This window comes from Bos grunniens, chromosome 12 (genome assembly GCF_055505025.1).
Source record: "Bos grunniens cultivar Pamir isolate PY7600 chromosome 12, Bosgru_T2T1.0, whole genome shotgun sequence".
Classification (NCBI taxonomy): Eukaryota; Metazoa; Chordata; class Mammalia; order Artiodactyla; family Bovidae; genus Bos; species Bos grunniens.
In genome coordinates, this window is record NC_141176.1 from 65964502 (window position 1) to 66033397 (window position 68896).

At 40.0% G+C, this 68896-nt stretch overlaps 1 protein-coding gene across 1 annotated transcript; it reads left to right on the top strand.

Moving 5' to 3' along the window:
- Positions 1-3924: 3924 nt before the first annotated feature.
- Positions 3925-44644, top strand: LOC147361836 (uncharacterized). The gene is made up of 4 exons (XM_086330175.1): positions 3925-4270; positions 6031-6103; positions 38001-38070; positions 44259-44644. The coding sequence occupies exons 1-4, from the start codon at positions 3934-3936 to the stop codon at positions 44289-44291; spliced, it is 513 nt and encodes a 170-aa protein (XP_086186301.1). The 5' UTR covers positions 3925-3933; the 3' UTR covers positions 44292-44644.
- Positions 44645-68896: the final 24252 nt, after the last annotated feature.

Below are 68896 nucleotides of genomic sequence, written 5' to 3' on the forward strand. Positions count from 1 at the left end.
ATAATACACATATGCGGTGCCAAAGGATACTGGCAAAGCACCAATCGAGATTAAGCAGCTAAAGTCAGTGTCCTACCAAGTACTTTATGCAAAAATTAAGTACCTGAGCTGGTCGATATGGACTTAACATAAGCTAAGGTTTTTTTAAAAACGAGATACAGGTTCCTCTTCTAAATAACTAAATAAGAATATCTGCAAAATAAGGACCAGACATTTGCATGTTTTAAAGGCTCCTTGGGTGATTATAAAGTACAGCCAAATTGAGAACCTGGCTTAAGTTAAGAACAAGAAATTTAAAATAAGCTCCTTCTAACTTTGATGTTACACTCTTCCGGTAAAATCAAATGAAACACTTCACTGTCATGTACTATTGTGATACACGCCCTTAAATGTTTAATTAAAAATGTACTAAATTTGTTTTCTAAAAGCTGTACAATTTCACATACATTGATAAACATCAATGTATACTGAATTTCTTCGAGGATGGAGATTATCTCATTATTGTGACAAACAGTACCTAATACGTCTAACTTTCTTAATTAAATTATTGTCAGTGACCCTCATCTGGTTCTACAGAGTACCACAGGGACAATTTCAAAGATAGAAAAAAAAGAATGGAAAGAACTTTCTTTAAATTGCTTCTTTATTCAAAACCACAGACACATATCCCTTTATAATTTATATTTTCTTAATCTCAAAACCACAGATGGGATTATTAGGTTAAATGAGCATGGCATTTGTGTTCCCTATAAATTTATTGTCATTAATAGCACCTCGGAATGCATTTGTAGCAAATAATCCATACATTCATGTTATGCATGATTATCAAATAACACATATGAAATTTAACTGTTCAAAATTCTTAACCAAGAAAATAAAATAATTTGACCTTGGGGGATTATTTTGTTAGACATTAGAAGGAATAAATAAAATAAAAACTTGAGGAAGGACCTGAAGTGTTTGATTTATTCATGAAACATTCACAATAATCCATAATGTTCTGTAACTCTTAAACTTTTCAAAAGCACAGGCTCTGTTCTATTTTTGTTTTCGCTTCCACCAGTGCCAGAAGAGTAGCAGGCGCTGATTGTTAATTTGATTGAAAGCACAAATCATATGGTAAGACTAGGTTATGTATTTTCAGACATTTACAAATATATTTTATAAAAAATTCAAAATATCATCATTGAATATGTCTCATTGATCCCTGTTTGCTACATTACAAAAAAGAGTTCAAAATGTTCTGGATTTATAACCAGTTAGCTTTCCAAAGTCAAAGTGGTGTTTAAATTTATTTTTCTTTCCCATAAAATTCAAATAAGTGTGAGAAAATGATAAATTACTATAGAAATCCATGTTTACAATGCCAAATTGTCAAAATATGAAATATACTTAATACCAACAGCCAACTTGTAGGTTATCTCCAAGTTAGTATTCAAATTATACATAGATACAGTTTTAAAATTACACTGATGGTTGTATTCTCTTGTATTCTTTCACTGTGCTTAAGCTTTCCAATCTACAATGTGGACATGATTATTGCTTCACTAGCTTGTTAAAATCTATAACGATACTACAAAACAAGAATACTTTAAGCGAATATCTTTCAAAATTTCAATACAATTCAGTCAATGGATATTGACATATCAATTAAGTCAATTGATACAGTCAAACAGCACAATCTAGGGAATAAAATTCTAAATTTTATTAATAAGGGCAGAAATTTTTACACTCTCAATTCATAACATCTATTAGACTGAAACATTTGGGTGAAAAGTGAAAAATACAGAGAGTTCTCTAGTACTTGTTATATATAATGTAAACAGTCAGTTATATGCAACTGTTCTGATATTGAACTGAGCTTTTATCTGAAATGTTCTGGATTGTGTAAAACAGTACCGTGTGTTTTAGCTAACTTGAGGAGGCTGTGTGTCTACTTTGGCATTTCAGATAGCTTTTACATTCCTTGGTTGCAGAAAGCATTTGTTAGCAGTTTAAATTTTCCTGATCTTCCAAATCATAACCACAAAATCTTTACTTTACTTTTAAAGTATACCTAGCTGTGACCCTGAGGTTGAGGAGATGAGTTTCTAGTTAGTTAGTAGTGACTTCAAAAAATATATAAGTTGGCTAATCTTTAAACTCATTGGGATGGGAAAGTTTTCAATTATTCTAATTTTACTTACAACAATTTGTTTATTAATTCTGAAAGGAAGTGTAAGTGAACCCTTAAAAATAAAATGTAATCTACTAATTATGAAACTTTCTGGGATTTCCAAGTAAGTAGGTTTAAGTGAATTTACATATTCCAAAATCTTGATTACGGTAAAAAAAAAAATGTATACATTAACAATTACATCTCAAACTGTAGTCATAGAAAACAGTTGATTACATGTTAGGTTTCTGCAGAAATACTGCTAGGTGTCAAAAAACACCTTTTCCAAACCAGGAGTACCGCAGTGTTGACTTTCACTGGAAATAAGCTATAAGATAAATAACTCTCTTGCTAAGAAACCTGTATATAGGTGGGATTTCCCATGATTCAGAGTGTGTGATGAACACTTACTCATTGCACCCCTCCTCCTAGCCTTTCCACTTTACAGCAGAAGATAAAGTTTTAATGAAAGGAATTTGACCTATCAATACTGGCCAAAGTAATGTAAACTAGACTTTTAATAAAATTAGGAGTTTTCCCCTTTGAAAAGACTCATAAATGACCGTTTTAATAAGATTAAGTATAGTAAAATTTCAGATTTGGCCATCTATTTTGATTTGTAAAGCAGAAATATCTAGAAAATAGATCCTTGATATAAAAGTAGCAAAAACAACTTTTTATTTCATCACTAATTTGGCAATTGAACTTAACCAAAGCATGATAAAAAGGAGTCAAAAAGATAGTAAATAGCAGTATCATCAAGATGTGAAGGTCGAAAATTTTCACATTTGGACATTATAGGCGTCTTCTGGTAATATAAGATTTTTTTTTTTCCCTGTTGTGTTGACTTGTAAAATTACGAACTAGTGGCATGTGCTTTCCAATAAATACTTACCGTATTATTTAAAACCAATTTAAAATTACTGTACTTGTAGTCAGTGCTATGAATCCTCACTTCTTTTAACAATTATGTTTCTGAGAATTCTGGAATTTCCTAAACCACAGCATGTAGAAGGAGGTGCACTCCTGAGTGGGCTCTTTTTCTCAGCTTTGCTTTGTGGTTGTTTATGAGGTTCTTTCCGAGACCTACTGTTTCTACAGGAGAGCTAAGTGTTCTTACTAAATGCAGCGGGTTATGGGAGAAAGACCAGGTACTGCAGCTGTGAAACCTCTGCTCAGGCATGCGTTTTGGTTTACACACGGCCGGGTTAAGGAAACACATTGCAGCAATCTGTGCATTCACAAGTCTCGGGTGTTAGGCATTTACCTCTGTGTCTAAAACGATCTTTGCACTGAGGAAGCCCGTTTCGACGTGAGTGTGTAAGTCACTGGCTTTTACTTATCTTTGGTTCACGGTATTATGAAGCAGGCCCCTAATTACCACCAAGACCTGACTCGGGCAGGAAAAGTAAGAAACAGTAACCACATCGCGTATACGTCGAACGCCCGCGGGAGCAGAGCCCCCAGGAAGCCGAGCCCCCAGGAAGCCGCAGGAAGCGTGCGCTTCCAGGAGGGTGTGCGCCGCGCGGGGGTCTGCACGCGCGCGGAGCTAGTTAACGGAGGGCGTGCCGGAGGCGTGGCGCGAGGTGTCCGGGCGAGGCGCTCGGCAAGGCGGGCGGCAGTGGGCGGGCGGCGGGGGAGCGCGGCCGGGGAAAAGCAGCGCGGCGCCGCGAGCGGCTCTCGGCTCCCGCTTTCCCGGCCGCCGAGCCCGAGCCGCCGTGGGCGGGGCCTGCGGTGATTGGCGGGCGGGCGGGGAGGTCGGAAGTACTTTGTTTTTTATGCTAATGAGGGAGTGGGGCTTGTCCGTATTTACGTTGAGGCGGGAGCCGCCGCCCTTCATTCACCCACATGGTCCTTCGAGGTGCTGCCGCCGCTGCCCGACCTGCGCCTTCGCGCCACTTCGCGCCCTCGGGCGAGGCCGAGGGGGTGGGGACGACCCCCGCCGCGCCGCCGCGGCTCGCGCCCCCTCGCGAAGCCCCCTCCGCGGGGCGGGCCGGCCGGCTGGCCGCACCCCCGGCCTGGGGCCTCCGGTCGTAGTAAAGCGGAGGCGGGTGGGGAGGCGGGAGCGAGAGCCCGCGGCGGGCGAGGCGAAGATGGTGGCGGCTACTCCTCCTGGTGAGTCTGCCCGCCCCTCCGCCGAGTGAGTGAAACCTGTTGTGTGCGGCCCGGGTCCGGAGGGCGGCGGGCGGGCGGGTGGGGCGGGATGGCCCGGGGGCAGCGTGGCGGCCGCGGCGTGGCCGGGGACCGGGGCGGGTCTCGGGCCGTTGGCCGCCCCGGCGTGTGGCAGCGGCCACTCGCTGCTGCCTCGCTCGCACGCGGGCTGGCGGAGGGGCAGGGCCTGGCCGCGGACGGGAGGGCGGGAGGGGGCGGCGTGAGTGCGGCGGCCGCGCCCGGGACCCGCGCGGACCCTGCCTGGCCCGGCCGACGGGGCAGGCGGACGGGCGCGCGGTGCACACAATGGCCCCTCGGGGAAGGGACGCGCGAGGCCTGCACCCCCCGCTTCCAGGGCTCTGGGCGCACGCGGGCCGCGGGGTCCCCGGGCAAGGAAAGTTTCTCTCGGGGGCGAGAGTTAAAGCGCCGCCAGAACAAAGCGGCGGCGGCAGCGGCACATGGGGCAGGCCGCGGACCGGGAGGGGGCGCGCCCACGAGGTACCTGCGCGCCGGCGGGCGGCGTGGCCCGGCCCGGAGCCCGCGGGCCCCCAAACTTTGTGCGCGCGAGGGTGGGCGGAGGGCGCGGGTGCTCGGGGCGGCGCGGCCTGGACGCCACCCCCACTCCGTGTGGGCTTTGTTAACCCGCGTGGGCAGCCCCCGGGCGGGGCTCTCAACTTCCCGGGTCGTGGCCAGCGGAGCAGGCCCGGGCCGGCCTTGGTGGCGGCGTGGAACCCTCTTCGGCCGCCCACTGGCGGGGTAACGCGGCGCGGGAGGCCAGCCCGGCTCGGCGGGAGCGGCGGCCGCGCCGCCATGTTCCTGCGGGGCGGGCTGCGCGGGGGTGAGGGCGGGGGACATGGCGGCGACTGCGCGCCGCCGCCGATTGTTCCTGGCTTAGGCCTCGGGCCGCGTGCGACGGGCACCGCAGTCGCGGAGCCCCCGCCCCTCTGGGCCGGGCTCGGGGGGGGAGGGCTGGGGGACACAAAGGAGGGGCGGCGCGCCCGCGTCCCCGCTGCGCTCGGGCCTCGGCGCCGCCGGTCGCCGCGCGGCTGCCGCCGGGAAACGGGTGGGGGGGTTGCCGTGTCCGGCAGGCCCCGACTCTGACCCGCCGCCCCCTGGCGGCCGCGCGGGGAATCGCAAGGCCGCGCGCCCCCTTGTGCGACATGTGCTGCCGGCCCGGGCTCCATGAGCGTGGCGGGCAGTTTGCAGTCCCGGGTGTTCCTGCCTCTTTTTTTATACCTAAGCTGGACTAAAGGGGACGGGAACTGGAGTAAAGCAGGCTTATTTTTGCAATATCACCGAGAGGAAAAATTAGTATAGTGCTATCTACACCACATCAGTTGGGGAAACAACTCTTTATCCCGGCTTGCAGCCACGAGGTCTTGATTGGGGGAGGGGTGGTGAAGAATAGTCTCTTTACTGCCTTTCCCTCTCACTGGAGCCGTGCAGTAGTTAACGATTGCTGTTGATCATCCTCGGGTATTTCGATAAAACATGAATCTAACGTATGTGAGTTTTCAACTTTTACACCTTTTCACCCATATATCGTTGGTGTTTTAAACCCTGGCAGTATTGCCTGGCTACCCTGTCCTTAGTTTTACAAATGGATGTGGTTGATAAAAGGGGGAGTGGGAAAGAACAAATTTAAAATATGGATTTGGAGGGTGGTAGTAATTTTGAGCAAATATTTGTCTTTTTTCCCCCATCCCCCCACCCACCCTTTCCAGTCATACACGTGGACCTAACTGCACCAAAAGCTTTTCTAAGGATATTTGCTGAGAAGGAAGTTTTCCCGAGTGGGTAAGTGTATATTTGAATTTTACTTGTTAACTTTTTAAAAACCAATATCTCTTGACTTTACTCTTTCATTTAAAGAAATAATATGGGATTGGGTTTTCAAATAGTGAAGTAGGTATTTTGTTCTCTGTTCTTTTTTTTGTTTGTTTTTCGAAAACTTAGTTTGGGTTATAGCTAATGTGTAAGTAAAAATATAACGCAAATACCATTGTAAATCTTTGCAAACTGATAACAGAAAATTTAGAACTGCTTTAAATTGAATGACAAAATAGATGTACACTGGAGTAAGTTTTCAAGCTTAAAAAAAGTTATGAGAGATTTAACTTCTAAAACTAGCTGATATACTTGAAATGTAGTCTGAACGGTAATTTTATTAATCAGTTTACCAAATAATTGCTAATTGGAAGCCAGAAGAAAAGAAAAATGTTTTGCCACGTGGATGTGAAGATTTCCTCTGAAAGGTATATGACTCAAATTACCCTGGTGATACGCAGTATGACTTTGGTTTTTCTTTTTAAGTATGCCTTTGGGAATGGCAAAGGAAAAGAAGAGGTACCATGTTTTTATAAAAATGGTGATTAATTATAAGTGTCTTATTAAACCTTTTCTAGTTTTGAGGTCTAAATTTGCTTTTAAATGCAACTGGAAGGTTTGAGATGATTTAACTCATTTTCTCCTCCCTATTAGGGTTTGTGCTCAATGTTTTGTGTTTGATATAAATGTTAGAGTTTGAGGTGTTATTTCATCTATTTATTTATTTCAAATTTAGCAGGAATAAAGAGAACATCATCTTGTAAAACAGAAGATTGTGACGAGTCAGAATAATGTCAAAGTGCTTACAGTGCAGGTAGTGATATGTGCATCTACTGCAGTGAAGGCACTTGTAGCATTATGGTGACAGCTGCCTCGGGGCCAAGGTGGGCTGGGAGCGCAGGGCCTGCTGGTGTTGAGCGCTTTTTGTTCTAAGGTGCATCTAGTGCAGATAGTGAAGTAGATTAGCATCTACTGCCCTAAGTGCTCCTTCTGGCATAAGAAGTTATGCTTCCATCCAGTGAGCCAGCCAAGCAAGCATAGAGGTGTGCTAATACTGTGTGTGTGCAGTCCTCTGTTAGTTTTGCATAGTTGCACTACAAGAAGAATGTAGTTGTGCAAATCTATGCAAAACTGATGGTGGCCTGCTATTTCCTTCAAGTGATCCTTAACTAATTTTGTGTACTTTTATTGTGTCGATGTAGAATCTGCCTGGTGTGTGACGTGACAGCTTCTGTAGCACTAAAGTGCTTATAGTGCAGGTAGTGTTTAGTTATCTACTGCATTATGAGCACTTAAAGTACTGCTAGCTGTAGAACTCCAGCTTCGGCCTGTCGCCCAGTCAAACTGTCCAGTTTACTGAACACTGTTCTATGGTTAGTTTTGCAGGTTTGCATCCAGCTGTGTGATATTCTGCTGTGCAAATCCATGCAAAACTGACTGTGGTAGTGAAAAGTCTGTAGAAAAGTAAGGGAAAATCAAACCCCTTTCTACACAGGTTGGGATCGGTTGCAATGCTGTGTTTCTGTATGGTATTGCACTTGTCCCGGCCTGTTGAGTTTGGTGGGGATTGTGACCAGAAGATTTTGAAAATTAAATATTGCTGAAGATTCAACTTCCACTTTTAACCGTTCCAGAAATAGAGAAAGTATCAAAAAAGAAGATGTGTAATCATGCTGTGTAAAAGTTCACATACATATCTGTGTATTCCTTGAAGTCGTTTTGTCATATTTTTGTACTAAAACATTCTTCTAAGATTGCTTGTTGTATGTGGTATTTTTTGGTCAGATTTGATTTACCTAGTTAACAAATGAACGATTTGTAAGGGAAATTTATTTTGATAAACTGTAAAGTGAGGATATATGCCTTTTGCTTACTTTGGACCTGGAATTCAGTACATTTTACTTAACCTCTAAAAGGCAATAATTTTTCTTGCTTAACGTTCAAATATTTAAATTTGGTGAAAATGCCATTCTGTAAAGAACGTTCTGTTGTTTTTTAAGCTTGAAATTTAAATTTGGGAGGGGTGGGTTGTCTTTTGTTGCTAGTAAACAAATACTATTTTATCAGTACTGGTGTTCTTCATGTGTAACTGTTAACTGGTTATTTGCAAGTTTTTTAGTAATTGTTAATGATGTATATAAACTGTCAGTGATCCTTAGATTGTTCTTCGTTTTCTGGAACTTAAAACAGTAGTTGAAAAGAAAGCAAGATGTGCTGATGCTGAATGGAGTTGACAAGTATGTGTGTCTGTAGGTCTTAATGCCAAGAGTGTGAGTGGGAATCTGAAATTAGTTTTTGTTTAAAGTCTGTAATTAACCTTTCTGTTCCCTACTACCTTCATAAAGCAGACTTTGGCAACAGTGACAGTTGCCAAGTGGAACCTAAGTAGAGGCAGGCAGAGCAACATCTCTGCCTCTTTTCCTGTGTGTTTTGTCTCTAGCCTGGGTTTCATATGTGGTAGAAAAATGTGGGTTAACTTAAGAATGATTGTATTTTAAATGATCAGTTGTTGAAATTGGACCCAAGTTAAATTTTGTAAGAAGGATGCTATCTTAGTAATATGGAATAAATTAGCATGTAACCTCAGTGTGCCACCCAATACATTTTTGAGGACATCCTTTTAAAATGCATTGTGTGAAGTTGAACAAAAGTTTTAAGTCCTTGCATGTCCCTTTAAGAAATATAAAGAGCTTAATTAAGGATCCCTGAATAGAAAAGGTAAGAATTTCACAGTTCTGGAGTTCATTAACAGGTAAATAATTTCCAGAATGAGAGAGTACTACTAAGAATGATGTAGTGCTTACAAAATGGAAATCTAACTGTCCATTAGTTTGAGTTCTTAAACCTTTTGAATTGGAAGGAAACCTAAAAATTGTTTTCATATTTAATGACAAACACTGCTTTAAACTGTGCTTTAAAAGTCCCATAATGTTAGCATGGCTTACAGTACTCTACAAAATGGTGTGCTATAGGTTAAAGGGGGGAAAGGGATGTTTACATGTACCAGATCATATAATTTTATCTTTAAAGCTTTCGGGAAAATTCTCTAGGGTTATTGTTCAAAGTGAAACAATGATAAGCCTGTCAGATGGTTCTTAAATGTGCTAAACCATAAGTCAAGTAACTAAATAAAAGAATTGTTAGGTTAAAAGATTAGTCTTCCTAGATGCTGAATTTGTGTAGTACTTTATGTTCCGAACTTAGTTGAACTGTTAATCAGTGAGAACGTTTTATGTGGGCATTGGCAGTGGGGCTGTGGTTGTTTAGGGTTTAGTAAGACTTAGTAGGAATTGCATCTGATTCTGGGTGAAATGTGTGGCAAATTTTGTATGCTTGTGTCTAAAGATTTCTTAGGCATGGACAACATACTCTTCAAATAACACTAAAGAAAAGACATGCAAATAACAAAGGTTAACATTCAGCCATTTTGAGATATCAGTAAGGGAACAAGTTGATTATAGCTAATGATTGCTTCATGTATAATTGACCTGGGGAAAACCGCTCTGGCCATCTTTTCTCAGTGTTTTAACCTTGAAATTCCTTAAAGTTTCAAATTTGATAGCCTTAAGACTATTTTCAGAAAAAATAAATCTAATAATATTCTTTTGCATGTTATTCATATCTAATGCTCCAGTTTGTCTGTTTAAAAAGGAAAGTACTTACAGTTTTACAAGTTATTCTTTGTCAAAGCTGCTTGCAAAGTAGTGGTAATTTTACTAAAAACTTCTGAGATCTTCATTTTACAGGCAAACCTATCTAAGCAGAGCAAACCAGACTTGAGGGTTTTCCCTGTATTTTGAAGAGCCCTACAAATGATTGAGCCCTACAGAATGATTCGTGATAAAAAGCAACCTACAACTGCCTGGAGAAAAATTTGGTGTCACATTAAAGTTTGCTGTGTGTTTAATGAAGTATTGTTCTGAATTGATAACCTTGGGGTAGTTTGTCTTGGATCAGAATTAGGAGCCTCTGAGCTGAGCAGTAAAGGTAAGGAGGGCTCAGTGTACAGTTTTTGTTGTCCAACTGAAAATCCTACCATGCCTACTTGAAGACAGCACAGTCCTCTTTGCCTTGGAGGTTGTTGAGCTTTCATTGTGCTTAAAGACTGAATACAGTTTTCTGTTTTGTTAAGGTAAACTCAGGATGTAATAGTCTACTGAGTTTTAAAGGGTAATGAAGTTGGGCATATCCTGTAAATTTTAAGGCCACAGAAAAATCAGTGAAGGCTTAGTTTTCTAATTTAGCGTATATAACATTCAGAGATGATTATGTATTTGCAACTAAGTCATGCCATTGGAATTGTTTTGGTGCTTTCAATGTAAATAAGTTTATGCATTTTAAAACTACTTGTTAAATTGCCCAGAATGAGAATTATGAAATAAAAATTTTAAGGTTATGCTTGGTTGTAATTTTTCTGGCGTTTTTTGTTATTATAAAACATCCAAACACCTTTCCTTATTAATTGAGGTAACTGGGGGAGTGGGAACAGGTGTACCTTAACTTTGGTATCAGTGGCATGTGTGTGCGTATCCTGATTTTACAGATAATGTGATGAGCAAAGTTTATTTGCAAGGATATGAAGCTGGTAAATAGGCTCTGAATTTAAACCCATGTTGATAAACTATGAAAAAGTAAAGTAACAGTAAAGTTACAATTCCAGTCACATGTGGTTTTGAATACTTAACTAAAAAATATGTAATTGCCAGCAGATTTCCTCCTTAACAAGGTTAAGTAATATGGTATCGAGGTAAAGAACAAAAACCCAAAGTTGGCAGCCAAATGACATCAAATTACACGGTCAGTGTAGTATCCCCGTTCTTAATAACTGTGTGATTAACATACACTCATTTTACGTTTGCTTGTAAGAAGTGTGTGTACTATGAGGATTGTTAAAAATATTGCTGACTTTAACTTACGTAGACTAAGACACTGAAAGCTTGTCTGAAATTTCATCGGTTAAACTTAAAAGGAATCGTTCTCTCTACCTAATTCAGATGTAAGTAGTTGTATAGGATTACTACTGTTCAGGAGATTTGGGGGAGCTGGGACTTCAGAACCTTGCGAGGGTAGATGAAAATGATCTGCTGGTTCAAGTATGTGAAGCCCTTAAGCCACTAGGTAGCCCTAGGCTAAGCTGAGGCCACCTCAAGATCACTGCTGGAATTACAGTCCAGATGCATCAGAATCTGGGGGGACTTAAGTAAGGTTGGTTGCTAGGAGGACAAACGAGAAATCTGTTGATCTATGTCTAAGAATTAACCATTTCCTTGAATTGTCTGAAGTGATGAGCCAGAGGAATGCAGAACATCAAAGCAGCACCTCTGCATGAAGGTAAGGGACTACTTTTAAGACTAGGAGATCACCATTTTCTGTTTTGTGTACTTAGTTTTATAGCTGACTGCTTGGCATGATGCCTTTCAGCTACAGCTAGCACCAGCCTTAAATCTGCTTCTGAATCCACAAGCTTTTCGTCTCCCAACTTGAAGTAATAGTGTCTCTTCTCCAGTGATAACTTGTTTTTTGGTTACAGCATGCACCACGTGTATAATAGCAGCTTTTGTGCTGGACTGGATTTCCTTGAGGTTTGACCCTTCACCCTGTTCTGCAGGGTCATTGTAAAGGCAAGTGATTTTCTAGCCCTCTTCCTCAAGAAAGTTGTCAGACTTGTACCTTCTCACACTTTTGATTTCTAAAATTCTAGTTTCTGCTATGTTCTGAGCATTTCTGATACCTGATTCTGCTCTTCACTGTGTACTGTTGGTCATAATGTTGCTTGAGCCTCCAGCTCACCCACTGTCTTTATACACTGACCTTTTATTCTGCATCTCCTCATCACCACCATTTACTCTGCAGGCTTTTTCTCCACAGACTTTGCACTTGGTTTTCCCTGAAATTGGAAAAAATTTTTCTCCGTTAACTGATTTAATCCTCTTTGCTTCTAGTCTTTGCACAAATGTCAAACATTCTCTCCTATTTGTACCCTCTCCCTGGGTTGTTTTTCTTACTAGACTACTAATGATGTCATTAGGGAGCTTGTTAGAAATTCAGGATCTGAGGCCTTTTCCCAGACCAGAATTGGGGTCTTCATGTAAAACACCCTTCACTCCCTTCTCAGATTCTCCATGAGGTCAGGGGTTTGAAGATGTTCACTGATGCATGTTCAACAAGTAAAATGGTACCCAACATGTAGAAGGTACCTGGTAGTTTGTGCATAAGTGAGTGCAAGTTCTCAGGGGTGAATGTGGCTGTCAGACTCCATGGAAGTTCATGGCAAGCATGAAAATACCAGTCTACTAATGCATTTGGAACTTGGAAAGGTTTAATTGTAAAATGTGTTACTGGTCTTAGCAGGTGACTGGTAGATTAGAGTTGTGTTGGGACAATTGGTGAGTGAAGATTTATGGTACCTAGTAATCCCTTGGGGAAAAAATGAAAACCTAAGCAAAGGGTAAAGCAAGGAAAAACCTTGCCTTCTGTGTTCCCATTGTGTGGCCCTGTGATGGAGAATGTAGATGTTGAGCTTCATTCTTGAATCACAAAAACAAGTAGCTGATCTTTAGACATCCAGGTTGAAGGACAGCCCTTGCCAAACCACTGAGGAAGAGGAGGGGTCAGTGTGCGGGTTGTGGCCATTGCTGCCTGGATGAAGCTGGCCTAATCACAGTTGTGGCTTGTCCTCTAGAGCCTTAACTGTGTTTTGCTTATGAAACCACTTGGCGTCTTAGAACAGTGTTGGCATACTATATGGTCCTCTCACTTTCGACTTTACTCCTAGCAGGTTTCAGGGATAATCCTACTTCAGTGTGGGGTCGGTCAGTTCAGTTGCTCAGTCGTGTCCAACTCTTTGCGACCCCATGGACGGCAGCATGCCAGGCTCCCCTGTCCTTCACCAACTCCTAGAGCTTGCTTAGACTCATGTTGATCGAGTCACTGATGTCATCCAACCATCTCATCCTCTGTCATTCCCTTCTCTTCCTGCCTTCAATCTTTCCCAGCATCAGGGTCATTTCTGAGGAGTTAGTTCTTCGCATCAGGTGGCCAAATTATTGGACTTTCAGCATCAGCCCTTCCAATGAATATTCAGAACTGATTTCCTTTAGGATGGACTGGTTGGATCTTAGTCTTCTCCAACACCACGCAGTTCAAAAGCATCAATTCTTCCATGCTCAGCTTTCTTTATAGTCCAACTCTCACATCTATATATGACTACTGGTAAAACCATAGCCGTGACTAGATGGACCTCTGTTGGCAAAGTAATGTCTCACTTTTTAATATGCTATCTAGGTTGGTCATAACTTTTCTTCCAAGGAGCAAGCGTCTTTTAATGTTTGGGGTGCCTTGATTAAATTTTGAGTAGTCTCCAGCACCTTGAGACAAAGCAGTATGTTTGAATATGATATAAGGAAGGGAAATTGAAAACTAGGTATCAGATTAATTTGGGGAAACAACATACAGAAATTTGTATGGCAATTTATTTCCTCAAAACTACACATGCCTTCATGTCAGTTCATCTCAATGTGTAAGCTCCAGTTGGAAGACTGCTGTTTTAAGTCACCATGTGATACTTGGCTACTTGGTTGAGAAGTTTAAAGAACTACTTAAGGAGTTTTCTTGTGTGATGTTTTAAGAGGGAAACTTTGGTGATTGAAGTACCAACTTTTCCCCCATTAGCCTAGGCAAGTTCCTGTCTCTTGCTCAGCGCTTTAGCTATGCTGGTTCTCTTCTAGCCAAAAACAAGCCTCCATGCACCGTGCCCTCAAAATAAGGAGTTTCAGCTTCACTCAGGTTGGGCACATGTTAAGTCTCAACCCAGCTGAACTAACCTGAGGACTCAGAGTCTGTTCAGGCTTGAGTCTATACACAATCTCTTGCCAGTGGCTGAGTAGGCTACCCTTTGCAGAAGCACTGAATGCTTGCACAGGGTAAAGGGTTGGGAGATACATCTTGGCTGGCACCAAACAATTTGATTTCAGTAAGGAGAGGGGTGGGCAGATGGAATGCAGGATTTTCAGGTACAACTACTCAACTCAGGTCTTCATCTTTGCCATTCGTATCATGCACAGGACAGATGTGTTATGTTGCTGTTCTGTAGGTCAGGAGTCTTGACAGATCTCACGGGTTGGGGTTCAAGTGTTGCAAAGCAGTGTTTCTGGAGGCTTTAAGGGGCACTCTGCGTCCTCTGCTTCTGGAGACTTCAGCATTCCCCAGCTCATTACCTCTTTCTCCATCTATGGATCCAAGGATAGTGAGTGGAGTCTGCACATGTCATCACTCTGACTTCCTGTCTCCCTTTTCCACTTTTAAGGGTCCTTGTGATGATGACACAGCTCACCTAGATACTTCTAAATAATCTTACTTAAGGTCAGTTTGATTCCCTCTGCCATCTAACTCCCCTTTACTGTGTAAACTGTTGGGGGTTCCAGGGATTAGGATGCAGATACTCTGGAGATGGGGAGCATTATTCTGTCTCCCCTCTTCTCACAGAACTGTGTCAGGCTCAGACATTGTGAGAGGCCCAGGGATGCTTTCATAAACTTAAAACTTTTTCAGAAAATAATTACAGGAAATAATTTTTTATAAACATTTAGTTAGAAAAAAATGAACTCAAGACTATCTTAAAGATTCTTCTCTGCACTATTTAGATGCCAGCTTACAGAGGTTGAAAAAGAAAATGGTTACTCACTGATTGAGTAAGGACCCACTTGTCATTCTTGGCTGAGTAAGACAGCAAGGGCTGGTAGTACACTTTAACTCATTTTAGAAAAAGTACAGAACCACATCAGTCAGTCAGTCAAGTTAAAGACCTCCAGAACGGGGAAGCCATTGAATAAATATTTGCCATGTTAGCTAATAAAATGTGAACAATAAGGAACTGCATTAAGAAGTGAAGATAGAGACTGAGCGTCTAAAACCTCATAAACTGGGAAGTTAGCCTTTGGTGATGCATAGAAAATAAATGGGGCTTCCTAGGTGGTGCTCTTGATAACCCACTTGACAATGCAGAAAACTTGAGATTTGGGTTTGATTCCTGGGTCAGGAGATTCCCCTGGAGGAGAGCATGGAAACGTACACCAATATTTTTACCTGGAGGATCCCATGGACTGTGGAGCCTGACAGGCTGTGGTCCATAGGGGTGCAAAGAGTCAGACACGGCTGAAGTGACTTAGCATGCAACAACCAGAAAGCAACAACCAGTCTGACTTGCTTTGTTACTTAGGATACAGCGATGGTTTAAATGTTATTTTTAATTTCAAAGCAACCACTAGCAGAATAAAACATTACCTGGTGGTTCAGACGGTAAAGCGGCTGCCTGCAGTGCAGGAGACCCGGGTTCAGTCCCTAGGTTGGGAAGATCTCCTGGAGAAGGAAATGGCAACCCACTCTAGTCCTCTTTCCTAGAAAATTCCATGGATGGAGGAGCGTGGTGGGCTACAGCCATGGGGTTGCAAAGAGTTGGACACGATTGATCGACTTCACTTTCACTTTACTAGAAAGAGCTGAGAAAACACAAAGCAAAAGACAAAAGTAAGAATTATGGAAGTTTAACACAAAATAATTTTAAGTATTATGTGTTTTAATTCTTAGACAGTTTTATAATCGGCAAGCATTGGTTATTTTTTGTAGCCATGGTCAATACAGGCCAGTGATAGTTTGGCCAGACTTTAGTCCTAGTGCCTATCTTGGTGCTGTCGGCCCAGCAGTGAAACACATGATTGCCCCAGGTCCTTGAAAACAACAAACAGGTCTTGGTTTACTGTATTCCTTCAAATGACTGCAAAATAAGCATTCAATAAATACCTGGTGAGTGAGTTGGAGATCACTCACATCCCAAATACAATTTTACAATTAGTGTATTCTCTGGTGCACTGCAGCATATTTCCACACCGTTCTTAAAGTTTCATATCTGATGCCAAATTTTGTCCAGAGATCAAGGCTGAAGGTTATGCTTTCTCTGATGGAGAGGATAGAAAAGGATCCTGAATGGTAGGGGGTTGAGGGCACAGGATATAAACTTCATCTGCGCACATCTGTTTGTGATTTGCAGAGATGACAGCGTTGACTGGATGGTGTGGATTACTGATCCTGGTGGATTCTGGTAGCATTATTAGTTTGTCAGTGTGATAGAAAGGATTCAGAACAGATCTTGCGGAAGTAACAACCAGTTTTCCTTTAGTGTAATAGGAAATGGGAACCGAGTGGATGACCTCAGGACCACTGTTACTTTGTTGTTTACTTCTTGGCCATTGCTCTTCTCTGATTTTGCAATGAAATCATTATTGTAGTGGGATGTAAGCTGCTTAATAAACTGGCAAATATTTGTGAAAATACATATGTATAACTTTATCCAAAGGCTTTGTGTACTTAAAGTGGTTTGGTGATCAATCTCATGTTCATGAATCAGGATTCGTAAAAGAAATAACTAAAAGGCCTGAAAGTAAGCGCTCCTGGGGTTCAGAGGGGAGATGACTAACACAGTGTGTGCATTTGGCACACATAACATACAGGTAATTACAAGGACAGATTTTAACTCGTCTAATTTAGCATGCATGAATACAGTAATCAAATTTCCTTTTTTTAATGATTTGGTTATGTTGATCCTTGTTTAATATGAAGAATCCAATATTTCACAAACTTTTTTCCAGTCAAAAGTGGAATGTGCAGTTGAACACCAAGGGAAACCATTCGATCATGGTTGATTGATCCTGCTGCTGCTGCTAAGTTGATGCTACTTGTCAGAAAAATTCCTGGTTTTCATGCTTACATTGAATGTGAGACATCTCACCGCTGTAGAAGTGCTTTACCTACTTAAAAGTACTTATGGAATATTAAAATATCAGACCCTAAACACATTCTGTTCATTGTAAAGACTTACTCAACCCTACTGATGTTTAAAGCCCACTGTAATATTTTAATCATAGGTTTGTCCAAAAGGATGCCACCCAAAAGTAATTTTCATTTTTTGTATAGGGTTATTACTTTGTATTCATTTGATATATTAGAAAGAAACTAAGTGACCAACCTAGATAGCATATTCAAAAGCAGAGACATTACTTTGCCAACAAAGGTCCAGCTAGTCAAGGCTATGGTTTTTCCTGTGGTCATGTATGGATGTGAGAGTTGGACTGTGAAGAAGGCTGAGCGCCGAAGAATTGATGCTTTTGAACTGTGGTGTTGGAGAAGACTCTTGAGAGTCCCTTGGACTGCAAGGAGATCCAGCCAGTCCATTCTGAAGGAGATCGGCCCTGGGATTTCTTTGGAAGGAATGATGCTAAAGCTGAAACTCCAGTACTTTGGCCATCTCATGCGAAGAGTTGACTCATTGGAAAAGACTCTGATGCTGGGAGGGATTGGGAGCAGGAGGAGAAGGGGACGACAGAGCATGAGATGGCTGGATGGCATCACTGACCCGATGGACGTGAGTCTGAGTGAACTCCAGGAGTTGGTGATGGATAGGGAGGCCTGGCGTGCTGCAATTCATGGGGTCTCAGAGAGTTGGACACGACTGAGCGACTGGACTGATCTGATCTGAAGGGACAGTAAAACATTTATACAGTTCTGTAATTCAACTTTAAATTAGAGGTTTCTTACACACATCTGGTTCTGGATAATGATAGGATCTAGAATAAGGAAGCCCTCATGAGCTTTTAAAAAAAGTGTACCAGGAAAACAGTAGTCATAGTTCGATAATTCAATGAGGTTACAGTGTAGACATTAAATAAGCATGGTATGTAATGCCATTATTTTAAATAGCTGAGAATGAATTAACTATGATCTTTGCCCACTTTTTAAAAATGCTAGCTAAACACAGAGCCCATGCTACTAAGAGGCTGAAGAGAATTTTGAAGATTAATATTGATTTTTACATTTTAACCATGTTTTAATAGTCTTAAGTAATGCTGATACTGTTTTGTCTTAAACTCATCAAATAATTGAGCCCAGTTTGAAGAAATCAATCTCTACTAAATAGTTAACCATAAGGTATATTTGTATTCAAAAGCAAAATGCTTTCAAAATGTTCCACTTTTGAAATTGTTTGAGTCTTTTATGTTGACCCAGTGACTTTGTTTGCAAAGGTAAACTGAAGTGGAGTTAAGCAATTGCCTAGCAAATTTGATCACTGCGATGACCATACAAGATGAAGTGAATAAAATGATTTTTAGAAAATGTACTTAATGGCAGCAGAATTTTACTCTTGCTAAACCTTGAGGACTGTTTGTATGTTGCAGGAGTTATCAGAGTTACAGCCCTGCATCCTTTGCTTTGTTTCTCCACCACTGTGTTTTCTCTCTTCCCTCCGCTGTCCTGCCTTCCCTTCTTTTTTCCCCTCCCTCCCTCTCTTTATCTGTTTACCCACTTATCAATCATCAATGATATGCACATGGTTAAGGATTTTGCCTAGTAATCATTAACCTATCCTTAGAAAATTTTAAGTATTTGGGGGCCTCTGACGGCAAACAGAACACATTTTTAGTTTCAGTTGGGTCTTTTCATTCATATGGAAAACTCAGAGGCAAGACTATTAACTTAAAACAACGGTATATTTGGAAACAGATGATGAAGACCAAATTATTTTCTGTTGGATTCTTAACTAGCACCTAAATGAACTGCCTATGTATTGGACCATAGTCATAATAATATTTCATATTTCCCAGTCATCTCAGCTTCAAAGTGCCAAGAATTTTAGTGTCCAGTCTGTCTTGATGCCGTTTTAATCTGAGAGTTAGATAAAGGTCTCCCGAAGACTTTTCAATCTCATGAGCACATACTCGGAAAACAGTAAGTTTAAAAGATGGTGTAATCATGTCAAAGAAAAGCTGCTTATCTTTCAAGACCATAAAAGGTTCCCTGGAATGTGGACTGCTGGGGTCGGCGGGGAGCAAGAAACTTCGTGGTTCTTTCCTGTCTTGTGGGGGTTGGGCGCAGCCAGGAGGTAACAGAAATCCCAGTTACACTGAGGGTTTGACAGCTGGCCTCGACACTTTGCTCAGGTGACAGGCCTGAGAAAAACTCACCAGATTTCTTGCCACTCACTGTGGCTCGGGAGAGAGGGAAAAGGGTTCTGGTACATTTCAGGAGGTGTGGGCAAGTGCCAAGAGGATCCTTGTGCACCTGGAAGAGAGTTGTGTTTGAAAAGACCTTCAGTCATGAGCAGGAGATAATCCAGCAAAGACAAACATGCCCCGAAATGTGACAGACATTTAAAGACCAAGTGGGAAAAGCCTCTCCCCACCCCACATTTGACTGAAATTTATTCTAGGTGTGAACACTGGAGGATATCAAGAAAACATTTTTAGAATTTTATCAAGAATCAGTAATACAGCAAATGGATTGTAGATGAGGAGGCATAGTCTCAGGAGAAATGAGATGTGATTCAGAGACAGTCTTGGTGACTAACATGAATGCTAACTTCTGAACCCACAATAAAGAGGAGACCATGGCTGAGCCCCACTGGTAGGTAAGAGTAGATTCTGCTAACAATGAAATGAACTGTTCTGCCTTCTTGCACTCTGAACCTTGACCCCCAAGCACAGGCAGAGCCCTTGGCATCTCTCCCCACTGCCTAATTGTTTAGTTTATTAGCAGACAATGCAGTAAGAGACCCATCCCTCTGCCCTGCTGCAGAGCTGCATAGGGCAGCAAACAGCAGTTTGATCACATCAAAGCTTGAAGGATTATTATATTAGTAACCTTAAAATTCATATTGAGTGGCATTGTATTATAGGCAATTTATTCAATCCTTCATCCAGGATTTGTGACTATCCGTATGTTAACATTAAGGAAATGGCAACCCACTCCAGTACTCTTGCCTGGAAAATCCATGGAGGGAGTAGCCTAGTAGGGTACAGTCCATGGGGTTGCAAAGAGGCGGACACGACTGAGCGACTTCACTTTCACTTTATGTTAACATTACTTAAAGTTAATAGTAGTTAACAATTATTGACTCAGTGTCAGACCCTGGGTATTCATTTAATCCCAACTGCAACACTATGAAGTAACTGCTGTAATCACTGTTGCCATTTTACAGATGAGGAAACTGAGATATACAGCTTAACCAGTTTACTGATGTCAGCCAGGGCTGTTAAGTGGCGGAACCAGAATTTAAATCTGAGCAATCTGGTTTTAGAACCAGTTTCTTAACTGCTATACTGCCTTTTAGAACATCTTACACATTATGAAAATTAGGCTTTCAAAATTTAAATAGCAAAATATTAACATTATTTATTGCTGAACAGAAAGATTTGAGGGGATTTAGTATCTGAGTTTTTACGTTTCCCAAGCTTTGTAGAATTAACCACATTTCTGTTACAGTCAGGAAAAATAAATACTAAAAAGTGAGTATTCTTTTATGAAAACCATGGAAACAATTACAAATACATAAAGGACTCTCACCAAAAAGACTCAGAGAAATATACACAAAAATGTCCATTGCAATGTTATCTGAACAGTGAGATTTTTCAGTGATTCTTTTTTCTGTTTCTGTACTTTCATGTGTTTTAGTATTCGGTTTTAAACTCTCATTTAACAAGTGGTGCTGGGAAATCTGGTCAACCACTTGTAAAAGAATGAAACTAGAACACTGTCTAACACCATACACAAAAATAAACTCAAAATGGATTAAAGATCTAAACGTAAGACCAGAAACTATAAAACTCCTAGAGGAGAGCATAGGCAAAACACCCTCCGACATACATCACAGCAGGATCTTCTATGACCCACCCCCCAGAATATTGGAAATAAAAGCAAAAATAAACAAATGGGACCTAATTAAACTTAAAAGCTTCTGCACAACAAAGGAAGCTATTAGCAAGGTGAAAAGGCAGCCTTCAGAATGGGAGAAAATAATAGCAAGTGAAGCAACTGACAAACAACTAATCTCAAAAATATACAAGCAACTCCTACAGCTCAACTCCAGAAAAATAAATGACCCAATCAAAAAAATGGGCCAAAGAACTAAATAGACATTTCTCCAAAGACGACATACAGATGGCTAACAAACACACGAAAAGATGCTCAACATCACTCATTATCAGAGAAATGCAAATCAAAACCACTATGAGGTACCATTTCACACCAGTCAGAATGGCTGCGATCCAAAAGTCTACAAGCAATAACTGCTGGAGAGGGTGTGGAGAAAAGGGAACCCTCTTACACTGTTGGTGGGAATGCAAACTAGTACAACCACTATGGAGAACAGTGTGGAGATTCTTTAAAAAACTGGAAATAGAACTGCCTTATGATCCAGCAATCCCACTGCTGGGCATACACACTGAGGAAACCAGAAGGGAAAGAGACACGTGTACCCCAGTGTTCATTGCAGCACTGTTTATAATAGCCAGGACATGGAAGCAACCTAGATGTCCATCAGCAGACGAATGGATAAGAAAGCAGTGGTACATATACACAATGGAGTATTACTCAGCCATTAAAAAGAATACATTTGAATCAGTTCTAATGAGGTGGATGAAACTGGAGCCTATTATACAGAGTGAAGTAAGCCAGAAAGAAAAACACCAATACAGTATACTAACGCATATATATGGGATTTAGAAAGATGGTAACAATAACCCTGTGTACGAGACAGCATAAGAGACACTGATGTATAGAACAGACTTATGGACTCTGTTGCAGAGGGAGAGGGTGGGAAGATTTGGGAGAATGGCATTGAAACATGTATAATATCATGTATGAAACGAGTTGCCAGTCCAGGTTTGATGCACGATACTGGATACTTGGGGCTGGTGCACTGGGATGACCCAGAAGGATGGTATGGGGAGGGAGGAGGGAGGAGGGTTCAGGATGGGGAACACATGTATACCTGTGGTGGATTCATTTTGATATTTGGCAAAACTAATACAATATTGTAAAGTTTAAAAATAAAATAAAAAAATTTTTTAAAGATAAAATAATGTAAAAAAGTATGTGTAGATTTTTTTTTTTTTTTGTATGTGTAGATTCTATGCTAAAAATAATCTTGATGTGATCACTGGTTTTCTGGAGAAAACATGTTACCAAAAGTGATGTAGAAATTGATCAATAACCAAGACATACTTTAAAATGTAACTGAATAATCACTCTCATCACAGCTTTTGAGGCTGGAGAATTTGGGGCTATTGAGTTATTTTGAGTTATTTTAAATATCTGAGGATGAGACAATTCTAATGCTGTTATAAACTCTTACAGAAGAAAAAGGAAAAGGCTTCCTAATGTGTTTCTTCAGGTTAGCAATGATACCTGCAAAAAAAATAACAAAAATAGAGGATAATCTCACTGATGACAGATGGAAAAGAACTACCTAAATACAATGCAAATAGCATCAGAACAAACTTAATCGTGTATTACAACAGCTGCTGTCACAACTGTGATTTACTTAGCTCTGCTTTGGTAGTGTTAATAAACTCACTGAAACAGAACACAGATGATTGACATAACTATTGGGAAAGTGGAGGCAAAATGATCACTACTAGCATTCAAGCTGATTGCCTTCCTTGGAAACCCAAAGAAAATTAATAGAAAAATTAAGACTCATATGAGACTTCATTGAGGTTGTTTAACATAAAATTAAGGTATGAAAAACAATGGTTTTCCTAGATTCTAACACACAAAATTACAAAATAAACACTGCAAAATAGTAACAGTATAAAATACCCAGGAGGAACTTCCCTGATGGTCCAGTGGCTAAGACCCAATTATCCCTATGCTGAAGGCCCAGGTTTGATCTCTGGTTTAGGAACAGGCTCAGAAAAGTTTCTGCTGGGCACATACATGGTTGCCCAACTAGAGAGTCCTGGATCCTTTGCAATAGGAGTGGCTATGGACTACATTCTTGCTAATAAGTAAAGAGTAGGGACCTGTGCAGCTTCCAGATCATTTTCATTAAAGCCACGTGCTTATCTTCCACTATGTGCATCTTTGGGATGAAATATGGGTTTGATGCTGGTGAGGCTGCTTTGACTATGCCAAGAAGCAGACAGAAACTAGGGTTGAGAGAGCAACAGATTGAACCTGGATTCCTAAGTAACCTTTGGGTGCAGAGTTTTCTACCTTAACTGGGATTACCCTAATAGTAGAGTCTCGGACAAAGACAGGCTTGCAAGTCGTTTATTTTAAAAATGCTCCCAAGGGCAGGAACAAGGAAGAGCAGACTGAAACAAGAAAGGAGTTATCAAGTGGGTCACTATTAAGAATACCCGGTATTTCATTCCTTGAAACCCTCTGGAGACCCTTATGAAATGCATTCCAAAACTGTCTGTCTGGGATAAAAGGGGGGATCATTTTTCTTATTGGTTCTCAATTTCTACTGATTAAAACAGCTCCAATGGTTAACCATCCCACTCTCTGGAAAGCACATAGACACTGATACTTATTAGATTTATCTGGGCAGAAATTAAGAGATACATAGCACAGGTTTAAGGTGAAGTATTGTCTGTGTGCTTTGTAAAGTTGATTAGTTTGTGTAGAACTCCCTGCCTCAGAAGTAGCTGCAGTAAGAGGTAAGTTTTGGAGATAAAAATGGTTCACAAAAGATGGCCAACACAACACACTTCTTGCACCACTCAGATCCACTTAGGTCCTGCGTTAATCCCTCCACTTATGTCCTGCATTAAACCCGGTTAATCACAGAATTCCTTTAAAGTTATGGCTGGCCACAATTTCAGCAAGCACTTAATGTAAGAAGATTATGGAAAAAGTTACGGTCCTGTTACTGCAGCTGTTGCTGCTGCTGCTGCTGCTAAGTCGCTTCAGTTGTGTCCGACTCTGTGCGACCCCATGGACTGCAGCCTACCAGGCTTCTCCGTTCATGGGATTCTCCAGGCAAGAACACTGGAGTGGGTTGCCATTTCCTTCTCCAATGCATGAAAGTGGAAAGTGAAAGTGAAGTCGCTCAGTCGTATTTGACTCTTAGCGACCCCATGGACTGCAGCCCACCAGGCTCCTCCATCCATGGGATTTTCCGGGCAACAGTACTGGAGTGGGATGCCATTGCCTTCTCCCGTTACTGCAGCTAGTCCTTTGTTATTGTTATTTACCATATTCTTCCTCCACCATGTTTTCTATTTTTTTTTTTTTTGAGGTATAATTGACCTACAACATTATGTCAATTCTAGTTACAAACATACTGACTTGATATTTCTCAATATTACAAAATAATCACCATGGTAAGTCTACTTACTATCTGGTGCTTTTACAGAGTTTTTGCAGTTGACCCTTGAACTTGGGGGCTAGGGACATTGATCCTCCTGCACTCAAAAATCCATGTGTAACTTATAGGCAGGCTTCTATATACGTGGTTCCTCCATTTTCCAGTTCAGCTGTACTTTCAGTTCCACATCTGCATATTGAAGCAACTGCATATCATATATCACTGTATAGTGTTTACCAATGAAACAAACCCATGTGTAAGTGGACCTGGGCAGTTCAAACTTGTGTTGTTCAAAGGTCAAATGTACAGTACTATTGACTCTATCCTATTTGCTCTACATTTCATCCCTGTGACTAGTTTACTTTATAATGGGAAGTTTATACCTCTTTACCTCCCCCACCTGATTCATTTATCTCCTCCCCCCCTGCCCCCCAGAAGCCACCTGTTTGTTCTCTGAATCTGTGACTCTGTTTCTGTTTTGTTATGCTTGTTCATTTGTTTTGTTTTTTAGATTCCACAGATAAGTGAAGTCATACAGTATTTGTCTTTTTCTTTCTGACTTATCTCACTAAGCATAATACCCTCTAAGCCCATCTGTTTTGTCACAGATTGCACGATTTCATTCTTTATGATGACAGAGTAATATTCCATTGTGTATATATTATACATACCACATCTTCTTTACCCATTCATCTGTCAACCTACACCTAGGTTGATTCCATATTTTGGCAGTTTTAATGCTACAGTGAACATAGGCGTGCATATAATAAATAAATAAAAAATACATGTATGTATATGTATGCATATAGGGGCTTCTCAGGTAGCTCAGTGGTAAGGAATCTTCTTGCCAGTACAGGAGATGCAGGAGACATGGGTTTGATCACTGGGTTGGAAAGATCCCCTGGAGGGGGAAATGGCAACCCACTCCAGTATTCTTACCTGGAGAATCCCATGGACAGAGGAGCCTGGCAGGCTATAGTCCTTGGGGTTGCGAAAGAGTTGGACATGACTTAGCAACTAAATAAGCATGCATGTGTATATATATGTATAAGTGTATGTATATATATATATATACACACACACATATAGATTAGTTATGTTTCTCTGGAAAATTCTAATACCTAATACATTGGCCATTGATTTAGGGTACATATTTCATGCTTGGAGCACTCCAGCTTAGCAGTGATCATTCCTGATATGGGGCTTATCTATTTCTTTTGTTATTCTTTTTATCATTATCATTATTAGGTTTCTTTGTGAGGAAAAATACTTAATACCATTATCAGTGTGTCAGTGGCCCTAATTCCTTTGTTTTGAAGCAAGTGTCTTTGTTATAATGATATGCTATCATACTGAATCAGGTATTCTGTAAATCTTCAGATAATGATGCTGGCAAAAGAGGAACTGTGGGTAGAGATACCAAACCAGTATCTAGAGAAGGTTTCTATTCTAGTGAGTACAAATTTTTGCTCCCAGAGTTTAAGTTTGAGGGTAATCAACTTGTCTCCCAAGTGATTGGTTAGTCTCTCTGTATGTGAGAGATGACCAATACACCCATTCTAAACAGTTGCCCACTTCTAGACTGTTAGGGGCTTCCCAGGTAGTTCAGCTGGTAAAGAATCAACCTGCAATGCTGGAGACCCTGGTTTGATTTCTGGGTCGGGAAGTTCCCCAGGAAAAGGGATAGGCTACCCACTCCAGTATGTTGGGGCTTCCCTGGTGGCTCTGACAGTAAAGAATCCGCCTGCAATGTGAGCGACTTGGGTTCAGTCTCTGGGTTGGAAAGATTCCCCTGGAGTAGGGCATGGCAACCCACTCCAGTATTCTTTCCTGGGGAATCCCCATGGACAGAGGAGCCTGGCAGGCTACAATCCATGGGGTTGCAAAGAGTCTGACATGACTGAGTGGCTGAGCTTGGCACAGATTGTTACGTGAGAGAAATACAGATTTTTCTGTTATGATATTTTAACCTGTACTCAATACAAACAGTAGTACCTAGAAATAGGGTGCTGCTTTAATAAATACTTTAAAAACGTTATGAGACTTCCCTAGTGGTCTAGAGGTTGGGAATCCACCTGCCGCTGCAGGGGACCCAGGCTCAATCCTTGGTCTGGGAAGGTTCCATATGCTGAGGAGCAGATAGGCCTGTGTGCCGCAACTGTTGAGCCCGTGCACCATAGAGCCTGTGCTCTGCAATGAGAGAAGCTGCCACAATGAAAAGCCTGTGCACCACAACTAGAGAATAGCCCCTGCTCACCACAACTGGAGAAAACCCTTGTGCAGCAATGAAGACTTAGTGCAGCCATAAATAAATAAATAAAATTAAAGAGAAAACTGCTTTAAAGGTATGGTTATGGCTTATTGATTGGGAAGTGAATACTAAAGAAACAAATATGGCAGCCTGGAAAATGATTGCCAGGTAGGAATTAGCACTTTGTAAGCAGAAGTGAAAGGGAATATAGTTCTTAGTGAGGCTTTCTCATCCTGTAGTATAAAATTGAATTGACTGATTTGATAGTATTTGGCAAAGTTTGACAGGTTTGGCAACATTAACGTCTTCAGTACTCTAAACCACAAGAGACAACATTGTCCTTCAGATCATTTCTCAAGAGCCTCCACATATATTAGCCAGAAAATGGAAGTCAGCCTTGCAATATGAATTAAGAGCATTGCATTTCAACCTAAGTATTTTTTAAGGTGGCTCCAGATAACAGTACAAAACTCGGCAAAAGCTGCATAGACTAAACACAACAACTGGAAAGCAAACTAGAATTTGAAAGCTTAAGAACTATAACCAGTTATGATCTTTGACCAGTACTCCTTTATATGGGCATAACTGAAACCAATTAGACTAGGAACCTACTATATTTTGAGGAAAACAGTTTGTCAAAAAAAAAAAAAAAAAAACACCCCACAAACCCCATGTCTGTCTCCAGAAATCCCAACTGGAACCTGTACCTGTAAAAATCTGCAGAAGTCATGCAGTCATCAAGAAGGGAATACACTCATCTTCACAACTCTGAAGCTTTGTCAATAGAAGGCTCTAGAGGCAGATTGTAGGAGGAAGGGGTTTTCCTTCCTGGTGCTGGTGTGCTTACTGGTGGGCTCTTCTCCATGACCCACATCTCCTTCAGTATGTTAATGGTCAGCAGTGTTTCCTCAGGCATTGTCACCACTGAGCACCAATGGCTAGACACTGCACCCTGAGTAGCTGTCCTAAGCACCCTAGAGGGTACTTTACTGGTCAGTTCCCCTGACATAAGCCCACAGTGACTTCTCCTCTCTGCCATTCAGTGAGCCATTCTGACCCTCCATCAAGTGCAAGATCTCAGTCCTTAGGGAGCTTCTTCCTTCATGTTCTATCTTGGTCCAGAGGTAGTGGTTTTTCCTTATATTTGCTATTCCTACTTTTTAAAAAAGGGTTCTCATTACTTTTTAGAAGCCAGTTCCTCATTTTTCTAAAGTGAAAGTCACTCAGTCATGTCTGACTTTTTGCAATCCTGTGGACTGTAGCCTGCCAGGCCTCTCATCCATGGAATTTTCCAGGCAAAAATACTGGAGTGGGTACCCATTCCCTTCTCCAGGGCATCTTCCCCACCCAGGGATCGAACCTGGGTCTCCTGCATTGCAGGCAGATTCCATACCATCTGAGCCCCCAGGGAAGCCCCAAACGCTTGTTTAGTTATTAATTCTTCATATTAAACTTTCCCTGCTCAAGTTGCCACATGGTTTCTCTCTCTTGATTGGACTCAGACTGATACAGGATAACACCACTGGTATCTTTTCAAAATAATGGAAAAGAATGAATCTCCTGGTGGGGGAGGGGGGAGAGCTGGGTAAGACCAGTGCCCATGAGTGCAGTGGACAAACAGATTCTTTCTAGAAATTCCAGAGATCAGAATCAGAGCCTGACCAAAGGATTTACTTTATTGCCTGGGAAGGAAGCCTTCTCAGTTCCTGCTAAACAGGTTATCATAGTGATTGCTATTTCCCACTCTTCATTTTTAGAATGGTAGTTTTTATTACAGCTCTTTAACCTAAATCAAGATCCTCTATCCTGTATGGAAGTGCAACTCATCTATTAGATAATGGATTGATTATCCTTGAAGATCCACCTTTAGGTCAGCTAGAAAGAAACAAACATTGCTAGGCAAGTCTAGATTTGAACTGAGAACAATAACTTGATGAACTTGAAGTTGCATTCCTTGGGGAGACACTGTTTTTTTCATGAAAAAATTGGTGTGCATGGATTTGTGGGGGCTAGAGCCCAAGGGCAGAAACTTCTGTTTTTTAGGATTCTTTACCCACTTTCCTTTGAGAATAAAATTCCTCAAGTTGTTAGTGAGTACTCCAGCTAGAGATTTAGTTTTCTTGTATGTAAGACAGGGTTCTTAACAGCAGAGTATGTGAAGTTATACATGTAACATAACCAGGCTTGCTCTCTACACAAGTAAGTGTTTGCTCCTCTCTTTCTCTCTCTTGGTCCCAAGTAAAGACACAGTGCTGTAGCAATTTTCTGGTGGAGTCTTTAGGGCTTTCTATGTAGAGGATCATGTCATCTTCAAACAATGAGAGTTTTACTTCTTCTTTTCCAATCTGGATTCCTTTTATTTCTTTTTCTTCTTTGATTGTTGTGGCTAAAACTTCTAAAACTATGTTGAATAGTAGTGGTGAGAGTGGGCACCCTTGGCTTGTACCTGACTTTAGGGGAAATGCTTTCAATTTTTCACCACTGAGGATAATGTTTGCTGTGAGTTTATCATATCATACAATGGATTAAAGACAATCTCTTTAACAAGTGGTGCTGGGAAAACTGGTCAACCACTTGTGAAAGAATGAAACTAGAACACTTTCTAACACCATACACAAAAATAAACTCAAGATGGATTAAAGATCTAAATGTAAGACCAGAAACTATAAAACTCTTAAAGGAAAACATAGGCAAAACACTCTCTGACATAAATCACAGCAGGATCCTCTATGACCCACCTCCCAGAATATTGGAAATAAAATAAAAAATAAACAAATGGAACCTAATTAAACTTAAAGGCTTTTGCACAACGATGGAAACTATAAGCAAGGTGAAAAGATAGCCCTTAGAATGGGAGAAAATAATAGCAAATGAAGCAACTGACAAAGAATTAATCTCAAAAATATACAAGTAGCTCCTGCAGTTCAATTCCAGAAAAATAAACGACCCAATAAAAAAAATGGACCAAAGAACTAAACAGACATTTCTCCAAAGAAGACACATAGATGGCTAATAAACACATGAAAAGATGCTCAACATCACTCATTATCAGATCAGATCAGATCAGATGAGTCGCTCAGTCGTGTCTGACTCTTTGCGACCCCATGGATTGCAGCACGCCAGGCCTCCCTGTCCATCACCAACTCCCGGAGTTCACTCAGACTCACGTCCATCGGGTCAGTGATGCCATCCAGCCATCTCATCCTCTGTCGTCCCCTTCTCCTCCTGCCCCCAATCCCTCCCAGCATCACAGTCTTTTCCAATGAGTCAACTCTTCGCATGAGATGGCCAAAGTACTGGAGTTTCAGCTTCAGCATCATTCCTTCCAAAGAAATCCCAGGGCTTATCTCTTTCAGAATGGACAGGTTGGATCTCCTTGCAGTCCAAGGGACTCTCAAGAGTTTTCTCCAACACCACAGTTCAAAAGCATCAATTCTTCGGCGCTCAGCCTTCTTCACAGTCCAACTCTCATATCCATACATGACCACAGGAAAAACCATAGCCTTGACTAGCTGGACCTTTGTTGGCAAAGTAATGTCTCTGCTTTTGAATATGCTATCTAGGTTGGTCATAACTTTGCTTCCAAGGAGTAAGCGTCTTTTAATTTCATGGCTGCAGTCACCATCTGTAGTGATTTTGGAGCCCAGAAAAATAAAGTCTGACACTGTTTCCACTGTTTTCCCATCTATTTCCCATGAAGTGGTGGGACCGGATGCCATGATCTTCATTTTCTGAATGTTGAGCTTTAAGCCAACTTTTTCACTCTCCACTTTCACTTTCATCAAGAGGCTTTTGAGTTCCTCTTCACTTTCTGCCATAAGGGTGGTGTCATCTGCATATCTGAGGTGATTGATATTTCTCCCGGCAATCTTGATTCCAGCTTGTGCTTCTTCCAGTCCAGCATTTCTCATGATGTACTCTGCATATAAGTTAAATAAACAGGGTGACAATATACAGCCTTGACGTACTCCTTTTCCTATTTGGAACCAGTCTGTTGTTCCATGTCCAGTTCTAACTGTTGCTTCCTGACCTGCATACACATTTCTCAAGAGGCAGATCAAGTGGTCTGGTATTCCCATCTTTTGAAGAATTTTCCACAGTTTATTGTGATCCACACAGTCAAAGGCTTTGGCATAGTCAATAAAGCAGAAATAGATGTTTTTCTGGAACTCTCTTGCTTTTTCTATGATCCAGTGGATGTTGGCAATTTGATCTCTGGTTCCTCTGCCTTTTCTAAAACCAGCTTGACCATCAGGAAGTTCACGGTTCACATATTGCTGAAGCCTGGCTTGGAGAATTTTGAGCATTACTTTACTAGCGTGTGAGATGAGTGCAATTATGTGGTAGTTTGAGCATTCTTTGGCATTGCCTTTCTTTGGGATTGGAATGAAAACTGACCTTTTCTAGCCCTGTGGCCACTGCTGAGTTTTCCAAATTTGCTGGCATATTGAGTGCAGCACTTTCACAGCATCATCTTTCAGGATTTGGAATAGCTCAACTGGAATTCCATCACCTCCACTAGCTTTGTTTGTAGTGATGCTTTCTAAGGCCCACTTGACTTCACATTCCAGGATGTCTGGCTCTAGGTCAGTGATCACAGCATCGTGATTATCTGGGTCATGAAGACCTTTTTTGTACAGTTCTTCTGTGTATTCTTGCCATCTCTTGTTACTTATCAGAGAAATGCAAATCAAAACCACAATGAGGTACCATCTCATGCCAGTCAAAATGGCTGCTATCAAAAAGTCTATAAGCAGTAAATGCTGGAGAGGGTGTGGAGAAAAGGGAACCCTCTTACATTGTTGGTGGGAATGCAAATGAGTACAGCCACTATGGAGAACAGTGTGGAGAGTCCTTAAAAAACTGAAAATAGAACTGCCATACAAGCCAGCAATCCCTCTGCTGGGCATACACACCAAAGAAGCCAGAATTGAAAGAGACACGTGTACCCCAGTGTTCATCGGAACACTATTTACAACAGCCAGGGCATGGAAGCAACCTAGATGTCCATCGGCAGATGAATGGGTAAGAAAGCTATGGTACATATACCTAATGGAATATTACTCAGCTATTAAAAAGAATGCATTTGAATCAGTTCTAATGAGGTATGGATGAAACTGGAACCTATTATACAGAGTGAAGTAAGTCAGAAAGAAAAACACTAATACAGTATATGAAGACATATGTATGGAATTTAGAAAGATGGTAGCGATGACCCTATATGCAAGACAGCAAAAGAGACACAGATGTAAAGAACAGATGTTTGGACTCTGGGAGAAGGCAAGGGTGGGATGATTTGAGAGAATAGCATTGAATCATGTGTATTATCATATATGAAATAGATCTCCAGTCCAGATTCAATGCACAAGACAGGGTGCTCGGGGTTGCTGCACTGGGATGACCCTGAGGATAGGATGCGGAGGGTGATGGGAGAGGGGTTCAGGATGGGGAACACATGTACAACCATGGCTGATTCATGTCAATGTATGGCAAAACCCACTACAATATTGTAAAGTAATTAGCCTCCAATTAAAATAAATAAAAATTTTAAAGGTGAATAAAGACATTAGTCTCAAAAAATTATGACAGTAAAATTTCAATATTTAAGATTTTTTAATTAAAATGATAATGGTGATGACAAAACAAACAAACAAAAAAAGACACAGTGCTGGTGAGCTAGTTCTGAAAATGCAATCAAGGGGAAATTCTCAAGGGTTTCAAAAAGCCCCACATAGGAAACCTAAGTTCCTGAATGTCCTTATGAAGCAGAGTTTCATGCATACTTACCTCTGGACTGATATGTGAGAGAAAGTTAAACAAAAAAATATTGTTTTGTAAACTGTGGCATTCTTGCTGTCTGTTTGCATCAGCTTAGCCTGCTCCTTAACTAACACAGTCCCTTCATATTCCTTTCAAATTAGGTATATTATTTTCCTTCCATCTGACATGGAACTTTTGCAGTCTTTTTTCCCTTGAGTATACCCCTCCCATTTTTTTTTGCAAATAAGTGTTTGCAGCAATCTTTGGATTCATCTCATTGCTCTTTACTGTCACTGCCTGCAGGCAGAGCCCACAATGTAAATGCAAAATTGTGTTCAGCATAAGTTCCCTTGAGTATGTAATTATAATGCATTCCAGGGTGCACCTAAATAAGAAGAATCTGTTTCTCCAACCTTAGATGGCTTTTAGTGTCAATCACACGGCAAGATAGAGACAGAGGCAATAGCCGTAGTAACACTAAATGAGGCAGACCACAGTATAAAACATTATCCATTTTCACTGCTGATGATCTGGGGAAGATTCAAATAATTTGGAGGCCCTAGGGATGGGATCGAGGAATTCTAATTTATTTTGGAGGTGTGCAGAATATTTCACAACAAAGTAGTATCTTTTGTTCATCTTCAAAAGCACTAAGTGACTTGGTTGTTTTATCCTGAACACAAGCTGATGATTAACAAAACATTATTAGTGATTTCTATTAGCAAATAACAAATACTGATCACTATAGATCAGTATTATACCAGTGTACTGGTATAATTTATAAGAACTAAATACATATGTATAAGTGCAAACATATATATATATATAAATCATTTAATGTATAAATACACTAAAATATTTTAAAAGTATGTATTACATATATATGGAAACTTTAAAACACACACACAAAAGCAGTCATTGTAAAAGTGATTATTATTGATGACCAACTCTCTCATTGACTAAATTCAAATATACTTAGCTCAAAACACAAACTCTCATATGAAGCAAAGTTTCATAAGTAAATAAATAAACAAGTTCATAAATAAATCCATTATTTTGATTGGATTTTGAACACATATCACAAGGTTCAGAGAAGTTTGAATCTAGGACCTTCGTGTAAGAGAAAGTATTTTGTGAATTATTTAGTAAAAATACTGAAAAATAAATGCCTTCACTTTCTAAAATAAATGAATGTTAATTGCTAAGACTAACTTGATACTTTTGAAAATATATTGCAAAAAAGTAAAGGGATAAAGCTAATTTCAGAACTGGGAATCAAATAGAAGTAAAAGGTTTAGAAATGATATAGTTATTTCCCAAATTTTATTCATTAAGCTACTTTCACAATTCTTGGCATAGTCACATAGCACTTGAAAATAATGTTTACCTTATCATTTAACCATATTTCTTTCATTTTTACTTGGGCTTCCCTGGTGGCTTAGATGGTAAAGAATTTGCCTGCAATGTGGGAGACCTGGGTTTGATCCCTGGGTCGGGAAGATCCCCTGGAGGAGGGCATGGCAACTCACTCCAGTATTGTTGCCGGGAGAGTGCCCATGGACAGAGGAGCCTGGCAGGCCATGGGGTCACAAAGGGTTGGACATGACTGTGTGTGTTTTACTTAACATATATTTAATTTTACTTAAATATATGTAAGTACATATATTTAATTTTACGTAAATATATTTAATTTAAATGGAGAAGGCAATGGCAACCCACTCCAGTACTCTTGCCTGGAAAATCCCATGGGCGGAGGAACCTGGTAGGCTGCAGTCCATTTAATTTAAAAAATCAGCGTCAGGGTTTTACTTGTCATAAATATTATGCTCAGCACTTATTGGGTTGGCCAAAATTTGTTCAGATTTCTTAAAACCTGAATAAACTCTTTGGCCAGCCCAATATTTTATAACTACTTACTTAAGTAAAATTGTTGTTAGATATGCTGTCTAGAGTCACCTCACATTATCCACATATCATGCTTTCATTAATGTATATAAAATTCTTCTAGGATTCAGGGCATAACTACAATACAAAAATCTGCTAGGTTTAAAATGTCATTGTGGTAAAAGTGTATCCCTACTCTAATCAGCCAGCACTAGTGGTAAAAATGGGTGATAATAATTCCAATACTTGAAGATACTAAAACTGTTGAACAAACCAATGAAACTTAGAACACATTTTATAGAGAAGTGTGACATAGAATGACGTGTTATTATTAATAAGGGTAACTTCACTCTCTAATTGAGCTGCATTCACCATCATTAAAGGGATAAGGACTGCCCAAGAATTATATCTCTAAAATTAAATATGTTCCAGTAGCAATTATGTTATTAAAAGAAACTTATGTCCCATTTTTCAGAAACATTTCATTTGTTCAAAACATTTGAATGATATGCTTTGTAGTTATCTTTGAGGTAAGAAAATAATTGTCCATATAACAGTGAACAACATTTTAGCTTTTTCTGTGGTTGTAATTGTGAATATCTGTAAATTGCCAGTGTGCAGGTAAGACCTTTCAAAAAGTCAAATTATGTTTATTGGGTGAGAAATAAAGCAGTAAGAAAGTCAGAGTATTCTACTAATTCAGTGCACCGTTTTCATTGACTCTGACACATCTTTCTGAAGGGCAGAGCAGTTGCATTGGAGACACTGTATATATAATAGATGTTTTCTGTCACCCAATGTCTTGTATTATTCAGTTTACAAATGTGGTTGTGGACTAAAACGCTGGATGCAGTCAAGCTTCAACCCTGCTTAATTCTTGGAATTGTGCCCAGATCAATTGTGCTTGGTAAGCTGGGACACCATACATGCTTTTGATGGACTACAGCTGAGTAAGGAAACTTCAGTACTCCATAAACCCACTCCAGTTGTTCAGAGTACAGTGGGGAGCCCTAGCATGGCCACGTAGAACAAGGCTGTGCAAAATCATCCCTCCGTGTTCCATCAACCCCATGCTTTCCGGGTGCGCTGAAACTGATCTGTCAGGCCACCTTCTTTTCTGTTGCTGGGGAACAGAGCCCCACAAATTGAGCAGTTTGTAACAACACCCACTGATTAGCTCACAGCTGTATGGGTCAGAATACTTGCACACTGTGGCCATGTTCTGCTCAGGCTAAAATCCAGATGTCCGTCAGCCACGTTCTCATATGGAGCTAGGTTTTTCCTAGTTAATTTTTCTCATTGGCAGAATACGTTTCTTTGCTGTCCTAAAACGGAAGTTTCTGTTTCCTTGCTGGCTGTAGCTCTAAACGTTTAGAGGCTGGTCTCAATTCTTACCACGAGGTCCCCACCATCTCAGCAATGGAGAATGATCTTTTAAATTTCTCTAACTTCCTCTTCTGTGAGCAGCCAGAGAAACTTCTCTGCTTTAAAGGGCTTGGATGATTAAATCAAGCCCTCCAAGGTGGTCTCCCCATCTCCTGGTAATCCCAGGAGTAAAACTTTCAATTCCCAGTCCTGGGGATTGGGCAGGATGTGTTCACCAGGACAGGAAATACAGTAGGACATCTTAGAAAACTGCCTGCCTTTGAGGCTTTTGTCACTTTCACACTCATGTTTACAGATTTCTTTGACTTCTGTCTACACTCAGGTCTGTTTTTAAAAAAATTTTTTCCCAAAAGAAACTCATAAAAACTCAAATTGTCACTAGATTAGCATACATGTAATAAAATATACATAAAAGAAGTGTGTTCCTGTGCTTGCAAACATGTTTCAAGGTGACACCGAATAAGCTTAGATGCTATTCATCATTCTCATTACAGACATAGCTTCAACTAAACCATCACTTATGGTGAAGCCCTTTTGTGACAGTATGCTGCTGCTGCTGCTGCTGCTAAGTTGCTTCAGTCGTGTCCGACTCTGTGCGACCCCATAGATGGCAGCCCATCAGGCTCCCCCGTCCCTGGGATTCTCCAGGCAAGAACACTGGAGTGGGTTGCCATTTCCTTCTCCATTGCATGAAAGTGAAAAGTGAAAGTGAAGTCGCTCAGTCGTGTCCGACTCTTAGCGACCCCATGGACTGCAGCCCACCAGGCTCCTCCATCCATGGGATTTTCCAGGCAAGAGTACTGGAGTGGGGTGCCATTGCTTTCTCCGTTTGTGACAGTATAGTAACTGACAATACAGTTTTAATAATGATGTATTAACTCAGTATGATTTCTTTCTAACTTATGTCAATCCTACTGTATATGCAAAATAACAGATTTATTTTAATACCAATACTGACTTATGTATGTTTTCCTACAAAAATGCATTTTTTAGGATCTAGGAGATCAGTAAAAATTATTTATTGGTGATTTTGTCATGTCCACCTATCCTGAAATGCCTTATGTCCCACTCCACATCTGATTATTAACTGGATTCTTATAGTAACTAACTCTCAACCAAAACCTTTGATTTATCAAGTGTTGATGAAAAGGTGCTTACTAAGAATGCAAGTGTCTGATTTAGAGGTCCTCACTAAAACAGTCATGTCCACTGTGCCACCCGTGAAGCCCCTAAAACACTAAAATGTATTATTAAGTATCAAGTGGCTAGTCTCAAGCCAGGGTAAAGACCAATGATAGAAAATGAAGCATGCAATGGTTTAGCAGAGTGTTAAGAATAATGAAGAGTCAGATGCTGAAAAAGATACTTGATTAACTTAATCTTGAATCTCAGAGTTTTCATTATAAAAGCAGGGTGATCTTCCAACTTTATTGAATTGTGAGAATTGAATGAGGTATCAAATATATAGCCTTTAATAAATGTTCAATAAATACTTTCCTTCTCTGAAAGGAATAATAAACTTTAAAGTGAGAGAAGTCACAGCTGAAACAGAGAACACTCCATAGACATAATTCTATTTGCAAAAATTTGATTCAACTGCTGAAACAGAGTAACAGTGGCTTGTGTGTGTGCTCAGGGGCTCAGTCATGTCCAATTCTTTGTGACCCCATGGTCTGTAGACTCCTCTGTCCATGGAATTTTTCAGGCAAGAATACTGTATGCTAATGCTAAGTCACTTCAGTCGTGTCTGACTCTGTGCAACCCCATAGACAGCAGCCCACCAGGATCCCCGTCCACAGGACTCCCCAGGCAAGAATACTGGAGTGGGTTGCTGTTTGTGGGGTGCTATTTCCTCCTCCAGGGGATCTTCCCAACCCAGGTGTCAAACCCTTGTCTCCTGAGTCTCCTGCATTGACAAGTGGATTCTTTACCACTGAGCCGCCTGGAAAGCCCAACAGTGGCTTAAATAATACTAAAGTGCTTTTAAGTATTAGAAACAAAGGACATTTAATGGTGGCACTGGTTTGATGATGGAATGGTTTAGAGAAGTCAAGTGGGTGATACATCAGCCCATGGACAAACAGCAGCAGGGGTACTATCTCCTTATAGAACAAATGGAGGATGCAGTGTTCCTGAAACTCAGGGTTGGTATCACAAAAGAAATCAGCCAGAGGTGCCACCAAGGCAGAGGGAGAAATACCCTGGTTTCTTCCTTCTAACAAAGGCAGGTCACAGGAGAGCTTGAGGAATAAATAGCCCATGGGGTTTGAGAAGTGCAAAGAGGCAGTGAGTGCATCTGAGATCATCAAACTCTGGACCAGCATTCTAATTGGTGGAACTAAGGGAAATATAATTGACTAGCAAGTCAGATTTAAGGTAATTCAAGACAAGTCTGAATCCTGAAAATATTGTGATGATCAATTATCTTAATTGTATTTTTTCAGAGCTTCAGAACCATCACTAACAAAAAGAGAGCTGTCAAAGATGGAGACTTATTCCTTAAACCCGTCTCAGGTAAGGCTGTGGGGGCCTGAGGAACTATGATTAGGACTGTGGGCCTTACCCTTCCCAGTCACAGGAGATGGTATAAGGCCTCACTTCTCGTTGTCTTACTTTTGCTTTTTTTCTCCCAAATGTGGCAATTCTACCCATCTCATCATTATATTTGGTATTTTGAGATGGAGAAGAGCATGTCTTTTAAAGGTGATCCCAATAATATGTATCCTATCTTTCATACTCTTAGTATGAGGCAATTTTAACATGTCTGTTTAGGTGTGTAGAAGGTCTGTGTTTTCTCTCTTTGTGTTCTCTCTGAGAGAGTCTGGGACCATGGGAAAAAATGATACTTTTTTTACTTTTTAGAATTTTTATATTTGACTGATCATCCCTATCTGGTTCTTTCATAAAATATCAAATTGAAAATAAAAATAAACCTTTTTGTGAGATTGACTAATTGTTTTGTTATCTCTTATCTTTTTTAAAACTTTAATTTATGTTGAAGTATAGCCAGTTTACAATGTTGTGATAGTTCCAGGTGGACAACAGAGGGACTCAGTCATATATATATATATACACATGTATCCTTTCTCCTCTAAATTCCAGTCCCACCCCGGCTGCCACATAACATTGAGCAGCGTTCCTTGTGCTGTTCAGTAGGACTTTGTTGGTTATTAATTTTAAATAGAGCAGGCACTATGACTTTTGAGGCTGCTTTCTCAAAAGTCAGAGAGAGGTACAGCTTCTGCCTAGTCTTCTTGAGAGGCTCACCTTTGGATCGAAACCACTATACTTTGAGAAAACTAATTACCGATGGGAAGAATCCATGTGTGGGTATCCTGGCCACCAATTCAGCTGAAAGTCAGTATCAACCAAGTATGAGTAACTGAGTCTTCAGATGGTTCCAGCCACCATCCTTTACGCCATTTCCACTAACTCCAAGAGGAGCAGAGATGACATGCCCCACAAACCTCTTGCTAAACTTCAGAGCCAAATAAATGTCATTGTTTTAAGCCACTGAGTTTCGGAGTGGTTTATGACTCAATAGTAGATGACCAGGACACAAGCTGATTAAACATACAAAACTTACAAGTTAGTCAAATATCGCCAGACATAATACATCACATTCAACTAGGAAAAAATGTGCTTCTCAAGCAATCCTGGATATACCATTTTACTTAGTAACTAGATTTGATTTTGTTTTCTGCTTCTTGGGAAGTGTAAATACATTTTCAGTTGATAACTGTATTTACTAGATAGAGAAAATGTGAGAATTATCTGTGCATATCTAAAGTTACATTGCAACCAGAACTTTCCTATCTCCCTTTTGATAAACTTACCAGTGATATCAGATTAACTGAATGAGAGGGGGACAGATCTCAACTTCATATAGATTTATTCAACGTGGAGTGCCCATAATGAGCCACTTGTTATTCTAAGTCCTGGAGATAGAGCAGTGAACAAAGCCATTAAAATTGTCTGCCCACATAAAGCATACATGTTCAGAATTAGAAAGGAAGTGACTCTAAAGATCTGTTCATTAAGGAATATAAAAAGGGGTCAAGGTAAAGAGGAGTTTGGTTTAGAGACTTTATTGAAAAGCTGTGGGCATGTATATTGGTCAGGAGAGACCAAGTTATGGTGACAAATTTGCACAGATGAGTCAGATATCAGACACGTGTAAGATGTCATGGATCTTGTTGCATAAGGGCCAGAAAACCTCAGCAGGCAAAGGATGAAGATGAACACATATAGGTCTGTGCTGTGCTGGGCTAAGTTGCTTCAGTTTTGTCCGACTCTCTGCAACCCTATGGACCATACATAGCCTGCCATGTCCACCTTCAGAGGACCTTCCCAACGTAGGGATGAAATTTCCTTCCTTACATCCCTGCACGGCAGGTGAGTTCTTTACAACTGGTGCCACCCGGAAAGCACCCCCTCAAAAGAAGTAAACAATAGCAATCATATTGATGAGCAGCCTTAAATGGAGTCAGAATCTGAACTCAAGCAACCTGGCCTCAGAGCCTCTGTACCTTCTACCACATTAAATATAACAAATAGGTTGAAATGGTCTAGATAGAAAATCAGCCCCCAAAGAGGAAGAGAAAGCAAAAGTATTAACTTTTCTGCCAGAACAACAAAAAAGAAATGCTATTTGTCCATTTGTTTATGTACCAAATATTCTTGAATATCCACCACGTACAAACTTCCGTGCTAGACACCAGAAAAATATAAATGGAAAAGATAAACTTTCTGTCCTTAGGGAATTCACAGCCCAGTCAAGGAGAAAGACAAGTAAATAGGCAATGTTTCATTTTCTGAAAGGAAGAATACTACCACTTCCTTGCTTCCCTGATGGCTCAGCCATAAAGAATCAGCCTGCAATGCAAGAGGCCTAGGTTTGATCCATGGGTCAGGAAGATCTGCTGGAGAAGGAAATAGCAACCCACTCCAGTATTCTTGTTTGGGAAATCCCATGGACAAAGGAACCTGGCAGGCTACAGTTCATGGGATCGCAAGAGTCAGACATGACTGAGCGACTGAACAGTGATAACAACTTCCTTAAGAGGCAAAGTCCTTTCCTACTTATCTTTCTTCCTTTCTTCCTCTCTTCCTCCCTTCCTTTCTTCCTTTTTGCCTTTTCATTCCTTCTCTATTCTCAATACTTGTCTCAACTGGTACATCAAGTTGCAGGAAAGACAATGTACTAACAAAATGTTTAATGCAACAAATGCAAAAGCAATTTTTCAGGCAGTTATATTTTGTAATGACCTGGTATAAATTTGAGAATATGACAGTTAAGCCAAAATTAGAGAATTCTTCTGAAGAGATATTATTATTATTATTACTAAAGGATAAATATGATGCTCAGAAGTCATTATTTATTTCTTTATCACCCAAGTCTTTCATCTATGCAGATACTGTTAGAAGACCAATTTTCTTAAGTATTATGCTTTAGTATATATAAGTAACATGAATAACACTAAGTTAATAATTAAGAAAGATATTTACTACACTTGAGTCAATAGTAAAGATATGTACTATGTACTATGTAATATTTATAAACTCGAAAGCATGGCTCATATTCAAGAGTAATATTTGTTCTGAAAGTCTGACAATTTAATATTTAACTAAGTAAAATTAGCAACCACTCCAAAATGATAAGAGTACATGTTTACCATTTTGGTATCTGGAAGGAGATCTGCTTTGTATCTCAAACAAATTGGGCATCCTCTTATATTTACATGAATATATATTAAAAAATCCCTGTTGATACAAACTAAAAGAAAGAATAATGATACTGTCTTTCAAAGTATCTGATTTAAAACCATTGTCATCTTATGACCAGTTCATGCATAAGATTGTGTGCATACTAAGTCGCTGCAGTCGTGTCTGACTCTTAGTGACCCCCTGGACTGTAGCCCACCAGGCTCCTCTTCCATGGAATTCTCCAGGCAAGAATACTGGAGTGGGCTGCCATTTCCTCCTTTGGGTTATCTTCCTGACCCAGGGATTGAATCTGCATCTCTTGTATCTCCTGCATTGACAGGCAGATTCTTTACCACAAACGCCACCTGAGAAGCCTGTTATTAGATGAAATGTTATTAAAATGGTTTAGTCACATTCAGTCAAGTTGTGCACACGTACTTAATCATCACAACAAATTCTAATATTTGCATAAGTTGAATTTGAGTTCATGTTAGTTATTGATATTTTCCCCATCAGTTTACTATAGGATGAAAGAAGTTAAGGCCAGTGCCGCCGGCTCCTGTTTTTTTTTTTTTTTTTTTTTGTCTTTCCACTGATACCATTAAAACAGAATTACCAGTTTGGTGGTGTCAGTATCTTCACGATAGACTTTGCCAAAGAAAATTTCAAGTGGAAGAAACATCCTGCCTCTCCAAGCACAGATGAACCCCCAAGGAGTGGAACTCATCTGGTTTTGTGAAGGAAGTGTCACATGTGAGTGGAACACAAGATCACAAGTTGGTGTGTTAGCAGTCAACAGGTAAATGGGGCCTTGAATTGCTACCTTTTGAGAGATTTTGTCACAACAAGAAATATATAAGTGCCAACTTCCAAGAGACAAGTCTTCACATATTTAAATTAACCTTTTACAGAAGTTTTACTTCTGTTAGGTGGAGGAGGAAAACAACCCTAATTCCAGGTCAGTTTGTCAAGGAAGAGTTGATTCATGGATTGGGTCACCTGACAGGTATTTGCAGCCACGTGAATAAGGTAAATCCTTGGACTGAGGGCCTTGAAGTGACACTGTAGATGCTGATGAAAATTTGCTTATTTTTAGGCACCAGTTACTGGAAAAGGAATACCAAAAGCAGACACCTTTGTGAATGGTCCAGCACTGGAGAAAATTCTTCAGACTAAATGACAATAACAGAAGTCTGAAATTTTCACTCTAAACAGAAATCTACAGATACCTGTATGCCCTGCAAACCACATCTGAAGATGCTTCTGCATGATCATAAATAAGGATTCCTAACTTGCTGAAGAGGACCAGATCAAAAACCACCCCACTGTGTTGAGTTTGAATTCTAGCCAAGCACCAGCAGCCTTCTTCTTGAATTTACTTTATACTTTATTTGTTTGATAATTTTTATTCACTTTCAGTTTGTGAAAAAGTGAGAGGAAGATATAATTCTTTGGTCAAAGAATAACATAACATTGGTCAAAACTATTGATGCAAGTGACAACTCAAACTTGCTTAAGTAAAAATGTAAATTTAGTGGGCTAACATAAGTGAGATTTTTCATGGTAAATCTTCATGGATCTGGGATTAAAATGATACGGGCTTACACTGTCTTCCTCTCTTTTCCTGCACATTGTGGGGGGAAAATGGCCCCCACAACTTAGGAACCCCAACCGAAAGACACAGCTCTTCCATGATAGCTATGAAAGCAGAGTCCCATGAACTTTGAGGTGAAATGCTACCCGCTACCCTTCAGTCTCACTGAAACTGATTCAAGTATCCTCTTTTGTGACCAAAGTAGGTGGAGTAACTCACTCCCCACAGGAAAAGGGACTTCTCTCACCAGTAGCATAGTAGGATACACAGAGAACTACTCATTGTCTACCTAGGAAAAACACACTCTTGACCCCACAGATGTGAACCTGGTGTGCTGAACAAGTGTGATGTAACGAGTGTGATTACAGTGACAATTAAGATATGTCTCCTACCTTGGCTTTGAAATGTACTCAGTTCAGGTCATCTCTTTGTTTCATAAGAATCCTTGAGCAGACTCATGAGTTTTATGGTTACTCACAGAAAATAAAAGTCCTTCAGGTATGGCAGTGGTAAGCAGTTTAATTTAAAAATTAGAATGGCCCATTACAAAATATGAAACAATTTTAAATTTCATTTAGCATCAAACATTCTTTTTATCCTAAACTGAGACCTGCTTTCTCTGGAGACATATCATGGGGAAGTGGCAGTGGGGGATAGTGAGGGGACAGAAAATGTGTCCCTCTGCTCTCGGCCTTTACTTTCCCTCTCTTCAGAAATTCCTTAATGTACAAGCTCTCTCTCCCACAGAACCCTTGACTCAGACAGTCAGGTGAATTTCTCTTCCACATGGTCTTCTACCATTCTTTCTGCACCTTAGACCTATATGTAGGGCTTCCCAGGCAGAGCTAGTGGTAAAGAACCTGCCTGCCAATGCAGGAGACATGAGACAGGCAGGTTTTATCCCTGGGTTGGGAAGATACCCTGGAGGAGGGCATGGCAACCCACTCCAATATATTTGCCTGGAGAATATCATGGACAGAGGAGCCTGGTGGGCTATGGTCCCTTGGATAGCAAAGAGTTGGACATGACTGAAGCGACTTAGCACAGCATAGCCTAGCACACAGCACAGTTGTCTCCAAACACAGTTTTCCTGTCTCTCTTCCCAAATGGCTTATTAAGACTGGCTCTGTCTTCTTACAATCCTCTTCTAACATTGTCACCAGGACAAATAAATCCTGATTCATTCGAATGTCCTCTGACCACAGCAACTGCAATATTTCTTTCAGATATCACCAGATCTCTAAAGTTCGCTTAGAGTTATGGGCACATCCACTGCTGGACTTGTCAAACACCCAAGAAAGACAAACTGGATGGAATGAATTCTGTCATGGGCTCTATTACCTAAGGTTGGGCATTCGAAGGTTTAAGTTTGCTAAGTTGGCTATTTTGCCTGTATTTCCAGCCCCAGGCAGAAGACATGGACACGCAAGCCTGAAAAACTCCGCTAAACCAACCAGGGAGCTCTGGGACTCTGGTGGGAGCCAAGGCAGTCCATCAGCTACCCTATAGTGAGGCCCTGGTCCTGTATGAAGCACCCCCCAGCATTTGGAGGATGGATAACTGCTGTAATGGTCATTAGCGACATCAACATCAACCACTGCAGAGAAAGGACCCAGCAGAGCCATATCCCACCCCAATTCTGGGTACATTTTTTAAAAAGTCACAAAAAATTATAAAGCATCTATTAAAAAATTATGTATAATCTGTTTTGTTTTCTGATACATGAAGGATTTATTGTTATTATTCTCTGATTTCTTACCAATTAAAATTATCAAATAGCATAGCTAATAGCGACTTATTAATATTGACTTAAAATCTTTTAGTCTGTTTTCTATATACTTATCAGTATTCTTTTTTCTTGAACAATTTCCTCCTATTTTCCAAATAGAATTTACTGAAAATGTGAGACAATATATTTTCCATACAAAGAGAAAGTATATTAGTTTAAAACAGAAGCCATACATAGTATCTATTTATTATTTTCAGCATTTTTTTCCTTTATAGGATTGTGTTTCTCACAGATGTTTATGTCTTGATCTGCAAGAGTGAATTAGCCGGGTATTGCCACTTTTGAACAGTTGGTGGCTCCAGTGCTTTGCAACTGTCTTGTAAGTGCTGCACCGAAATAGGCAAGCTCTCTTTTAAGTGTTCAATGCAGAATTTGAAAACAAAAATGCATTTGAATGAATATTGTGCATTTAACCGGAAACTGAATGTCATATCAGTTATGAATTCGAAAGGAAAGTTTTAAAACTAACATGTGATTCAGCCTGTGTAATATAGTGTGAATACACATTAGTACATTCACTAAGTGCACTTAAAAGGTCAAAAGTGTTCCACCAGAAACATAATGTAAGCCACAAATGTAATTTAAAAAATTTCCAGTAGTCACATTTAAAAAATGAGAAATTAATATTAATTTGGTGAAATTAATATTAATATATTTAATCCAATATATCCAAAATATTATAATTTCACCATGTAATTAATAGAAAAAATACTGAGATACTTTGCTACTTTGCATGCTTCTGTTTTCCTCAGTATCCAATGTATGTTTTGTACTTACAGAATCTCTCAGTTTGGACTAGCCACTTTTCAAGTGCTTGACAGCTGCCAGTGGCTAGTGCCTACCCCGTTGGTGAGTTTGGGTCTAAAGTAACTAACAGCAACCCTGCTATTCAGGTTAGATGCAATCTATGAAATATTGGATGGAAATTCATTTCTATGAATGAAATGCTGTAAAAGAAATATTATTTTTGCCCTGATTTTAGTTCTAAGGTTGAAGCTCTTTGTAAAGAAAATCATCCATGAGACTTCCCAGTTCTAATGAAATGCGAAAGAAATGTGTGGTTTAGCTAGCAGCACTTGAGCTTGTGTTATTAGCATTTTTAGGGATTTTCATGACTGAAAGATTTCTGGATTTCTCTAGAGCCATTGGTGCCTTAATATTTTAGACAGATTGTAAAATTTCCTCCATGCTTCTCTTTGACTTCTGGTTCTCCTCTTCCACATTTCCGGAATTTAGCTCACCATGTTCTTTCGTGTGGCATTTACAAAGTTTATTCAGATTCGGTTGTTGTGTCGCCCACTACAGGCTGCTGCTATCATCTACATTATAAAGAGCACAGCCTCTCAAATCAAACTAGCTGGGTTTGGAGTCCTGGCTTCACCACTAATTCGTTGTGTGATCTTGAGCCAACTACATACTCTTTGTGCTTCAGTTGACATCTAAAAAATGCAGAAAATGATAATGCTTGGCTCTTGAGTTGTGAAGATTAAATAAGATACGTTAGTGCTAGATATCTAATACACAACAAACCTCAACTGGCCTGTGTCTTAGTTCAGTGTTTAGATCTTGTAAGAGGTACCATTGTCCTCTCATCAATTCTATAATATTTAACAAAATAAAATAAATTGGCACTAAGCATACATTTGGGTTTCTCTGGTGGTTCAGCAGTAAAATAATCTGCCTGTCAATGCAGGAGATGCAGGTTTGATCCCTGGGTTGGGAAGATCACCTGGAGAAGGAAGTGGCAACCCATTCCTGTATTCTTGCCTGGAGAGTCCCAAGGACAGAGGAGCCTGGCAGGCTACAGTTCATGGGGTCGCAAAAGAGTGAGACATGACTTAGTGACTAAACAACAACATACATTTATTGATTGTGCTGTGCTGCTGCTGCTGCTAAGTCGCTTCAGTCGTGTGTCCTACTCTGTGCCATCCCATAGACGGCGGCCCACCAGGCTCCTCCATCCCTGGGATTCTCCAGGCAAGAATACTGGAGTGGGTTGCCATTTCCTTCTCCAATGCATACATGCATGCTAAGTTGCTTCAGTCATGTCTGACTGTATGTGACCCTATGGATAGCAGCCCACCAGGCTCCTCTGTCCACAGGATTCTCTAGGCAAGAATACTGGAGTGGGTTGCCATTTCCTTCTCCAATGCATACATGCATGCTAAGTTGCTTCAGTCGTGTCTGACTGTATGTGACCCTATGGATAGCAGCCCACCAGGCTCCTCTGTCCACAGGATTCTCTAGGCAAGAATACTGGAGTGGGTTGCCATTTCCTTCTCCATATGGCTGTGCAGCATGTGGTATCTTAGTAGCCCAGTTAGGTATCACACTGTGATCCTTACATTGGAAGTGTGGAGTCTTAACCCCTGAACCACCAGGGAAGCCCTTGACCTTTACTTTTTAATCATAAAGTGAGGAATTTCATTGGAAGATGTTTCTCATTTATACAGATAACTTAATAAATTACAGTAGGTCAGTCTTCCTCAGAATTCAAGATAGGCTCTTCTGAACATTTCACAAGGAAAGTGCTAAGGAAGCACAGTGACTGAAGTGTATGACTCTGGATAGCATTTTGGAAAGTATTATTTCAAAGATCAGTCCTGGGTGTTCATTGGAAGGACTGATGTTGAGGCTGAAACTCCAATACTTTGGCCACCTGATGTGAAGAGCTGACTCATTGGAAAAGACTCTGATGCTGGGAAAAATTGAGGGGAGGAAGAGAAGGGGACGACAGAGGATGAGACGGTTGGATGGCATCATCGACTCGATGGACATGGGTTTGGGTGGACTCCGGCAGTTGGTGATGGACAGGGAGGCCTGGTGTGCTGCAATTCATAGGGTCACAAAGAGTCGGACACAACTGAGCAGCTGAACTGAACTGATTTCAAAGTAAATATATGATTTTCTCATTTCTCCCCTGTGCTGCTTATTCTTTATTATATAGGATCTATTTCATTGCTAAGGAAGGCAGAAATTTAACTTTTTAAGTGTAATTGGTCTGTACCTCTATACAACATATCAGCTAGGTGATTATGGTGTGCTAGCTATTATTGTTATATTGGGATTACATGGAGAAAATAAATCATTAAAAAGACTGAGAATAGTAAATTAGTTCTGGGCTTTGGTGAATAAACTTGACTTGCTACTTAAACATGCTTTTCAAGCTAGTCAAGAATGTTTATTAGTTCCTCAATTGTAAATTGAGGTTTTTACATAAAAAAATCTAGAACATCTGGAAAAACAAGTCATCTGTACCATTTGCTATAATCGAATTCAAAATAATCATTTAGGGAGGAAGAGGAAACAAAAACCAGTAAGCTGGTAACAATTCCAAAAACAGCTACTAGAAAAATATTTTTGTAATGATTAGTATCTTGGATTTTTCAATTGATGGGCATTTGCCATCTGTGGCCACAACTGTTAGAACTATTTCTAGACAGTAAAAATCTGGGATAAGTCAGGAACTGGAAACTTACTATGAAAAACATCATGTAGAATAACTTAAGATGAAATTTTACATTAAGAATATGTTGTATTCACATTTTGATTCCCCATCCTTTTAATATTCATGAATAGATTTATTCTCTGTTTGCAATTTGTAGGCACTTGAGATCTTTGTAACTAACTTCTCCTTATTTTATGTTCAGATTTCTTTTGTATTTAACTACCTTGCTTTTTGAAGGGACCGACTTTCACATTGGAACTCACAAAGGCTTTTGCAGAATAGCTAAATATGGGAAGTTGAAGCTTGGATTGGGCTGGTAGTAGTAAGAATGATGAAAAGTAAATCCCAGAAATTTTCCTAATGGAGAACTGATAATATAATGATTGACCACAGGTATATACTTAAAGAGAAAGGAACACCCGTGACATAACACAATAATATGAATGGGGCTTCCCTGGTGTCCAGTGGTTAAGACTTGGTGCTTCCAGTGCAGAGGGTGCAGAATCGATTCCTGGTTGAGAACTAAGGTCTTGCATGCTAAAGGCCTGTGCAGCCTTAAAAAAAAAAAGATAGCAATTCAGTCTGAAATGTTGTGATGAAAAGTGATGAAACTAAGGCCCTTTGATAAGATTTTTTTCTTTTATTTAATGATGAAAATGTTATAAATATAATTTGGAGAGTAGAAGGCTGATGGATGCAGTTCTTGAAGAATTTCTAGGGAAATGAAAGCAGGCAGGCAGTTGAGGACGAACAGACATATTGTAAGCAGAAAACAGAGCCAAGACATTGTTTGATGGCAAACATTTTGTTATGAACCATAAATAGTTGGCTGTGGAACTCCCCGAAACAGAACTCTATAGTCTGCCAGGGCAGAAAAAAACTCGGTGAGCACATTAAATGTTTATTTGTTCTGTGTTTTCTGCTTCTAATTAAAATTTCATAGCAAGAAAAAAAAAGTTTTAGCTTTAACTGTAAATGTATAGATGTTTTATTGTGCAAACTCTGCTACAGGTTTTATTTTGGGTCTTACAGATAAGCTAGAAAGGAAAATAAGAGTAAAATATTAAAATTATTTTTCTTTGATAAAATTTAAAAATTACGAGATATAATATTTTGTTCAAGGAATTAGTACTTGTTGTGAGAATCAGAAAAGAAATGTAACATAAAGGAAGCCCTAGTATTCAGTGGGCAAGGATGACTCTCTTTTTTCATATTTCAGTGAAAATTAACCATAACAAAAAAGCAATCTCAGCTCTTCACATTTCTACTTTTGCTTCTTTTATTTCCTTTAACTTAACTTCTTTAAGTGTGTGTGTGTATGTGCATATGTAATGTGTAAGTGTGTGTGTGTTTTCCTTCTTAAACGATTTCTTGATTAGAGCAGTTCAAGTTTGTAATGCATGTTACAGGACCTTAAAATATTCATTTTGAAATTTTCTGATTGAGAACAAATACTAATGTTCTATGACGTGAAAGTTGCTCAGTTATGTCTGACTCTTTGGACTCTGTACAGTCCATGGAATTCTCCAGGCTAGAATACTGGAGTGGGTAGCCTTTCCCTTCTCCAGGGAATCTTCCCAACCCAGGGATCAAACCCAGGCCTCCCACATTGCAGGCAAATTCTTTACCAGCTGAGCCACATGGGTGCTTTGAGGCTACACAAATGAATTCTTCATTGATTCTGTACACAAGTCCTTCACTCTAGTGGGGGTGAGAAATCAAGACATATTAACTATCACATGTAATAATGAGGTGATAAATGCCATAGAAGAGGAACACATGAAGTAATACAAGAATGGAGGAGGAGATGCTGCCATATAAAACAAAGCGGTTTCATGAACAATGAGTATAATTTGAGACATGTTTAGGGACTGGGAATAAAGGTCTAGGAACCAACAACTTAGTCAAAGGCACAAAGATGGGAAAAGAAGTGATGTGATTTGACTTCAATGAAGTATGTTTTAAAAAAGAACAGTGAAAAACAATTCTGAAGAGGTCGGTTGGGTTTCAGCTCAGAACGGACCTGGAATGGCACACTGTGATGAACAATGGTGTGTTGTTGAGGCCTTTTGTGAGCAGAGTGACAGTGCTAGGGCAGTGGTTAAGAGCACAGTCAGACCAGGCAGACCTGGGTTCCAAATCCATTTCTGCTGTTCACTGGCTTTGTGACCTCCTCAAGTTACATAACTTCTCTGAGCCTTAAATTCTTTTATGTGTGTAACAGGAACTACAATTGTACCTAGAGGGTATAGCATGGATTAATGAAAAAGTGAGCACTAAACATTTACCACAGAGCCTGGCATGTAGTAAAAAAAAAAAAAAAAAAAAGGCTACTGCTAATATCAGTAGTGCTAATAAATATAATAAGATAGCCTTGACTTTTGCATTATGTGCTGCTGCTGCTAAGTCACTTCAGTCGTGTTTGACTCTGTGCGACCCCATAGACGGCAGCCCACCAGGCTCCCCCATCCCTGGGATTCTCCAGGCAATAACACTGGAGTGGGTTGGCATTTCCTTCTCCAATACATGAAAGTGAAAAGTGAAAGTGAAGTTGCTCAGTCGTATCTGACCCTTCGTGACCCCATGGACTGCAGCCTTCTAGGCTCCTCCATCCATAGGATTTTCCAGGCAAGAGTACTGGAGTGGGGTGCCATTGCCTTCTCTGTTGCATTATGTGAAACTGTTTTAAATCCTGAGTTACCCAAATCATGAGACAAGGCCACCTACCACCTTTCTTGCAGAGGCAGACTTATTTTCTGTTATTACACTAGTAAAGTGATGCTTAAAATTCTCCAAGCCAGGCTTCAGCAATATGTGAACCGTGAATTTCCAGATGTTCAAGCTGGTTTTAGAAAAGGCAGAGGAACCAGAGATAAAGACCAAGATAATCACGATGGTGTGATCACTCACCTAGAGCCAGACATCCTGGAATGTGAAGTCAAGTGGGCCTTAGAAAACATCACTATGAACAAATCTAGCAGAGGTGATGGAATTCCAGTTGAGCTATTTCAAATCCTGAAAGATGATGCTGTGAAAGTGCTGCACTCAATATGCCAGCAAACTTGGAAAACTCAGCAGTGGCCACAGGGCTGGAAAAAGTCAGTTTTCATTTCAATCCCAAAGAAAGGCAATGCCAAAGAATGCTCAAACTACCGCACAGTTGCACTCATCTCACATGCTAGTAAAGTAATGCTCAAAATTCTCCAAGCCAGGCTTCAGCAATACGTGAACCATGAACTTCCATATGTTCAAGCTGGTTTTAGAAAAGGCAGAGGAACCAGAAATCAAATCGCCAACATCCACTGGATCATGGAAAAAGGAAGAGAGTTCCAGAAAAACATCTATTTCTGCTTGATTGACTATGCCAAAGCCTTTGACTGTGTGGATCATGATAAACTGTGGAAAATTCTTCAAGAGATGGGAATACCAGACCACCTGACCTGCCTCTTGAGAAACCTATATGCAACAGTCAGGTCAGGAAGCAACAGTTAGAACTGGACATGCAACAACAGACTGGTTCCAAATAGGAAAAGGAGTACGTCAAGGCTGTATATTGTCACCCTGTTTATTTAACTTATATGCAGAGTACATCATGAGAAACGCTGGACTGGAAGAAGGACAAGCTGGAATCAAGATTGCCGGGAGAAATATCAATAACCTCAGATATGCAGATGACACCACCCTTATGGCAGAAAGTGAAGAGGAACTCAAAAGCCTCTTGATGAAAGTGAAAGAGGAGAGTGAAAAAGTTGGCTTAAAGCTCAACATTCAGAAAACTAAGATTATGGCATCTAGTCCCATCACTTCATGGGAAACAGATGGGGAAACAGTGGAAACAGTGTTAGACTTTATTATTTTGGGCTCCACAATCACTGCAGATGGTGACTGCAGTCATGAAATGAAAAGATGCTTACTCCTTGGAAGCAAAGTTATGACCAACCTAGATAGCATATTCAAAAGCAGAGACATTACTATGCCAACAAAGGTCCATCTAGTCAAGGCTATGGTTTTTCCAGTGGTGATGTATGGATGTGAGAGTTGGACTGTGAAGAAAAACTATTAAAAATTCCAACATATGGAGGCTGAACAACACGCTGCTGAACAACCAACAAATCACAGAAGAAATCAAAAAAGAAATCAAAATTTGCATAGAAACTAATGAAAATGAAAACACAACAACCCAAAACCTGTGGGACACTTTAAAAGCAGTCCTAAGGGGAAAGTTCATAGCAATACAGGCATACCTCAAGAAACAAGAAAAAAGTCAAATAAATAACCTAACCCTACACCTAAAGCAACTAGAAAAGGAAGAAATGAAGAACCCCAGGGTTAGTAGAAGGAAAGAAATCTTAAAAATTAGGGCAGAAATAAATGCAAAAGAAACAAAAGAGACCATAGCAAAAATCAACAAAGCCAAAAGCTGGTTCTTTGAAAGGATAAATAAAATTGACAAACCATTAGCCAGACTCATCAAGAAACAAAGGGAGAAAAGTCAAATTAATAAAATTAGAAATGAAACTGGAGAGATCACAACAGACAACACAGAAATGCAAAGGATCATAAGAGACTACTATCAACAATTATATGCCAATAAAATGGACAATGTGGAAGAAATGGACAAATTCTTAGAAAAGTACAACTTTCCAAAACTGGACCAGGAAGAAATAGAAAATCTTAACAGACCCATCACAAGCACGGAAATTGAAACTGTAATCAAAAATCTTCCAGCAAACAAAAGCCCAAGTCCAGACGGCTTCACAGCTGAATTCTACCAAAAATTTAGAGAAGAGCTAACACCTATCCTGCTCAAACTCTTCCAAAAAATTGCAGAGGAAGGTAAACTTCCAAACTCATTCTATGAGGCCACCATCACCCTAATACCAAAACCTGACAAAGATCCCACAAAAAAAGAAAACTACAGGCCAATATCACTGATGAACATAGATGCAAAAATTCTTAACAAAATTCTAGCAATCAGAATCCAACAACACATTAAAAAGATCATACACCATGACCAAGTGGGCTTTATCCCAGGGATGCAAGGATTCTTCAATATCCACAAATCAATCAGTGTAATACACCACATTAACAAATTGAAAAATAAAAACCATATGATTATCTCAATAGATTCAGAGAAAGCCTTTGACAAAATTCAACATCCATTTATGATAAGAACTCTCCAGAAAGCAGGAATAGAAGGAACATACCTCAACATAATAAAAGCTATATATGACAAACCCACAGCAAACATTATCCTCAATGGTGAAAAATTGAAAGCATTTCCTCTAAAGTCAGGAACAAGACAAGGGTGCCCACTTTCACCATTACTATTCAACATAGTTTTGGAAGTTTTGGCCACAGCAATCAGAGCAGAAAAAGAAAAGTTTTACTTCTTCTTTTCCAAATTGGAAAAGAAGAAGTAAAACTCTCACTGTTTGCAGATGACATGATTCTCTACATAGAAAACCCTAAAGACTCCACCAGAAAATTACTAGAACTGATCAATGATTATAGTAAAGTTGCAGGATATAAAATCAACACACAGAAATCCCTTGCATTCCTATACACTAATAATGAGAAAACAGAAAGAAAAATTAAGGAAACAATTCCATTCACCATTGCAACAGAAAGAATAAAATACTTAGGAATATATCTACCTAAAGAAATTAAAGACCTATATATAGAAAACTATAAAACACTGGTGAAAGAAATCAAAGAGGACACTAATAGATGGAGAAATATACCATGTTCATGGATTGGAAGAATCAATATAGTGAAAATGAGTATACTACCCAAAGCAATTTATAGATTCAATGCAATCCCTATCAAGCTACCAACGGTATTCTTCACAGAGCTAGAACAAATAATTTCACAATTTGTATGGAAATACAAAAAACCTTGAATAGCCAAAGCTATCTTGAGAAAGAAGAATGGAACTGGAGGAATCAACCTACGTGACTTCAGGCTCTATTACAAAGCCACAGTTATCAAGACAGTATGGTACTGGCACAAAGACAGAAATATTGATCAATGGAAGAAAATAGTAAGCCCAGAGATAAATCCACGCACATATGGACACCTTATCTTTGACAAAGGAGGCAAGAATATACAATGGATTAAAGACAATCTCTTTAACAAGTGGTGCTGGGAAAACTGGTCAACCACTTGTAAAAGAATGAAACTAGAACACTTTCTAACACCATACACAAAAATAAACTCAAAATGGATTAAAGATCTCAACATAAGGCCAGAAACTATAAAACTCCTAGAGGAGAACATAGGCAAAATACTCTCCGACATATATCACAGCAGGATCCTCTATGATCCACCTCCCAGAATATTGGAAATAAAATCAAAAATAAACAAATGGGACCTAATTAAACTTAAAAGCTTCTGCACAACAAAGGAAACTATTAGCAAGGTGAAAAGGCAGCCTTCAGAATGGGAGAAAATAATAGCAAATGAAGCAACGGACAAACAACTAATCTCAAAAATATACAAGCAACTCCTACAGCTCAACTCCAGAAAAATAAATGACCCAATCAAAAAATGGGCCAAAGAACTAAATAGACATTTCTCCAAAGAAGACATACAGATGGCTAACAAACACATGAAAAGATGCTCAACATCACTCATTATCAGAGAAATGCAAATCAAAACCACTATGAGGTACCATTTCACACCAGTCAGAATGGCTGCGATCCAAAAGTCTACAAGCAATAACTGCTGGAGAGGGTGTGGAGAAAAGGGAACCCTCTTACACTGTTGGTGGGAATGCAAACTAGTACAGCGACTATGGAGAACAGTGTGAAGATTCCTTTAAAAACTGGAAATAGAACTGCCTTATGATCCAGCAATCCCACTGCTGGGCATACACACTGAGGAAACCAGAAGGGAAAGAGACACGTGTACCCCAGTGTTCATCGCAGCACTGTTTATAATAGCCAGGACATGGAAGCAACCTAGATGTCCATCAGCAGATGAATGGATAAGAAAGCAGTGGTACATATACACAATGGAGTATTACTCAGCCATTAAAAAGAATACATTTGAATCAGTTCTAATGAGGTGGATGAAACTGGAGCCTATTTTACAGAGTGAAGTAAGCCAGAAAGAGAAACACCAATACAGTATACTAACGCATATATATGGAATTTAGAAAGATGCTAACAATAACCCTGTGTACGAGACAGCATAAGAGACACTGATGTATAGAACAGACTTATGGACTCTGTTGCAGAGGGAGAGGGTGGGATGATTTGGGAGAATGGCATTGAAACATGTATAATATCATGTATGAAATGAGTCACCAGTCCAGGTTCGATGCACAATACTGGATGCTTGGGGCTGGTGCACTGGGACGACCCAGAGGGAAGGTATGGGGAGGGAGGAGGGAGGAGGGTTCAAGATGGGGAACACAGGCATACCTGTGGCGGATTCATTTCGATATTTGGCAAAACTAATACAACATTGTAAAGTTTAAAAATAAAATTAAATTTAAAAAAATTTTTTTTCTGAAAAAAAAAAAAAAAAAAGAAAGCTGAGCACCAAAGAATTGATGCTTTTGAACTGTGGTATCAGAGAAGACTCTTGAGAGTCCCTTGGACTGCAAGGAGATCCAACCAGTCCATTCTAAAGGAGATCAGTCCTGGGTGTTCATTGAAAGGAATGATGCTGAAGCTGAAACTCCAATACTTTGGCCACCTCATGCGAAAAGTTGACTCATTGGAAAAGACTGTGATGCTGGGAGGGATTGGGGGCAGGAGGAGAAGGGGACGACAGAGGATGAGGTGGCTGGATGGCATCATCGACTCGATGGACGTGAGTCTGAGTGAACTCCGGGAGTTGGTGATGGACAGGGAGGCCTGGCGTGCTGTGATTCATGGGGGTCACAAAGAGTCAGACACCACTGGGTGACCGAACTGAACTGAACTGAACACAAAAAATACTGCAGAGAAACTTACAAAGATACTTTTGGTCAAGTAATAATAAGTAACAGCAACATTGTATTTTATTTACAGCATTTTCCAAATGAACATACAAACAGCACAAACATGTCAGTATCACATTTTTTGGTCCCTTTGGCTCTTTTTAGGTAGTTGTTGAGATTCACTATTTATATTTTCACTTCTGACTGTTCATTGCTTTGGTTTTGCCTCCTCTCTGTAGCCTCTCTGATTCCCCATCAAACAAGTTACTGGAGGAGAGGGGAATGCTGAGGCCCTGTGGACAGGAGCACAGAGAGCAGGAGGAGGGCTGATGGGAACTCAGTACCTTTTGAATAACTTGAAGGGCCTGGTATGCTTCCACTTAACTGCTTCAGCCCACTGGCTCAGACTCCTCAAATTGCATTCAGGAAAATTCATTAACTTGGACATAAAGATTCATGTTTAATAAAAATTTACTGAGCTGCAAAATGAGCAGTCATAAACTCCTTTCGAGTATCCAAAAATTAAAAAAGTATCTGAAAATCTCTCGTGATAGCAATGTTCAGTTCAGTTCAGTCACTCGGTTGTGTCAGACTTTATGTGACACCATGGACTGCAGCACACCAGGCTTCCCTGACCAACACCAACTCCCTGAGCTTGCTCAAACTCATGTCCATCAAATTGGTGATGCCATCCCACCATCTCATCCTCTATCATCCCCTTCTCCTCCTGCCTTCAATCTTTCCTGGCATCAGGGTCTTTTCCAATGAGTCAGCTCTTCGCATCAGGTGGCCAAAGTATTGGAGTTTCAGCTTCAGCATCAGTCCTTCCAAAGAACACCCAGGACTGATCTCCTTTAGAATGGACTGGTTGGATTTCCTTGCAATCCAAGGGACTCTCAAGAGTCTTCTCCAACACGACAGTTCAAAAGCATCAGTTCTTTGGTGCTCAGCTTTCTTTATAGTCCAACTTTCACAGTGATACATGACTACTGAAAAACCATAGCTTTGAAGATGGACCTTTGTTGGCAAAGTAATGTCTCTGCTTTTTAGTATGCTGTTGACATGTTGGTCATAGCTTTTCTTCCAAGGGGAAAGCATCTTTTAATTTCATGGCTGCAGTCACCATCTGCAGTGATTTTGGAGCCCCCCAAAATAAAGTCTCTCACTGTTTCCATTGTTTCCTCCTCTATTTGCCATGAAATGATGGAACCAGATGCCATAATCTTAGTTTTCTGAATGTTGAATTTTAAGCCAACTTTTTCACTCTCCTCTTTCACTTTCATCAAGAGGCTCTTTAGTTCTTCTTTGCTTTCTGTCACAAGGGTGGCATCATCTGTATATCTGAGTTTATTGGTATTTCTCCCAGCAATCTTGATTCCAGCTTGTGCTTCATCCAGCCTGGCATTTCGCATGATGTACTCTGCATATAAGTTCAATAAGCAGGGTGACAGTATATAGCCTTGATGTACTTCTTTCCCGATCTGGAACCAGTCTGTTGTTCCATGTCCAGTTCTAACTGTTGCTTCCTGAACTGCATACAGATTTCTCAGGAGGCAGGTCAGGTGATCTGGTATTCCCATCTCTTGAAGAATTTTCCACAGTTTGTTGTGATCCACACAGTCAAAGGCTTTGGCATAGTCAATAAAGCAGAAATAGATTTTTTTCTGGAACTCTTTTGCTTTTTCAATGATCCAGAGGATGTTGGCAATTTGATCTCTGGTTCCTCTGCCTTTTCTAAAACCAGCTTGAACTTCTGGATGTTCACTGTTCATGTACTGTTGAAGCCTAGCTTGGAAAATTTTGAGCATTACTTTACTAGTGTGTGAGATGAGTGAAACTGTGCGATAGTTTGAACATTCTTGGCATTGCCTTTCTTTGCAACTGGAATGAAAACTGTTTTCCAGTCCTGTGGCCACTGCCGAGTTTTCCAAATTTGGTGGCATATTGAGTGCAGCACTTTCACAGCATTGTCTTTTAGGGTTTGAAATAGCTCAACTGGAATTCCATCACTTCTGCTAGCTTTGTTCGTAGTGATGCTTCCTAAGGCCCACTTGACTTCCCATTCCAGGGTGTCTGGCTCTAGGTGAGTGATCACACCATCATGGTTATCTGGTTCATGAAGATCTTTAAGTATTTTCTCATAGGGCTCTTTGCTTCCACTCGTCTTTTAGTTTATCTTCCTCTAATGTGGGGGAATGTACATTCCTTTTATGAGGAATTGTGTGAAATTTTATTTGCTTAAAATGCTTATTTTCAGATTACAAGCATGAATTGGAAAAATCTGATTCTATAAAAATGAAAGTAATACACCAGAAATAACAAGTTAGTGTATTTTTATCATCTTGTTTTCTTTGCAGCTTTTACTGTGGCTGTAATCACGATCTGTCTACATTTTAATCTTAGTTTTCTCATTCAATATTCCTCAAGTTATCTACAACTTTTAAAGTATAAATTTTACAGTTATATTCTATCATATTGATGATGTGATATATGGATTATGTTTTATTAGTTCTCTGAGAGCATAAGTCTATGCTTTCAAAACCCTATGATTCTCAACATAGTTACATAGATATCCTCTTAGACACAATGACTTATCATAAGGAGATATTTGTACTTTATTATAAAGTTTCTATTTGATTTAAATGCAGTTTGAAATATTCAAAAGGACATGTATTAAGCAATTGCCCAAGACAAACAACTTGCTCCTTGAGCCTTCTGTCTAGTGAAGCCATTGCAGCCTTGCTTTGCACACTGATCAGGGCAGCTGTAACACTTCATGGTCCTTACTTGTTTATGTGCTTGCCTGTCCTTCTGAATTGTCCATTTTTTGAGGAAGAGATGGCATGTGATTCAGCTCTGCATCTCTAGTTCTGTACTTGAAACAGAGCCTGGCCTGTAGGTGCTTTGATATGGGAATGAATCAGTGAAATGATTCAGGGCACGTTGGTGTTGATAAAGAAGTCAGTGGGGTTTGGTCTGAATGAGTGGTTTAGGTAATGCTTTTGAGATTCTGAGGGAGCATTCACTATGTTAAATGTCTGGACAGGGTGGTCTTGCAGATCTAGTGTGATGGTTTCTCCAGTTTTTCTCTAGGTAATATCTGAAGTGAGAATGAGGAATATAGAATACAGGGAATGTGTTTTGAATTTTGAAATCTGTAAACTTTTTTTTCTCTTCTGGAGAGGCATGAGCTAATTAGTGAATGCCAAGGCACAGTTAAAAAACATGTTGCTTTATGATTATAGAGAAAGTTCCTTAAAGGATTATTTGTGATTAGTTATTTGGATTTAAAAAGAAAAAGCAGGCGATAGAATCTGTATATTGTAGATATCTCTCTGCAGAATACTTATATTTTCCTCTTCATAAAGAGCAACAGAGATCATTCTGTATTTAGTTTCCATGGTTAATATGCCATGGGCCAAATAATCAATATTTTGACTTGCATAGTACGTGTTATGTTCAATAGATATTTGTCAGTCAATGAAATAACTTATATTTGAAAATAAGCAATGAATATCGGAGAAGGCAATGGCACCCCATTCCAGTGTTCTTGCCTGGAAAGTCCCATGGACGGAGGAGCCTGGAGCCTGGAAGGCTGCAGTCCATGGGGTCGCCGAGGGTCGGACATGACTGAGCGACTTCACTTTCACTTTTCACTTTCACGCATTGGAGAGGGAAATGGCAACCCACTCCAGTGTTCTTGCCTGGAGAATCCCAGGGACGGGGGAGCCTGGTGGGCCACCGTCTATGGGGTCGCACAGAGTCAGACACAACTGAAGCGACTTAGCAGCATTGGTATGATTTTAGTTTTAAAATTATACTTTTATAAACATTAATGTTTTCCTAGATTACAAGTTAAATTTTATTGTATTATGATGAATTCAATGGCTATTAGACCAGTAGACAATATGACTTAAAATTAATAGTTTGTCTAGTTATCTACACTCAAATTTCTGAAGAGCAAATATCAAATGTGTTATCATTATTAAATTATCATCAGCCAGCCTTCTTAATCATATTCAAATGGAATGAGTAGGAATATTAGCATCCATTCCCATTAGTTTACTTTCTAATAGGGCAGTATACATCTAAGTCTCCTATGATAATTGGTTAGCCTTTTAAGATGCTGCTCCAAGCCTTTCTTTAAGGCATTGATTCAACAAACACTTACTGAGTTCCTAGATCCTTTGAACAATGTGGGGCAGCTTAAGATTTTCTTAGGGAAACAAAACATAACCACATAATAACTTAAATAATTATATATAACTGAACAGCAAATAATGATTGGCATGATAATGTAGGAAACTTGAACTTTTAAAGAAAGAGAGAAAGAAGGAAGTAATTCTAGGTTCAACTGATGCTTACAAGTAGAAATGAACAAGGTATATTGCAGAGGGTAACAAATAATGAATTTCTCTCCCTCTGGAAGAAACAATCAGTTCATGTAGAAAAGAAAGTGGATTTAAAGCAAAGTAAAGGGTTTCCATTCAGTCTAAATACTGAGCTTGCTTAAGTGTGTTTTGAAAATTACTCTGATTCCCAATCCAAGAATCTATTTTTGGATGAAGCCCAGGAATCTATAATATGATGCTGGTATTCCCTGAACTGTATTTGAAGAAACACAGAGTTAGAGGCTGGAGTCTGCCATCAATTAATAATTCAATTCAAGGGACTTCCTTGGTAGTCTAGTGGTTAAGACTCCATTCTTCCAATGCAGGGGACACTCATTTGATCGCTGGTCAGGGAACTAAGATCCACATGCTGTGCACTGCAGCCAATTAAAAAAAATAATAATTCAATTCAATAATATTTTAATTTTTAAAAATAGAGTACAGGCCTGATACAAACTGAATGACCTGAGCCCAGGAGGATGATTCAGATCAGGAAGAGATTTTTAGGCAATAAGCTCCCTGGAATATAATGCTAACTTAATGAGAAAGAGTGAGATAGTTGGAATGAAAAAGATGACTATGAGAGAAAGGTGGATAAATTGCCAAGTCTTATAATTTATATTACACAAAGACATTAGAGGAGAGAGAGGTTATGAACATTCAGGATTGGCAAGAATGATTTTATTAATAAAAAGGACAGACTTCAGGGTGCTGTGTTCATTAAATTAATTAAGAAACCCACAGATGAGGGAGAGTGTAAACTGCAGGGAAGACCCTAAGGTCCCTTTGGTGAAAATCGAGTTTGAGATAATGGTAAAATATGCTGTGCTGTGCTTAGTCACTCAGTCGTGTCCGACTCTTTGTGACCCCATGGGCTCTAGCCCGCCAGGCTTCTCTGTCCATAGGATTCTCCAGGCAAGAATACTGAGGGGGTTGCCATGCCATCCCCCAAGGGGATCTTCCCAACCCAAGAATCAAACCAGGGTCTCCTGCATTGCAGGCAGATTCTTTACCAGCTGAGCTACCAGGGAAGCCCTAATGGTAGGATACCCATATTAAAAAGCAGAGGAGGTAGAGCAGAGGGCAGACCTGGAGGGAAAGGCCTGTGAGTACTGAGCACAGGTGCCGAAAGTGAAGGTATGAGAACCAGTTCAGATCAGATCAGTCGCTCAGTCATGTCCGACTCTTTGCGACCCCATGAATCGCAGCACACCAGGCCTCCCTGTCCATCACCAACTCCCGGAGTTCACTGAGACTCACGTCCATCGAGTCAGTGATGCCATCCAGCCATCTCATCCTCTGTCGTCCCCTTCTCGTCTTGCCCCCAATCCCTCCCAGCATCAGCGTCTTTTCCAATGAGTCAACTCTTCGCATGAGGTGGCCAAAGTACTGGAGTTTCAGCTTTAGCATCATTCCTTCCAAAGAAATCCCAGGGCTGATCTCCTTCAGAATGGACTGGTTGGATCTCCTTGCAGTCCAAGGGACTCTCAAGCGTCTTCTCCAACACCACAGTTCAAAAGCATCAATTCTTCGGTGCTCAGCCTTCTTCACAGTCCAACTCTCACATCCATACATCACCACAGGAAAAACCATAGCCTTGACTAGCTGGACCTTTGTTGGCAAAGTAATGTCTCTGCTTTTGAATATGCTATCTAGGTTGGTCATAACTTTCCTTCCAAGGAGTAAGCGTCTTTTAATTTCATGGCTGCAGTCACCATCTGTAGTGATTTCGGAGCCCAGAAAAATAAAGTCTGACACTGTTTCCCCATCTATTTCCCATGAAGTGATGGGACCGGATGCCATGATTTTAGTTTTCTGAATGTTGAGCTTTAAGCCAACTTTTTCACTCTCCTCTTTCACTTTCATCAAGAGGCTTTTGAGTTCCTCTTCACTTTCTGCCATAAGGGTGGTGTCATCTGCATATCTGAGGTGATTGATATTTCTCCCGGCAATCTTGATTCCAGCTTGTGCTTCTTCCAGCCCAGCATTTCTCATGATGTACTCTGCATATAAGTTAAATAAACAGGGTGACAATATACAGCCTTGACGTACTCCTTTTCCTATTTGGAACCAGTCTGTTGTTCCATGTCCAGTTCTAACTGTTGCTTCCTGACCTACATACACATTTCTCAAGAGGCAGATCAGGTGGTCTGGTATTCCCATCTCTTTCAGAATTTTCCACAGTTTATTGTGATCCACACAGTCAAAGGCTTTGGCATAGTCAATCAAGCAGAAATAGATGTTTTTCTGGAACTCTCTTGCTTTTTCCATGATCCAGCAGATGTTGGCAATTTGATCTCTGGTTCCTCTTCTAAAGCCTTTTCTAAAACCAGCTTGAACATCAGGAAATTCATGGTTCACATATTGCTGAAGCCTGGTTCTGGGTATTCGTGGTATTCATTGCCTAGTACTGCCATAACTAGTTACTCACAATAGCCACAAACTCTGTGGCTTAACACAATAGAATGTTTTTCCTCACACAGTTCAAAAGGCCAGAAGTCTGAAATCAGCATGTCAGCAGGTTTGGTTTCTCCGGGAGGCTCTGAGGAAGAAATCCTTCATGCCCCTCTTCCAGCTTCAGGTGGTTGTAGCAATCCTTGGCATTCCTTGGAGTGTAGCTGCCTCACTCAGTCTCAGCCTCCTTCTTCACATCGCTTTTCCCTCTCCCTCCCTGTGTCCTTTCCTCTTCTTAAAAGGACACTTAGTCACTGGATTTAGGACTCACGCTAAATAAATCTAGGATAATTTCATCTCAACATCCTTAATTAATTACATCTGCAAAGGCCCTGTTTCCAAATAATTTCACATTCTGAGGTTGTAGGTGGACGTGAATTTTTTGAGGGGAACATTAATCAACCCAGCACATCCTCCTAGAAATATGTAGTAAAGGAAGAGCAAGTCTTAACGTCTAAGCCCTGGGACACACTAACCATTAGGAGACCGGAAAGGGGGAGAAAGGGGCAAAAGAATGGAAAAGGAAATGGAGAGCTAGGAGCACTAGGATGGTACTGCCAAGAAAGCTGGAGAGTTAGAGACTTTCAGAGAGGGCATAGCAACCTCAGGTTTGGCAGAGCAGGCAAAAAAATTGGACAAATGTGATTTATGAGCATCAAGAAAACTGTTCCAAGATCATTTGAGAATATGGACAGAAAAAGAAGAGTGAGGGAAAATTGGGATGAAATATATTATAGGAAATTTAGTAGATCTGATGGAGTTTCCCTCCCCCAAGATAGGAAAGACCAGAATACAGTTCTCCTCCAGGAGCAGAAAGTTGGCAACTCTGTAAAATCTCACCAGGCACAACCAGAGGGAGGGCTGTTCTCTCTTCTCACAAAATCTGGATCAAGAAGAGAATTCAAAAGTGGTCAGAGCAAGGGATTTCTCCTTTCTGCCTGAGAGCATGAACTGCTTGTATCTTTTCATATGCAAATATAAGGAATTAGACTGAATGCTAATTAAATTGCAAAGAATTTGTAAAGTGATGTCACATTTAGGGGTAGTTAATAAGGCCTGTTCATGGACCTTATTTATAAATAGCAAAGATTAAACATATGATAAAAGGAATTTTTAGCTGGAACAATTAAAGATCAATTATGACAATGGTACACGGCAGTGAAAGCCTCTGGAAGAGCTTGCCTCCTCGTTAATCAAAGATAATTATCAATTATGAGGCTTTATCATTAGTAGTGTCTACACTTTGCATCTTAAAAAGCTGATGATAATTAGTTGCCAGTTCTTACTGTAAATGCTCATTATGTTCTGAGAGGTGTACTGTTTCCTTTTAAAAATGACTTTTAGGTCATGACCTTGAGTGACTTAGACTCTTGTGTCCCTACACTGAGTTGAAATCAAGCTCCTTTTTGCCATTACCCGCCCCACCCCCTACCACAAGATAATTTGAGAGGTACATAAATGCTAAATAATATGAAGAAACTGTACTATGAATATGAAACGAGCAAAAGATTTTAGTTTGAATAGTTACTGAGTTCAGAGGATGAGTTTATTGTTCTAATTACATCCAAGATGTAACTAACAGATCAGGAACTCATGACAGGTGTTTTTCCAATGGAGAAGAAACATAATGTCTGTTTATTAAGTACTTATATGAACTAAGAATTGAAAAACATACTTCACATATGTTATTTCAGTTAACCATATCAATAACATTATAACACAGGTATTGTATTTACTCCTTGTTTTACATAGGTAATAAGGATAGAGGCCTTCCCAGGTGGCTTGGTGGTAAAGAATCCACCTGCCAATGCAGGAGACTCCTGTTTGATACCTGGGTTGGGAAGATACCCTGAAGAAGGAAATGGCAATCCACTCCAGTATTCTTGCCTGGGAAATCCCATGGACAGAGGAGACTGGCAGGCTATATTGTCCATGGGGTCACAAAAGAGTTGGACATGACTTAGTGACTAAACAACAAGAACAATAAGAAAAGAGTATCAGAGTGGTTTAACAACTTGTCCAAAATGACACAGATAATGAATAATCATTCTGGAAAATACTTAATGTATAGTATTAAAATTCATCTTATCTGAAGAGATTAATATTTAAGATATTATAATATCTGAAGCTGCAGGAAAACAATTAGAAAACCAGTTCTTTAACTCTGAACTAAATAATTACTTTGATAGTAACATTAAACGTTTAAGACACTGACCTCACATTTTTATCACAGAAAAGGAAATGAAAAGAAGTGAAACAGACATCAGAGATTTATTGAAAGTCAAATACCAGATGATGCAATATCCACACATAATTTTAGTCTGGAAGTTATAACCTGGTTTTAAAAGTGTTTATTGATACTATTCTATCAGATAGTGATATTTTCCTCTTTGAAGGTAATACAAAATGAAGCAGTTGAATTGAAATTAAGGCTGACTGCTGCTTAAAAATAATCACAGAAATTTGCTACAGGGCACTTGAGAACATCAGACTCATAGGGGCCAAATTCATTCAGTAAAGTTATGGATGTGCACAAAACATAGTCAGCCACTGATCAGAGGGTAAAGGTGGGCATGGCAGTTCTCTAGACCTCACAAAGCTTATAGTCCAGCAGATACAGTTTTGCAGCCCTTTAGTTTTCACATTAAACAACCAGCAGCAAACAGGTATACATTTTTTTAGCCTAGTTTAATTTCTGAAATATGTTTTTTTTGTTTTATATGGGATAGTATATTAACATGTTCTAGATAAGTGAATTTATTTAATGCAATTGTCTTTCTTTAAAATATTGGCATTAATTAATGATGAAATTGAATTTTAAATGTGGATTTTACTCATTTGTTAATCAAAAATAGTTGGGATCATATATATTAGTTGGTGCAAATATCTACATCTGCAAAAGAGGGAAATTTGTACTGTATTCCTTTTTACCATAATGTACTACAGAAGTAGAAGTGAAAGTCTCTCCCGACTCTTTGCGACTCCAAGGACTATACAGTCCATGGAATTCTCCAGGCCAGAATACTGAAGTGGTTAGCCTTTGCCTTATCCAGAGGATCTTCCCAACCCAGGAATCGAATCCATGTCTCCCACATTGTAGGTGGATTCTTTACCAGCTGAGCCACAAGGGAAGGCCCTATAATGTACTATAGTTTACACATGTAATGTGTATCATAACTTGGAAAACAGTTTTTACATTCTTAGATATAGACTAGGGCTTCCCTAGTGGCTCAGCTGGTAAAGAATCTGCCTGCAATGCAGGAGACCTGGGTTTGCTCTCTGTGTTGGGAAGATCCCCTGGAGAAGGGAATGGCTACCCATTCCAGTATTCTGACCTGGAGAATCCCATGGACTGTATAGTCCATGGGCTCACAAAGAGCTGGACACGACTGAGCGACTTCACTTTCTTTCTTTCTAGATATAGACTAGAAGAAAATTATTTGAAGAAATTTAGTTTTATAAGCTCATTGAGTGTTCCTGGGTTCCTTCCTTTTGTGTCTTTTCTAAGGCTTTCATTCTCATTTAGAACAGCTAATATTTTTCTTTCTCAGTAAATTCTCTGAAAGAAAATAAACTGTTTTTCACTAGAAACTGTAAGCACAAAACCATGTAAAATTAAATACAGTATGAAATACTTTTGAAACTTCCATACAGGAACAGTTGGTTTATCTAATGCTTTTTGAGAAATAGTTACAGTGTCATTGCCTTGAAGCATATATACTGTGAGATAGTGACATGTGCATCTAAAATATTTCAAAATCATTGATAAACATGTACTGGTGATTAGAAGAGGAAGTTTTTCAAATTGGAAATGTACATTAGCAGTAGATCATTTTAGGAAGTGTTCACTTGAAAATATGTTTGCTGATCACAAAGTCAGTTTCCCACTGACTCCCATGTACATTTCAACTTAAGGTCTGGTTTTGAGGATTTTATGGAATGTTGTAATTTGCCACCAGTTCTCACCTGTAGGCAGCTTTTTCTCAACCGTTGCTCTTGTGACCTAAGGAGACAACAGGAGAGGATCCCTCAATTTCCTTGTGATTACTTGGTGGCAGAAATTCATTTCTAGGGTCAACTGGGGCTGACCTCCAATTTGGCTCCCTTTAATAGGACAGTGTTCAGAAGAGTGAGAAGGTAGGACAAGGCAAAAGTCAGGATTTTGGGGGGAAACAGCCAGCTGGAAGCACTTGTATTGCCTTCTACTTACCTCATTGATGAAGGAAGTGTCCCCCTCCTTAATTAATATGAGATGGCCAAACACATGATGGGCAGATGAGACAGCAGTTTATATGAGTCACACACACTCAGTCCAGGGAAAGAAGACACCGCATGCCATGCAGGGCCACACAGGGGTCCACTCAGAAGCAGAGTGAACCAGTAGGGCTGTGACAGGCAGGCTTTGTAATGATGAGAGGGTTAGGTGACCCCTGGTTCTCATGGAGGATGTGATTGACTTGTTTGATAATTTCACTGGACTGTAGGGAAGAGAAACCAGTTGGGTTGGAGATAAGGTGGGATGGAGCTGGTCTGGCTGATAGGGAAGCTGGTTTGGGAGGGATCTTTTCCTGCTGGGTAGGGTGGGGGTCATATCTGGCAAGTGCAGAACACATCTGTAGACCTTTGGGACCCCAGGAGGCTACCAGATGTCAAGGTAGCACATGGAATTTTAGCCCTTACAATATAGTTCTCATGATTAAAAGTTTTCCGGAGGGAGAAGCCAGGAGCAAGTAGGACCTCAGGTGGCTATGGAGGAAGGTACTGTTGAGCCAGCGTTGGAGCCACTGCAGGTCTCTGGACCACTACGGAGATGAGGTCTGCTGACTATACCAAAGGAAAAGCAGGGAGTACCAGGGGTTCTACCCATATATGATATAGATTGAGTCAAGGGGCCACAAAACAGGTGTCTGGTGTGCAGAGCAGGAGAGGCGGTAGCTGAGGGAGTGCAAAAGCTGGCATGCCTAGCTTCCATTTAATCTCTTCATACTTCTGTTTCCTCATGAGTTGTATAATAGTAACTGTCTCATGAGGTGGTTGAAACGTTAAATGAGAAAATACCTGTAACCCCTTTAAAAATATTAACTATTAATTTTGATTAGGCACAGGAGTTAACTTCAACCAGTTTCTCAGGGTGAGCTTTAGTGGCCAGTCTTAGCCTAAATTGATAGTCATATTGGAGGGCAATGTGATATCATCGGATCTCCTAAATCATGTTGGAGTTTCTTTATTTCTCTTTATGAGGTGTTGAGTTGACACACTGTAAATGGTTATGTAGAAGCTTTACATTTAGAAGAATACTAAAGCGTATTTTAAATAATGACCATTTAGAGATTCTTCTAAGAGTATTTCAAAAGCAAAACACAGTGCCTATTACATAAAAGGTATTCAATAAATGTTTATATTGAATAACCTTTGAAAAATGAGGCATTATCACTATCAAATTACAGAAATTCTTCCTTGCTTCATCTGTAATCTTTATAGGTAAATTGATCAAAAGATTATAGTACAGTGTGTAGAGGTTTTGCTCTAGGGTGTTCATGTAAACGGCACTTTGGTATTGTATTCTGGTTGGAAGAAGCAAGTTTGTCTTCAAGTTCATCCATGGTTGGTAGCAGTAGAGAATAAAGAGGTAGAAATAAAATAATTATTTTTTGTAAGTGGGGGCACTTTACATGGACTAAACGTATTTATTTTCTCATTAGACCCTATTCCATTTCTATATATAACTTTCCATCTAATTATTCTGCTGAAATAAATTGCAAAAACATGGAGAAGAGAGCTTGCTTACATGCCTCTGTAATTCCTATTATGCCTAGTGTATCAGATCAGATCAGATCAGATCAGTCGCTCAGTTGTGTCCAACCCTTTATAGTTTCTTAAAAATACAGTATATGTTCAATCAATATTTCTAAGTTTATTAGTTTTTACTGAACCACCAATAATTCTCAATGTTTGTGATTTTCCCTTTGTAAAACAGATTGTTTTAGAGATTCCAAGTGAATGAATTGGACCAAGTAAACTCTGAGGT

Bases quoted from the DNA above. Each gene is read 5' to 3' on its own strand.
- LOC147361836 (XM_086330175.1), top strand. From the start codon at position 3,934: ATGCTAATGAGGGAGTGGGGCTTGTCCGTATTTACGTTGAGGCGGGAG. The intron at 4,271-6,030 runs GTGAGTCTGCCC...CACCCTTTCCAG, and splicing joins GGTGGCGGCTACTCCTCCTG to TCATACACGTGGACCTAACT. The intron at 38,071-44,258 runs GTAAGGCTGTGG...CTGTATTTCCAG, and splicing joins ATTCCTTAAACCCGTCTCAG to CCCCAGGCAGAAGACATGGA.